Here is a 72,089-nt window from a genome sequence, read left to right on the forward strand (position 1 = left end):
GAAATCTTCTGAGTACAGAAAATTTAAAAAATCTGAGGATAAACAGCTAAGAAGTGATAGAGTCCTAAAGTTTGTCCCACTATTGCATGTGCAAATGTAAGAAGCAAGGTTGTGTACACTACAGTACATGCTTCTTAATAAAGCTAAGAGCTAAATCTTAAACAGAGATGTCATCACTCAGACCAGATCAAGGTTGCTTTTTCAATGATTTCACCTCTAAGCGGCTGCAGAAATAGACTGGTCCTGTAGTGTCTACTATGGCAAAGAACCATGGTCTGTTCTACAAATTGGGTCACCTGCCCAACAGCAAACGTCATTTTAAAGACCATCAGAAGTAGTACAGGAGTTTTGTGTATTGTGGGTGAAGGTCAGAACAGAGGGAGAGCAATGAAGGCAATGAGAAGCTGGCACTGCTTGCCATCAACACAAGTATTAAACACGAAAGATTAATGAAGGTCTTGTGGTGGTCTCAATAAAGGGGAGTCTTTCCATCATCAGTAAATGGTAGCAGGGCTGCATTCAGTTTAAATACACTGCTTTTAAGGACAGAGCATTTGAACCACTCAAATGCATGTCTGCCTTTCCTGCAGCTTGGAGCTAGACAATTGATATCAACAATATCTCTTCAGTGATCTTGGATGCTATTTAAAAGAGATGGGCCACTAGCCAAATTCTGGTGAACCTGTGAACATTCAGGACTAGAATGGAGTTGTTTGTTCCTTTTCCCAGCAATGCTTCAGGAACTGGAACTGTGGTACCGACATTAAAAGCTTTACAAGCAGGTGCAAACATCACATCTTGTTATTATCTATAGTTTTTGATTTTATGCAGTTAACAAAAATAGAACAGAAGGAAGGCAGCTATATCGGAGAAATTTATATAGTGTTAGTAGGATGAAAGAAGTTCTGTTAAATTCCAAACAATGCTACATCCGTCCCCATTCTTTGTTTCTTAATTCATTCCTCTTGATCTTCCCAGTGACTGTCTTTGGCAGCTCTTGGACAAATTCCACCTAAATTAGAAAAAGACAGAAAGCAATGTGCATGTGCTACAGAGTTGGTTTTCCAAGACTGGCTCTCAGCTTATGTGGAGAGCTAAGAGGACTCCCATCAGTAAGAACTGCTCGCCTAAAGGATCAAGAGCAAGCCAAATCAAGGCAGCACATTGTGCCACTTGTGAAATAATTTCTTTGGTTGCCTAGATAGCCAAACATATGTGTAGCTGCCTTCCAGCTAACCAAACTGAATACTGTAACATGAGTATTGTAACAGAAGGATGAATATCTAAGTGGTGTCAGAGGGCAGAGATGAATGACAAAAAGAAGAAAAAAGGGATGTTATTGGCACAAAGTCTTTAATGGTCCTTAAGTTTCTATGAGTTCTGCACAAGTGAACCAAGGCACTCCAAGTACCTCTTTTCCTGAAGTGCCAGGATTACTGAGAAACACCTAGTGTATCCTCTTGGGCTTTCCTCTTATTTATTAACTGTAAGGACCAGTAGATAAAAACTTATTAATATTCAATTAGGCACTACCCTAAAGTCACTGGAGAGTGCCTCGTTGAAGATTAAATACGAAATGGAGAACTATGATTGTGAGCCTCACTTAGAACATGCAGATCTAACTAGTATATCATATGAAGCCTATACATTCTTGAGAGTTTTAAACAAACGCTTTACTCAAATGCATGAAAAACAATGTAAACTGATATTATTTAGGGAAGATTTTCTGGAGCCACTGCTGTAGATGAACCTTTACCACCATCTCTTTCAGGTGAATTGTGAAAATCCAAATAGTAATTCTTCTGAGATTTATGGAAGGGTGCCCTGGTTTAAGGTTTCTCCTTAGAAGCATTTACCTTTCTAGGGTACTTATATGGAGCAGTAGTTCTCTTGACATGTTCCTGCAGGTCATGGATTAAGCTCTCCAGGTCACTGGATGAAAAGGTCGGGGTCAGTACCACAAATGCTTTCACAACCTGTGAGGTAAGGTCAACAAAAGTGATCTGACATCCATTCTTAAGAGCTGATATACAGGTTACCAGTGAACAGTACTGCTCAGTCACGACGTGCAAAAGGGAGGAACAGAGAAACCAGCACAACATAAGAAATGGTTGTGACCATGTGTGTGCAGAAGGGAAAGTTGGAAGCACAGTTTTCCTGCCCTCATTACAAAGCAAGAACATTTGCTCTATCCTCTCTGTGGGGGTCAGTAAGACGGAGCAATAAGAGGTGTCTCTGCAGAGTTCTCCCTGAAGCTGTGGGACATTTTGTTTCTCTCTGAAGTTCACAGTGAGGACAGTAGGTCCATATCATCCCACCACAGGACTGTGTTTTCTCCATATGTCTACCCAAGTCTCATGCTAGGGTGATTATTGAATAACTTTGTCTACAGCAAGACAGCCAGAAAAGACCATTTCTGTGTATAGACACATTCTTAACAACAAGGGGAAAGTAAACATGACTGTAATGTTCTCCAGAGAGAAGACCTTCTCAAGATGAAAAGAGACTAAGAAGAGCATAGGCATATAAATGGGAAGGGATTTTGCCTGTCACCCCGAGTAGGATTATCCATGATGTCATGACTGCCTTAGACCAAACATATTGCTTCCCCCCCCACTGTTGAGCTTCATTACCTCTCCTCTGAGGGGATCTGGGCTGCTGACAACAGCTGTTTCTGCTACTGCTGGGTGCTCTATTAGGGCACTCTCTACTTCAAAAGGCCCAATGCGATATCTAGGTAAGGAAAGAAAAATGTAGGATTTGGTTTTATGAGCTAGAAAACCAGTACCAAATTTTTTAAACTGTCATATTGAAGAAATGACAGTTTTTCTGTCTGTGTTAGAAGGTAGGAGCATTTCATGGTGGTCATGTGCTGGGGCTGTGGATACCTCTCCATCTCTCCCCTTTCCTTGTGGCTCGTAAGGTGGAGCTCCATCCCACCCTGATAGCTGGGGTCTGCAGCTCCAGCTGATGCCATGTTATGGTATCACATCATACAATATGAAATTGTTTCATTTCAACATGTTGAAAAGAAAATGTTTCAATGCTCTTTGAGTCCTTCAATTTTAGTCAAAAGCGAAACTAGATTAAAATCCCCCCTCCGGCAATGGAAGTTCACTCTTTGTTGAAACAGATGAGATGTTGCAGGGGAAACAGATACAGAGATGCCACCGACATCACCAAGATGATACTGCAGGTCTATGAAAAGCTAATAATAAAAGCAAATATTCCTAAATCAATAGGTCAATACATTAATCACAAGACTATTATGTCAGAAGCTCACCAGGAACACAACATGTAAGATTATACATGCATACTGACCCTGAAGAAATGATGATGTCATCGTCTCTTCCAATAAACTGAAAATATCCATCTTCATCCATAATCCCTCTGTCTCCAGTGACATAAAAATCCCCACGTTCACATTCTGCAGTTTTCTTAGGGTTATCCTCAAAGTGGTTTACAAACAGTAGTTTAGATTTTGAGCATGCATTAGCTATACATTATGCTATAACACACATAATGTTAAATGCACTAGAACTTAATGTTTCAGTCAAGGATGTTCAAGAATTGTACTGACTTGCTATGAAATACAATAAAATAGGTTTAAAAAACATTTTTGTTCTTTAAAAAAATTTTAACTCAATATTGAGCAAATTCTTCTCTTCCCTTTTCTAACATCCACCAATCCAAACAAATAAATTATTCTGGTAACAAATAATAAACTGGTTCAGCCTTTTGAACCACTATGCAGTTGAAGAGATTTTGGGGAGATTGATGGTGGTGAGAGATAAAATAAAGTCCTTACTACATATCCAGAGAATAAACCAAGTGGTCTTATAGGTTTGCTTCTGACAGCAATTTCCCCCTGTTGTCCAGGAAGCAAAATATTAGCATTTTTGTCTATGATCTAGAATGAAAAACAACACATATTTTAGTCCAATGGGAAAAAGAAAACCAAACCCCAAACCAACCAAACAAAAAACTCATATGAAAGAATCTAAAGAGCAGCCAACAAACCTGAACATCATAAAGGGGAGCTGCCTTCCCCATTGATCCAGGTTTAATCTTCATTCCTTTAAAAACAGAGCAGATTACTCCCTGTAAAAATAAAAATTAAAACAAAGTTTTACAATAGAAAACTGCTACATTCACATTAAATTAATGAAATGCATTTTCTAGAATAATTCCAAAGTAAGGAATTAAGATTCACAGCATCCTATATATCAGTGCTGTATGGTACAGATAAGAAAGAATCCTGTTACATTATCTGCAAAGAATTCACACCCTCTGCCAAACAGTCTTCTTCCTTATATTCAAACTCTGCCCTCTTGCCTATCACTGCCACTTGGAATTTGCTTAAGGACATGTCTGGAAATATTAGAGCACATCTCCTCCCAACAGTCCACGTTTCTGCCAGGTTCTGTGAGGACAGCCATGAAAGGGTGTTCTTTCAGAGGTTACCAGGGAAGGAGATTACTGAAACATTCACAGAAATGGGAAGGAAAAACAGGCTGTGTTCTTTCAAAACAAACCTTAAAACATCTCAAACCAAAAAGGAATTACAAAGATTTAATAAAATGTTGACCCTACAGATATACCGTTTCAGTCTGCCCATACACTTCATAGATGTCCAGCCCAGTCTTGCTTTTCCACTGCTCCATGACTTCTGGGTTGAGTGGCTCCCCTCCACTCATGCAGCACTTCAGGTTCATGAATTTGTATCTTCACAGGGAGTTAAAAAACAAGAAAGGCAGTACTTAAATCTATTGGGCAAGACAAGGAGCATGCAACTATAAACAAATAATTCTAGAGAGCTGTCTACTGGGAGAGTTAGTCCCATGAAGTGGGGAAAACAGAGGATGCCTGGTCCTTTGGCTCCTGATACAGCAAGGATATCAGTCTGTGCTCATCACTATACACGTGAGTAGTAGTAGTCAAACACACATGAAAAATAAAGTAAAATTTTTGCTGAGGTCAGCTGGGATTTAAGGACATATGTAACCACAGAGTGATTTGCTGAACCAGGGCCCTGATTGCTGACCCTCTGCAATGGCCCAAGTGAGAAAATGAAAGGGGAGGAAGGAATGGTGGTAGGCAGTGAGAACTGGAGCAGGGGATGAGGCACAACTGCCAAAGAAAGTTACTCCCTCACAGTTGACACTGACTTTCTAGGATGACAGTCCTTCCTCAAAGCATGGACAATTAATATGGTAATTGAAAATTATGATAACAGATTTAACAGGTGTTCAGTTTCATGCCCTCAAGGATTAGCTCACAAGTTCAGTAATGAAAGTCAAATTTCTGAGGGAAAACATCAAGTTTCTCTATGTTTTATCATAAAACTCAGCAAAACTCAGATTTTGTATGATGGTCTCTTCATGAAGGATGTTTTAAACTAAATTAGTACCCTGTTTTGGGTCAAGCAGCTAGATCTGGGAGATCACTGAAGTTTAGTGAGGGTAAATGAAACATTAGTAAATAATTTTTTTACGTACTTGGAGAGATCATATTGTACCAGCATGCGGAACAACGTTGGAGCACCAACCAGCGTGTCAATGGGGAATCTGCAGAGAGTCTAGTGAGTTAACAACAAGATGGACATATGAAGCTCAAAGAACTGCCTTGTGGATATGCAGTAAACAGGTGATACAGGGGGCAAATGTAGCTCTCCTTTCTATGTAAAAGCACCATACGCTCTCTGTTGGGTAAGAAACCCTCCTACAGATGGTATAATATGCAGAGATTCACAGTATATCTGAGTGGAGAAAATCCTATGCTAACATGTCTACATGACACACAGACTGCACAGCTTGGAGCATGGCAAGAATAAGCCCATCTCTGTCTACATTATAGGGAGGTTTTCACTTTCATCTTGGCCAGTGTGGGCAGAGAAATGCTTCAGTTTCAATCTGCATTAATACCGGCTGATATTAATTCCACAGTCATTAAAACAAAAGGCGAGCAATTAGTGCTGCTTTTGGTTGATTTTCATTCACATGCTCACCAGCTATGAGCAAAATGTATGAATGAACTGCAGGTTTAACCCTGCTGTGTACATTAAAAATGCAAACAGGGGCTTTACACAACTGATACAGTGTCTTGAACGCAGCTACAGACACAACCCTTACGAAATCTATGGATGCTGTTAAGATGTATTTTTTTGTGACCCTTTTGCAGATTAACACATCTCCATGAGTTTTCCCTTACATTTAGGATGACTGCTGATTCAGTCTGTGGTAGCTTATGTATAAAGATGCATGATCCAAAAACCCAGGGATCAAAAACACATGACAGTGAAGCAAGTATCCATCCTGTGTCTGCTGTGCTCCATATTATGCCAGAGGGAGTCAAATCCAACCAGTACCTGAGAGCATAAAAAAATGAACGAAAAGATAGATAATGAAAAAGTTTTGCTTAACCCCGCCCCCCCAACCCAAACCACAAAGAAAGAAAACCAAAAAAAACAACAAGCTCAAGATTTCTGACAAGATACATGGGCACTGGGCACTCTGAATAAGTTTATTTTATAAGCTAGCTCTAGGATAAAATGGCACCTAACTATACGTGTGCATAAATATCTACATACACACACACATAAGTATATTCATACATATATGATGTCAATCAAAACATAGGATAAAGGAAAGAGAGGAGTCTGAATTTCAATAAAGTGACTTTCCACTAGGTAGGAAGATAGGGCTGAAGAATCAGCATTCATGGATGATGTGATGGACACCTGGTATTTCAGTTCTAAGGCTGCTGATGGACCAGTGTGATCTGTGCAACCAACATAAACTCTGCCTCTGCTCATCGGCACATGTCACAAAGCTCTTTTCAGCCCAAACAGCATGGTATCTCTTGGTTCTTTGCATTATAGTATTCTCAGATGATAGCTGTCCTTTGAACCACTCCAAAGAAAGGGTAAGAGATATTAATTGAACAATGGAAACACAGGAGGTGATCCTACTCCCCTAGAAATCAACTGGAGTTCTAGTCCGATTTCAGAGAGAGGAGGACTAGGGCTGTATAATGGTACTTCTTGTTCAGTAATTTTTCATCAGTTCTACTATGCAGCTTCAATTATCCCATGTTCCACCAGGCTCAAACTGTTCATACCTTTCACTTAAAAGGGGTCTGAAACCAAGACTACCCTGAGAATGTTCAGTCATCTTTGGAGAACCTGTGGTTCCACTGGTGAAGAAGATACTCATTGAGTCTTGAATCCTTGTTTTGACACAGGAATGGTCATCAGATTCGCTTCTTTAAAACAGAGAATGCATTTGTGACTCTAATGGTTACTTTATACAGGGTTCAGAATGAAGCAATGAAGTATTGCATATTGAAGAACTCATACCCCAGACAAGCTTCACAGATGCAATTCACCAAATTCGACTAAAATAACGTGGAGTTATGCTTCTTCAAAGACAGACTTCCCCTTAAGAACACAACAGAAACTTCCCAGAACAAGACCACTATTAGCAAACAACTCTAATGAGGATCATGAATCAAGCAGTCATGATTAACACCTCTGTGTTGGCATCTGATGAGTATTTGTAGTCAATGAATACTTGTAAATGAGCACTTGTGGAGAACAGGTCTGCTTTCTGCATCATGACTGCAGTGTTGTTAACTCATACTCACTTGTACAGGTCAGTGAAGTTCAGCCATCCCTCCCTACTGCCTTTGGACACGATTAGCTTGGTTTTCAGAAATGGACACTCAGATGCCACTGAGTCCACGGCAGGAGCCAGTGTGTCATCAGTGATGATGCATGTGGCCTTTGATGCCTGGAGTCGATATAATATGTCTTTGGCTGATAATTGGGATATTCCTGGAATTAAGACAATTCCTGGAGGAGCAATAAAATTAATTTGGGATGGCATTTTTTACATCTGATTCTTTTCTAAGAACCTAAACTATTAATAACTATTCCCAAACTGACCTCTGAGATGAATGTGTCCTGGCACTCCCAAGCCAAACAGTTATAGTAGAGCAATGTAGCTGCTTGTGCTTTCCCATAAGGAATGAAATGTGGACCTGTCTGGTGACTTCCATGGCTCTTCCCTGCCTTCTGTCATCTCCATGCCTGCTGCACAGGCCCCCTGTCCTATGGCATCTAGTGCAAATCCTTCAGGACAGCCTGCTTAATTGGTAGCTAGGCCATTCACTAGATTATTGCATTACTTCTCCTTCCTTTATAAGCCATATAAAATCTCGATCCTCTCAATTGATTTGCATTAACCAGTTTTACCAGTCTCAGATATGCTCACTGACCTGCTCGCATGCAAGCCACATACACTAGCCACCATTCTGGGACTCGTGGCAGGATCACAACAATTCTGTCCCCCTTCTGCAGTCCACATACTTTAGTCAGCACATTGGCCGCTTTCCGAGACAGGAACCCCAGCTCCTCAAAGCTCCACTTCACTTCTTCTCCTTTTCCATTTATCCACCAAAAGGCAGGGTTTGATGATCTGTTTCCAGCCTACAAAACACAGGGATTCAAAACCAAAGCATTTTCTTCTGAAAGACCATGAAATTGTAATGCACAAATACCTGCAAATTATGGAAGATGTGAGTATTTCACAACTGGAATATAAGCTACTATCTTTCCCTTGTCCTTAATAGATAGAGATTTGCTATGGATCAAGCTCAGGTATTACCAATAAATTATCTTTTCCTGAACCTCAAATGTATACCAGCCCAATTGTCTCCAGACTCAAGTCCTAGTCTGGATCCTATTTCAGTTTAAGCCTTATGCTGAGTATTAATGCTCCTACAAAATAACAGATAATGTGAAATACTTCACTTAATACTTCTTATATTCTGGATGGAGTTGTGAGTTGTGGAATACTATTAAACAAAAGCAGCACAGCCAGAGGACAAAATAAAACAAAAGGACAATACAGTATCCCAGGACTTTTTCTAGTCTGATTGCTAAAGAAGAGGGGAGTTAAGTGGTCTTTAACTATAGGGCACTTGGAAAAATGCAGAATCCACTTTGGAGCAAGACAATCACACATTTGTGGCAGAATTTTCCCTAGCACGCAATGTTATTTTTATGTTAACTGTATTTTTATGATGTGAATATCTAATATTATAGCATGCAGAAGGAATAAGCACAGCCATTCTTAGGTTAAATCAAAGTTGAAAGGGACTTACCATTGCTTTTTCTACCTACTTAGGGAGCACCAAGGATCAGAGACACTTTTAAAATGAAGCAAGAAAAAATGAGATTTTGTATAATTTCCTAATGCAAATTGGTTTTAGCAACTGATTTTTTTTGATAAAGTCCCAGCTTATTACAAATGAAATTTCAAATTAAAATATCTCATGTGCACTACAAAAGATCATCTACCTTTTCAATCTCAGACCATTTGTCCAGAACATCACTTGCAAAGTTAAAGTACTCTGGTATTTCCTGTTTGCCCCGCCTGATGGACTCGTACTGTGAATATACATCAGAGGCAAGCAGCCTGGAATGTCCATGGAAAGTCCAAACAGGAGGCTTCAGAATCCACAAAGATTTTAGAGTCCGTAATTTAAACAACAGATTCATGGCAGAAGATGATGTGCATAGATGCTGTAGATTATATAAGAAAATTGGCAGAATTGTTGCTATGAATCCTGCAAAAAACAACAAAAAAATAAAAATAAAATAATCTTGAGATTATCCAAAGACAATTCAGTTGTGAGTTGGTGAGTTATCAGTTGAAGTCACTTAGGCTAGTCACAGCCAAACGGATGTTTTTAACAGTTCAATTAAATGTGAAGTTCCCCATCCTGCTTTCTTGTATTTTTTACCACCAGCTTTTTAAGGACTTACTGTACTGTTCTGGCATCTTGTCTGTAGCTCAGCTGATTAGAGATTCTTGATGTGTTCTTTGGGCCTGCTAATTGCTCATAACTCTCCTTAGTCAAACACAACATCAGATGTTATTCTTCGCGTTTTGAGGTTACTGGTTCTCACACCAAAGCATTCAGTAGTTGATTCTCTATTCCTTCTCCTTCACATAGAGCTGAAGGATGTTTCCAGACTGCTTTCATCAAGATTCTTACTGATTTAGCTTGAACAGTTGCTGACTGATGTATCCATTCACCACATATATCCCAAGAACCTTCACTTCAGTAATCCCTTACGTAGGTCCCCAAATTTGATTTACACACTTCTACATTTGCTTGCTGTAAATGCTCTCTTCCATCTGTACTCAACATAATGATCCTAAAAGCTCTCAAGTCCAATTACTTTCTTCCTCTCCATTGCTACTCTTATTTTTTTCTCTCTTTTTTCTTTTTCTTCTTCTTATTATTAGCAGTCTAGGTTCTTTTATAACTGTTCTCCACTCTAAAAATTTTAGTGCTATTTAGAGGCTACTCATAAATGCACATGAAGATTATCAAACATTAAAAAAAGTAAAAACTGGCTTGTGTCTGGAAGAGCCAGCAGTCAGAGCAGGAGCCAGTGGAGTCTTGGAAGACTATGATGATTCTAAAACCTGGGTCCATCTATTGATTTTTCTTTTTCAACCACTAAATAGAAGTTACTGAACTCAGTACAAAGTTAGGTGAGTGACTGTTGAAATACAGGTTAATTTTCTTTTCTGTTCTTACAAAGGATGAAGCTATCCACAAACTAGGAACAAAATCATAGGCAAATCCTTGGTTAAATTCTTTTCCATGGGGAATTTTTGTGGGCTGAGCAAAGCTGCAAAGTTTTGCCCTTTGTCCCAGGTTTTTAAATTAGTTTTGTATAATTTACCTCCTGACCTGATGTTGAAAGAATTGGGTTAAGAGTTACAAAGATTGCAAGTTGAGCAACTGTGTAGGCTTCTGGGAGAGTATCCAACCTTGGTCACACAGAAACTTTAGAAAATACCTAATCTCGAACAAAGACAGCAGTCCTGAGATAAAGCTGTAAATTTATTTTTTGCGGTTTTATGGTTGCTGACTTAGAAATATCTTCACGTTTTTGGAATAAATACAAGAGTGTATCCTATAATTACCCTATGTAACTATAATACTAAAATACACACCTATTTGTGAATGCTAATTAAGAGGCCTCCCCAAATGTTTTTCACATGAAATAAAATGTATATGTATGATGAAGGTAGCTGAGAGGAGGATAAGGAAATTTGAGAATACCAATCAGCTGCATTTCGTTACTATAAAAAAGAAACTCTTGATGTGTTCAGGGTGCTGGCTGGTGTTAGATGCCCTGCACCCCACTCTGAAGGACAAATATCCTGACTCACTGTGTTGATTGGTTCTTTGCACACTGGGTGAAGAACCCAGATTTGGGACAGCATTTTTGGCGACCCAGATGGGACAACCATAAGGTTTCACCTGGCTTCTCTTACCAACCCTGGCAGTGGAGTTTTGGATCAGACAGGACTCCAGCACACACTGACCACTTGTTCGTGGTTGAGTGACTCAAAGGTGCAACACTCAAGAGGTATTTGTGTCAAGGGTGCAAGGGGGGAGAAAACTGGATTGGTGAGTACTAATTTGATTCCTCCATGGAAGATTAAAATTTTCTCACATGTAGATGCTTGGCAAGGTGGGGAAAAAGCTTACCTTTGCTGATAATTTCAGAGCCAAGTGTGAGAACGGGGTATAGGTTAAGAAGGGATCAAACCAATCCACAATTCCTCCCTGTAGCCCTTTGGGGTGTATTTTAAAGAACTGGAACTGGTTTGGGGCAGAACTGATGACTAAGGATAAAAGGAAAAGATACCGTAATCAATGGTGGCCAAATTACAAACTAAATGATGATGAACGGTGGCTGGAAAACAGGTCTTTGCAATTTAATACTGTATTACAACTGATGTTCTTTTGTTGTCAGCTGGGAGAATGGGATGAAATGCCTTATGTTGTTGCCTTTATGACTTTGTATAGGGATCCTAATACTCAGAAGAAATGTGGATTAGGAGGTATGTTAATGCCATATATTGAGGAAAGGGAAAATCAATGTGCATCTGTATGCTGCATGAGTGATGAACAAGCTGATGTACATTTGCTAGTCCCTTCTTCCCCTCCCTCCTATAATCCTGGGGCCAAAGGGGAAGAAAGTCAGGAAAGCTCAGAAATAGATCAGAAAAAAGGACAAATGGAAAATGAGAATTTTAGCCATATTTCAAGTATGAATAGAGAGCATTCTCAGCCAGTCATACAGGCACTGTTGAGACAGGATCTTGGGATGGATGGTATGCCAGTCTTTCTGCACATCCCTTTTACTACTTTGGATTTATGAAATTGGAAGCAGTCTGTTGGAACATACTGAGAGAATCCTGACAAAACGTATCAGCTTTTAGAAACTATTATGTTGACTCACAACCTAACTGGGGGTACATGCAGGCTTTCCTGAATACCTTTTTTACTGCAGAAGAAAGAAGGATGGTACTAGAGAAGGTGAAAGAAGAGCAAGGAAAAAGGAATAGGCAGGAGGATCCTAGTCAGTATTTGCCTTTGAGAGAAGATCCAGAGTGGGACAGGAATGCTGGGCTATGAAAAGCTAAACTGAAACAGTATCAGCATCTGATACTATATGGAATACAACATGGGGTCCCAAAACCAAAAAATCTGTCTAAGCTATACGATCTTACACAAGAGCCAGAAGAAAGCCCATTGGCTTTTTATGAGAGATTGTATGAAGTAGCTAAGAAATGGACTCATTTAGATCCAGAAGAGGAGACAAATCAGAAAATGCTCAACGTGTTGTTTGTAGGTCAGTCATCGCAAGATATAAGAAAAAAGTTACAGAAAATAGATAGAGCAGGGGGAATGTCTATTTCTCAGTTGATTGGAATTGCTTATAGGTTATACAATAATAGAGAGGTAAAGAAGGAACATCAAAAAATGAAACTGCAGGCTTCTCGCTTAGCTGCAGTGATTGTAGACAGATGAGGTGGCATGAGAGGACAGGGAGGAGGAGTTTGTGGGGGAAGGGATAGACGGAGTCCAGGAGCAAGACTGGGATATGAAGCATGAAAGGGCCCTCCTCTGGGCTTGAATTACTGTGCTATTTGCAGACAGGAAGGACATTGGAAAAATGAATGTCCCTGCAGGGAAAAGAAAGGAGAGCAAAATCAATTAGGCAACACTGATCTCATCATGCTGGAGGGTTCAGATAATGAATGAAGGCGACCAGGGGAGAATATGAAAGCATCCCAAGCAGATCCCCTAGTCCCAGTAAAGCTGGGGAGTGAAATCATAGATATTTTAATTGATAGCAGGGCCACACATTCAGTAGTGACTAGCTGTAAAGGACTTTTAAGTAAGGTTACTATACCAATTGTTGGAGCAGTTGGAAAAAGAACATTAAGGCCATTTTTACAACCTATGGAGTGTACAACTGGAGGTATTAAACTGACTCGTGAGTTTTTATATATACCAGAATGTCCCCTTCTGTTATTAGGATGAGATTTACTATACTATGTAAGTTAAAAGCTCGAATAACCTTTCCTGAGAACTCTGGGCAGCTTCACATCCCATGCAAAATGGTGGAAAGCACAAATTTGCCTACTGATGGATAAAACTTTGGAAGATCCTGAAGATAATATCCTGGATGTGGTATTGGATGGAGTAATTCCTCTGGTATGGGCTTCAAAAAAAACAGGTAAAGCAAAGAATGTAGCACCAATTAAAATAGAACTGAAACCAGGGATAGGACCCTGTTAGATTGGAAACATGCAAAGGACTGGAACCCCTGAGAAACACTTTTGTATGATATGGACTGGTTAGAGAATGTCAATCCAAGTTCAATATGCTGGACCTGCCTGTAAAGAAACTTCATTCTTAAGAGTATCTACTAGTAGAGGATTTAAGAATAATAAACCAAATAACTAAGGATATACATCCCACTGTACCAAATCCTTACACCTTGCTGGCCTTGGTACCTGAATCAAATGCTTATTTTACTGTGCTGAACTTGAAAGATGCTTTCTTTTGTATTCCAGTGGGTGAGCAGAGCCAGAAAATGTTTGCCTTTGAATGGGAAAGCCATACTACAGGAAGAAAGATGCACTTGTGTTGGACTGTTCTTCCTCAAGGATTTAAAAACAGCCTCACTGTATTTGGTGAGGCATTGACTAAGGAATTAGGACAGTGGCAAAGTGATAAAGTTACTCTTTTACAATATGTGGATGACATTTTGATTGGCGCTGCTACAGAACAGATCTGCATGGGGGCAACAATAAGTTTGCTGAACTTTCTGGGACTGGTGGGATATCAAATCTCCAAAAGGAAATCCCAGATTGCAAAGGAGGATATATATCAATCAGTGAGCTCCTGTGCCCCTGGATTTGCCAGTGCGTGATTTTCAACCTGGAGACTTAGTTTATATTCACACCTGGAAAGATGCTGCTGAAAGAAAAGCGGAAGGGGCCTTACATCATTTTGATGACCACCTATACAACAGTAAAAATGGAAGGAATCAGCTCTTGGATTCACAACATGTGAGTCAAGCAAGCCCCTCTGTCAGAACTTAGAGATGAGTGGAAGGTCATATCGACAGGACCGCTGAAGACTATACTGTTGTGCAAATGGGCCATAAAATGAAGGTTTATGCATTTTCTGTTCTTTCTCAGTGTGTTGACTGGTTCTTCGCATGCCAGGTGAAGAACCCAGAATTGGGACAGCAGTCCATGTCTTCAACTGTAACCACTTATCCTTACATCTCTGATGTGTGGATCTCAGTTTTGGTCAGATTTTATTCCCCAAGAGAAAGTAACTTATTTAACAGTGGAATTATTTCCTTATTCCTTAGCAGGAGCTTTTACAATAATATTTAATCTTCTTATTAGGCAAATGAAATCAAATACCTACAACCTGCACAACTTAATCTTTTCAGTGATATGCAACAGCATAAAATATCTGGATGCAGATTTTTCCCTCAGAACAGATACTCTGTCAAAACCAACAGTAATTCACGGTGTTCTCCATGCTACATGGAGATTGTGGTAGAGAACTACTGACCAGCTGTAAATAATCCTATAGGATATCATTTGCTCCTGAGAAAGAAATACAGACCATGGATATAAAATTAAGTGTTATTATGACCTTAAGTGCAACCCATTTCAGAATTAGGATTATAGACCAGAAATATATTTAGATGGTACCTACATTATAAATCAAAACTCTATTAACAGGACCTGGTGGAAAAAATTAATCTAAGAAGGTTTTACTGGTGAAAAATGGTCTTTTAAATATTCCCTAAATACATCCATAGAAAATGGTCATTCATAACGGGGTTTTATGTCATATTCTGATATACACATTCATTTTTATTGTTTTTTCTTACTTAAAGAAACAACTGCCAGTAAAAATATCAAGATTTTTGTTAAATGCAACCTTTCTTTGAGGTTGTGACATCTACTGTTAATGCTAAAAATCAGTGGTTCCACTTTCATTCCTTTAACAGAAAACCCTAATCATTTTGATTATTCTTTTTAATAACATAGTAGGATAGTTCTCATTTCTTAGTCGGCTCTAATTCTATGATTTAGCTATAATCTACAGATTTCAGAGCACTGCAATGACAAAAACTACACAATACCCTGTAAAAACACAGAGGAGAGAAAGAACATTCAGGAATGGTATTGAAGAATGAAAATAGTATTTAAGACTGGTAAGATGAAAAATATTTTAAATCCAGGATTCCCTAGTGGTTTACAAAAATGTCTTCAAAGCTTTGCTGTGAGAGCCTTCAACAGTTTTTAACGCTTTTTCACCTGCTAACATAGAGGTGAAAATGAAGTAAGAAAATTGAAGAAAAGACCCAATAATGGCAAAGTCCTCTGAACTGCTGCAAGAATCAGAAAGGAATTTTCCTGATTTAGTACCATCTGCTTCTCAATGATCAGCAACACGAGGAATTTAGACAAACAACGTTTTCCTGACCTGTTTGCTGTGGACAGTACAGACTGAAAGCTGGCTGGGCTAGATCCTCTTCATTCAATTCACTTGGCTCTCAGGATGTGTTTCCCAAACGAGAGGTACTGTAAAGATTAGCCTTTATCTGGACACGTGAAACCTGGACTCTCTGTCAAAAAGGATTTGGAGCGAAACCCTTTCTACTTTATTGTTTGCGTCTTTTGAAGTAATGAGAACAGAACATAGCACAAAACAGACCAGGCAGCACAATTCTTTCTGTGGAGTAAGCTTTTTCTTGTAATCATTTACACCATTGTTGATTGTGTATGATTTGTACCTTAACCTAAGCACTTTGTATCTTCTCTTTTCCCTCACTTTAACCATTTCAGTAGATCACAAATACATCAAGATGAAGAGAAGCAATTAAAGAATATGCCTTCTTCCACTCAGAAGGAATCTGGGAATGTTACAGTGATAGTTTTTGAAGAGAGAATATCACTTCGCTGCTGATACCTACTACAGGACAAAGATTATTTATATTAATTTCTCATTTATTTGTAATTATCAAAATGCTGTAGTTACACTTTTTTTTTTTTTTTTTTTAAAAAAGGCAGCTGCTTATACTAATTACAGTAAAAAAATTAAACCTTTGTAAGCTCCTGGATCTGTCCTTTCTCTTTCCCATTCTTCTTTCTTAATCACTTGAACCTTCTCCCTTCTGAAAATTTGTAGGTTGGTGGAAAAAGTGGTTCTAATACCACACATCCTCAAGCCATGAGTGTTATCTCCTTTTTTTTTACATAGCTTGTTTTTCCATATGTTCTCCTAGTGTTATGGGTCATGACAACATTCCAGGTGTGATGTGGTATGGCTGGTACAGATGATGGAAATTTTGTCTCCTCAGTTTCCAGGTCATGTTATACCCTTCCCCACTCTTTGTTCCTTAGAACCTTTCTCTGGATTTTTCCAGTAGCCGTCTTTGGCAGATCCTGAACAAACTCTACCTGAAAGTCAAAAATGTTCACTTTTAGCCAAATACATTTCAATTAATCTCCCAGATGCAAGGAAAGACACACTTTTATTATGGCTGGGGTAAAAAGATGGGAAACTGCACAGCTTGGGGCTGGGACAGTGAAATTCCTTACTATACATCTTAGCTGACTGTACAGATAGCACTTGCAGGGACAAGTACGACAGTCCTGAAGAGATGAGTGCTTCAGCTGTCAGGACAGCGAGTTACTGGTGTCTTTCCTGAATTCCAACCACTCTGATGTCAGCAGGAATTTCCACTTTGCTTTGGCTGAGAGTCTGAACTGAGCCCAAGGGAGGAAAGGGTAAGAGCTGAACAACTTGTCCATTTGAGTTGCTGTGAAAAACCTAGTATTTAATGAAAGGAAGACTAGACCCTGATAAAGAAAATTTACATTACTATTTCCTCCCTTTGGGTCCTTTCTAGCACATATAGTGAACCCAAGGCTACAGCTGCAAGAGATCTTGTAATTTACTTTTATTTTATTTTATTTTATTTATTTTATTTTATTTTATTTTATTTTATTTAACTATGGTTGGAGTGTTTGTCAGAATGCAGTTGAAAAGAAGCTGAGGCAGGACAAAAACTGTTCAAGTTTTTATACAATTAGAAGACCTGTCTTTTTGTGGTGTACTTACCTTCCTTGGATACTTGTAAGGTGCAGTCACCGTCTTGACATGTTGCTGAAGCTCATGAGTTAATTTTTCTGGATCATGCGATATAAAAGCAGGAGCTAAAACAATGAAGGCTTTGACTACCTGTACCACAAAAGTTAGGGGACTCCATTAATTTCCGGATGTGGGAATAAAAGGATCCATTTGTTGCCAAAACTAAGTATCAAAATTCATAATGCAAATATTTGAGTTTTTTCTTCAATTTCCCTTTTCATTGGCTGTTTATTACAGAATGCAATGTTATGAAGGTGTCCTGGGTTTGAGTGAGTTGTGGTGTGGTTGGTAGCAGGGGAGGGGGCTACAGTGATGGCCCCCTGTGAGAAGCTTCTTGCAGCTCCCCCGATCCAAGCTGGCCCCACCTCTGCACCAAGGCTGAGCCAATCAGCTGCACCTCTGTGATACTATATTTAAGAAGGGGACCTGGGAGTAGGATATATTCTGCAGCAGATGATTTTTTGCTATTTTTCCACTTTTTTTCTTCTTAGCTCTATATACTACTAAACTTCCAAAAAGTTGTAGAACAGAAAAAAAAAGATAACTGAAAATCTGACCCTGGGGCTCAAAGAAATGTTGCAAAGTTGAAAAATATAAAAAGAAAAATTAAACACTCTGGATATCATTGCCATCATGTGCTTAGTAAGAAAAAGATAAATAATTCTATTTCTATTTCTTAGACAAAAAGATGTCACAATAAGTCTGAAGAGCCAAACTTTTTTTCCACATCAAACCCTGAAAACAGGGAAATAATTCTGAAATTCTAAGATATGTTAAGTAATGGTTTTAAAATTTTTTTGACCCATTTTAATTTCAAAAATCTGCAACATGTTTAATTGCAAGGAAGCCTAGTACATATACTGAACCTGATTCTTGGAATGAGGTGCATTACTTTTTATATCTTTTTTTTTTTCTTTTTACCTCCCCTCGAATTGGATCAGGACTGCTGACAACAGCTGACTCTGAGACTGCAGGGTGTTGTATTAATGCACTTTCAACTTCAAATGGACCAATACGATACCTAGAATAAAATACAGACATGACAGCTGTAGCAAGCTAGCCGTTCAATTGGTCTTTCCAGATTGAATTTTAACAGGCACATGAGCAAATCTAAAAGCAACTGACTTACCCAGAAGAATTAATTATATCGTCAGCTCTTCCAACAAACCAGACATATCCTTCTTCATCCATAATCCCTCTGTCCCCAGTGATATAAAAATTTCTACACACAGAGGCAGCAGTTTTCTCTGGATTATCCTGATGACAGTCAAACATTTCAAAAATGTATCTGATTGTTAGTGAAATGTAATACATTTACTTTGCAGTGGTAGTAAAGATGATCAGGACAACTTTTTAAGTTGTTTTCAAAATGTGTATGTTCAATACTATGCTATGTCTTCAATTAAAAAAATAGAGCCACATTAATTAGCGGTTTTGTGGTGGAAACATTCAAGAGGTGGAAAAGAGCATTTGTGTATACGTGGATTCATGTTCTAGGGAAAAAAAGACTCTGCTCTATCAAAATGGCTATCCATCACAGCAAATTACTAAAATGTATAACTCTCTTCAGAGAAACGATTTATCATTGCAGGGGGTTGCCACAATAATGTCATGTCAATGGAAACTTTTTACCCCTAACTTTCAAGACCAAAACATAAATGAGGTGACCTAACAGGAAAAACTTCCTTATCTACATTGATCTATCATGTCTAGATTACACAGGAAAAACATCTTGACAACAGAAGACATAATGAAAAATTGAAGTAATGGTACTGAACCAAAAGAAGTTTTTTATCACATAGTGAGCAATTACTTTGTGCAAGTTGTTGTTTGAAGATGCTACAAATATAAAAATATTATGGGGGTTCAAAAGAAGATTAAACACATAGTTAGGTTCCCCGAAGCTTATTCAACACAATAGTTTAAATGCAGTGAAAAATATATTTGCCTGATTCTAGTATTTTCTTAAGTATGTACTACAACTCAGCACCACCACAGAAGGAATACTAACTTAGATGGACCTTTGACCTGAACCAGAATGGCCATTATTCTGACATGTTTCTTTAAGCCTGTTCTGCTTTCAGTGGTAGAGCATTCCCATTCAAATAGTAATGTTAGGTTATGTATGCGACTACCACAGAGCCATATGATCATCTACACTTGAGGGTTTTGTGCTGTAGTTTGTCTTCGTACTGATGATCTTGTGTGCATCATCCATGTGACAGACAACTGTACAAAGGGTTTCTCTGACAACAAAGATACGTGCATGCTGGAATGTCTAACTTTTAAAGATTTAAAAGATCAATTTGTGGGTACCTCTGACATTGGTATGAGGGAATAAGATACTTGTGCTCTTTGGATGTATTTTGATGTATTAGAGTAGCCTTTATGTGCTTCCTTTATTAATCCTTAACCAAGGATAGGAGCGGAGTGGAAGGGAAAGGAGTGATGCATTGAACATGAAGCCTATCCCAACTGCCTAGTACAGGTCTAGAACAAGGTACACCCTGGCTCATGTTGCATTTTGAAGTTACATGCTGCCAGTCAGCCTGTTCCTGGAATAGCAGAACACTGTACTGATCAGGCTCAAAGCCTTCAACCAACCTAGTGAGACCTTGTGAAGATCCTGGATGAAATTCTGCTCCTTGAATAAGTCAACAGAACTTTGCTCTGGGACTCTCTTGAGCTTTTCAGCAGGCACAGACAGACCAACTCAGACTTACCAAGTACTCAGAGAACAGACAGAATGGTCGCATCGGCTTAACTCGGACAGCAATGTTGCCTTCTGCTCCTGTAGGACAAATAGCCCCACGGTCATCTACAATCTGCAGAAAGGACAGAATATCATAATTGCTTTGATTAGCTCAGTGAAATATCTGTTATAGCACAGTGCAGGACAGAGGAGGGACACAGACAGCATTCCTTTACCCACAACTGCTGCTGAGCTCAGATGTGACATATCAACATACCTGCACATCATAAGGGGGAACAGCTTTTCCCAAAGAGCCAGGTTTAATTTTCATTCCTTTCATATTGGCACATATCGTCACCTGTATAATAGGATTTTTTTTTTTTTTTAATTTGTGCAATATCTGGTAGACTTTATTATTGTTTGCATTAGGCATGACAACTCTTCATGACTTTGTTGTGACAAGGGCTGAATCAGGACTAAAGCTCTGCAGTTCTTAAGCACATCAGAGAGGAATTGAGAGGCATTTCAGGTTAGCCCTGTGGCATGAGGTTGCCTGTGCTCAGTCTGAGCCAGTGAGTTCTTCTGCAAACACCTGAATTTGCAAGACAGCAGATGTGAAATTATTACAGATCTTATTTCAATAGTGGGACAATTAATTTGGGACCATATCAAGGATAATAGGAGAGAATGCCTGAAATCTGACTCTTAATAGCTTAGTTAATGTCCACTTATAGAGAAGTCTGGGATGTGAATTGATTTAATATTTTTCATTAAAACCTCGGACAGGACAAATTGATACCCAGAGCAAATTATTTCTTTTTTTTTTTTTTTTAGTTTTGCCTTTTAAGTAAAGATGATGAAGGCATCTACTATAAGTTATTTGATCTGAGGTAATCTCTGGCATAGTTCTTGTAGAGGGCTGAACTCTGTAGTCACAGTATTTCCCAGAAACATTAAAATATGCAGCTAGTTCATTTTGGAACTATATAATCCTATATATATATGTATATATATTTATATATATAGAGAGACTATATATAGCCTCTTTTTAAAAAGTTTATTTAAATGATTCTCACCTTTTCCATTGATTTACCAAGCACATTGTGCCTCTAGTATTGTTACCTTTGAAAGGACATACTGCAAGAATTAATGCAAACGTACTGTTTCAGTCTGGCCATAACCCTCATAGATATCCAGCCCTGTCTGGATTTTCCACTTTGCCATCACTTCAGGATTGAGCGGTTCCCCTCCAGATATGCAGTGTTTTAGACTCGTGAACTTGTAGCTTGAGAGAAATATCAAATGAAATAATTTTTTTAACTCCTGAAAATAGCAGTGAATGGTCATAACTGAACAGCCTCCCTCAACTTTCAAAGTATGCCTAAAACTTCACAAGTCACTTTGGAAATGACAATAATCATCCTGTTACACAGTCTTGGATTGGACTCTAGATTGCTTGTGATATCACTGAGGATAATGTGGTTTATCTCTGTGTCACTGGAAGGGTTTTTTGCTGGAAAAAGATTGAGTAAAGGTGTTTTCTTGGAAGAGCTGACAAGAAGGAGAAATCTGAACAATCACATCAAATGTTCATGGAAAGCTGAGTTATGCGCTGACATCCAAGACCAGATAAGACACTGAGAATTTTCTAGAGCAAAAGGAAGGCTGAATAGGAACACAAAACCTGAATTCTCTGCTAAACCAGGGTTGGCTTTTGTCAGGATGAAAGACCTGTGTGAGAAGAGTAAGTACCTTACCGAAGATGTAAAAAATCCTTACAAATCACACTGGCTACTCGTAAGCTGAGTATTTTACAGTGTAACAAAGTGGTAGGAACAGCTGCCAAATAACTCTCAGCCTGTTAAAGTCCTATAACTGCTCACTTCATTCTCAAGTATATGGGAACAACTCCACTGTACTCCAGTAATTCCCTGATCCAGTGCTGCCTGAAATCTTGACTTAACTATGAACTATAAGTTCAGAGGAAGTGACAACTTAAAAAAATCTCACTTCCTCTATGCTCTTTTCAAAGACCCATTCCTGAAGCCTGAATGGCCTAAGGTGTGACCAGCTACTCGTATATTTCAGAACATAGCTTTCTTTTCTGAGAGCAAATTTTGTTAATTAGATTTCCCTTAACTGAAAAAAAAATAAGCACCATAAGGAACTAAGTGGCCAGAGCTGTCACAGCATTATATCCCAGCCTCTCTCTGCTACCCCTGCAACAGATGTGTAGTACCTGCTCAAATCATGTTGGACCAGTATGCGGTAGGCAGTGGGAGCAGTGCAAAAGGCAGTGATAGGATATCTTGAGAGAGTCTAGAAAAATAGAAAGTTATTTTGTTGAAAATAAAAATTAATGAGGAGTCTGACCTTGTAAATGTGCATGTGATTAACAAAATTTATGTGCTCAAATGTCTGCAACATGAAAACCATAAAAATGTAACATACATTCAACACAGAGAATGACTATGGATTAGTGACTATGAATCCTGACCATGGAGTGTCTGTACCAGTCAGTCCCACTGCTTTAGAAAATATAGTAATTTCTGTCCAACAAAAATCACTTGTGTAAATGAATGACCACTGAGAGTAGTAGTTCCAATTAAGAGTGTTTTCTGCTTCCCGAGAAGACTGTGTCCCAGGCTCAAGACTAAGTGACAATAGTGAACTAATCAAAATTTTTCCAATTTTATTCTTGAGAAAGTCTGGGTTTCCTCTACATCAGAGGCCAATGTTGAGGAGAACAAGCCAGCTGACTGGTTTTGCAAAATGGAAGAGAGGAGGAATAGGCATTCTGGCAACCCATTGAAAATTCAGGATAACAGGGCCCTGATTCAGGTCTGTGCCATACTCTGATTACTGCCTCCTGCTCACCCTGAGCCCAAAGTAGCTGGAAGTCCATACCTGAAGTAAGCTTAAGGCTACATATGGGACAAAACAAGATCCTGAGTTCTTTTCATCCTTCATCTTTCACCACATATTCTCTAAATTGTAGCCACATCACACAGCCTAACCAGGAGGGAAAACATTTGTTCCCCTAGCTTACTGGGCATCAAAGGGAGGGGTGATTGCTTGGGATGTGGGAAGTACTGTCCTTGCTTCTACAGAGCAGTGGGTATCCATGCACTGGAGCCCAGCTTGTTTGCTTCATTTATGCAAAATGGAAATAAAATGCACAGTATAAAATGTTATACTTACCTCTGCAATAACTGCTGGTTTAAACTGTGGCATATTGTGTACAAAGACACATGATCCACAGATCCATGGTGCAAAAACACTGCTCCAAGCTGATTTTACCCAGCCAGTATCAGAGGTATTCCACATTATATCTGAAGGAGTCAAGTTCATCCAGTACCTGATGATAAAACACAGATGAAAAAAATGCTTCATAGAGTGTGAGGGACTCAGACACATGTCACAACATAGTTAAAGAAAGGGCAGGAGGCTTCCATTACAAATGCAGCGTCAACAATTGGGGTTCTTTAAAAAGTTTGTAAAATTGAAGAATTTAAAACATTCTCTTATTTTCCTACATTCCATCCTGTTTAACATTTCCAGTGTTTCCTTTTCTCCTGAACAGTGCAAAGCATCCTTGGCTTGAGTTACAGAATCTGGATCTATATCAGAAAACAAACAGATAATTTGAAATAGGCTTTCCCCACCTTGTGGATAAGAGACATCAGCTAAATCACATCTTATTTCTCTAGGAAACTAACCAAATTACTTCTACGTACTCTGTACCACCAACTTCCAAATCAGAATGCCTTGGGAATTGTATCCTCTGATTTTCATGAAATTTCTCACTCCTTGGGAAGCATAAATAAAAGATGTTCAATGACAGCAAACCAGTACCAAGCCACAGATTCAGACTGAACTCTAATTTTTAAGGTATAATGCTATGGTCCAAGGTTGCTTTGGTTCTCAAGGAAGGTTTACATAATACTAAAGCACTTGACTTTATCTGGTTTTGCTACAGGATGCTATCCTTATTGCTACTCTGCAGTCAGCCTTCTGAGCAGCAGAACGATGTTTGATGATCTCAACTGAGTCTTGAAGGAGCTTTTAAAAACAAGGGTTTCACCATGAGAGGGGAAAGGTGAGGAAGAAGCAAGATCCTACACTTGTGAAATGCTTACATTTACTGGAGCTTTTACAGTCACATTTTCAATTTAATTGTGATCATGTCACTTACTTAGGACACTGGGAGCAATTGCAAGGTATACCTGCCACTGGTCGAAAATCCAATGCCATAACTGCTGTGTGAGTGCACCACCATTTTTGGGGAGCCTGTACTTCCACTAGTAAAATAGATCAGCATTGGGTCTTGACTCCTTGTCTTGACACATTTATGGTCAGCAGATGTCACCCTTTAGAAGAAATAGTATATGACAGTTACCACATGCACTTTTTCACAAGTCCTTTGTGAAAAGAATACTGCTTCCTGCGGTATTTTTTATGGTTTAGGAGATAAACAGGAAAATGGCCCCAAACTATATGATCTCACTAAATAAATAGTTGCATCAGATATCATAGATAAGAGTTAGAGAGCACATTTTTCTAGTCACAAGTGTGCTCTGTATGTGATAACTTTTGCAAGAGCACCCAAGGTACTTGTTAGAGAATAGCAGGTAGATGCAAAAACAACTGCCTCGACATGTACCATCTCCCAGTCTGAAGTCAATGGGGACCATGTTCAGGCCATTACGCCAGGTAAGGTGGTCTTAGATATGTATTATACCATTTATGTTCAAGAGACTGATGAACAATTCAGATTGCCCGAGCTACCAAAAATAGTCAAGAGAAAAAATAACTGATGCCATGACAGCTGAGCATTGACAGCTGCCAACAGCTATCTTCTCACTGAATTCAGTAGACATTAGCCTGGGCTCTAGAAGACAAGCACAAAATAACTGCAAGATTAGTACTCTGTGTGCTTGACTTGTGATCACAGTAGAAGCAGAGAGCTTTTAAAAGCTGGTAGGCTGAGTAAGGAGAAGCTGAAAGACGTGAATACAGCTCCCAAAAAGTGTATTGGAGGAATTTTTACTTAATGCAGCGATTGCAGCAAGTTGGCAGAGGGATGCAAAAATGCAACTCTTTTGTATTTTGGGAATTAATCCCAAAACTCAGCAATGTCACCTGACCGATACAGATTCCTTCACCTCACAGTAATGATGGCAAAATATCTGGATACTCACACAAAGAGTTCTTTGAGGTTCAGCCACCCATCTCTGCTCCCTTTGGCTACAATTAGTCTGCTTTTCAGAAACTGGCAGTCAGGCATGACAGATTCCACTGCAGGTGCCAGTTTATCATTGGTTATGATGCACTTGGCCTTTGAAGCCTGGAGTCGGTATAAAAGGTCTTTGGCTGTTAATTGGGATGTTCCTGGAATAAAGACAATTCCTGGAAAAAAGCAACAAGCAATTTAGAAAATGGACCATTTCTCTTTACTATGTTCACAGGACATTATCCCAGCCATAGAAAAGCTGAGCTACTTGCCAAAAGATTATTTTTTGAGAAACAGGAGTCAAGTATAACTCAGGTTTGAAGGCAGAGCTTGGGTGAATTTGTGGCCTAGGAATGGGGATAATTTGGCTCTGAAGGACCTCCAAGCCCTGCAACACTGATGTTTAGTTTTGTGTCATCCATATTAAAGGTATCTAGATCATGGGTAAGACCTAGAGTGGTTTTGAGCACTTCCTTCATGATTTGTAACTCAGGAAGGAAGTGTTGAGATTATTATCCACTTAATTAAGTATATGAATAAGGCCAGCATTTGGATTATATTTACATCTGGAATAAAGCCATTATTAATTTAAGGAATGAATACCTCTAATATGAGATAAACAGATTGAGGTCAGGTAGCTTACATACACTGCTCGGTCAACAAATCCCTGTAATAGCAGAGCAAAAAAATATTGTATTGAATTATTAACCAGTCTAGTCATATAACTTACTGCATTAAAACTGGACACACTGATAATGTGTCTGGTCAAATCTGGCCTTAGATTGTAAACATACAACTTTCACTGGCTTCAACTGAGGATGCCGCTTAACTGGACCATGTCTGTTCAGCACCTAATACAATGTCACTTTGGTTCCTGTGTGAGTGCTCCTTTTATGCAAGAGCTGAATTGTGCAGGGCACAGCAGCATATTCCTGCTTCCTGCTTACATACCTTTTTTTTTTCAAATTAATTTAGCCTGTTTTTTGTATCTTCTATTTATTTTCTTTCTGCATCCAAGAGATCAGTAAGGTCACTCACCTGTTCGCATACAGGCTACATTCAGTAGCCACCATTCAGGAACACGAGGCAAAGCTGCTATAACTCTGTCTCCTCTCTGCAAACCACATGCCTCAGAAAGTATATTAGCTGCTTTCCTAGACAGAAATCCCAACTCTTCAAAGCTCCACTTCACCTCCTCTCCCTCATCATTTATCCACCAAAAAGCTGGATTTGCTGGTCTTCTTCCACCCTAGAATACAACAGAAGATACTAAAATAAGACAAACCATAAAAGGTTTAATTTCAACCCAAAATAACTCCAAACTAAGCAAATCATCCCTGGCAACTAGTCTCTTAAAGTGATACCTGTCTTTCTGACAAAGAAAATAAAATAGTGCATTCTACTCTGCAGATAATACTATCCAGTATCCATCAGGAAAATTCATCTGTATCATCTGAGATTTGTTTCAATGTCTATGAAGAAAAATACTACCTTTTCCAGTCGTGACCACTCATCTAAGACATCACTTGCAAAGTTGAAATATTCAGGCAGTTCCTTTTTACACTGGTTTATAGAGTCATAATATGAAATAATCTGTGACGTAAGAAGCTTGTTGCATCCATGGAATAATCTGCAAGGTGACCTGAAAATCCGCAAACACTGAGGTAGCCACGGTTGAATAAATGTTCTCATAATAAATGATGTTTTATCAGACAGTGGGGAAAAAAATCAGATGCACAACTACAGGAATCAGTCATCTGAAATGAAAGAAAATACATTTATAAACAGCCAGGTATTGGATGCTATCTAGTTTGTGATGTTGGATAAATTAATGCAGACCAGCTTGAATAAATAGGTTGCTTGTGTACCTCCTTGGTTTTCCCCATTATTTTATGGGATTCTTAAAATAAGCATTCCTCCTTTTCTGACAAAGAGATTGTGCATTGTTTATAGTGAAATTATAAACTTTGTCCTCTATTTTTTCAGCTGATCTCATATCTCATCTCTCAACTTTCACTTGCCAGTCCTTTTCTAAATATTTATCTCTTGATTCCCGTAAATTTTACATTTTACTTTACCTGCTTATAGAAATAAAATGCCACTAGTTAAAAAGTGTTTTGAGGACACTATTACCTTGATTTAAAATGGTCTCTGTAATTATGCTATGTCTTAAATATACACTAGATGGCGATTTACACTGAATTTACGCACCAACAGAACTGCTGAATCCGATTTATTTCCTTGTGAGTTCTATTTTCACTAGGGGCGTGGAATAAACACAGAATCAACCAAGGCAAGCAAAGGTGAAATGCCAAACACTTCCATTTGCTTTGCACTTCAGCTGAAGTATGCAACTTTGAAAAAAGGTACATGTTGTAAAAAAAAATTGCAAAGAAAATGCCAGCACTTCCAGTTGCACCTAGTCTTTCCTATACAACATACAGGTCCATATGTAAGGGACAGAATGGATGATACTGCAGTTGTTTAAAGCCCCTTGGAAGTCAAGAAAACTGTATCTTTTCTCATAGATGAAGAATCTTCTGACAAACTTGTTTTGAGTATAATCAAGTCCCTAAGAATCTACCCATAACATTAAATCTAAAGGAATCTTTCCCTTAATTCAATGGAGCCAGCTTTGCTTTTAAACAATGCTCACGTGAGGCATGTGCCACTAGCTCTCGACCACAAAACAATTTCCAGCGTGTGAGTGGTAACAAAGCAGAAGGCCCAAGAATTGTATTTATCCTGCATCCAACGTTTTCTGCTGACTGGCCTGTGACTTCTACAGAAGGCAGATATTCCATAGCTCTCAAACTGTAAAGCACAAAATGAAAGATCCAGAACTAGTTAGCACTTATGAAGAAATATGCAGAAATGTGACCTAATCTGCTGTATGCCTGAAAGAAAATATTGTGATCTACCAGTTTCAACTGACTGTTCAGTTCCACTAAATCCCACTCCTTTCCATCACTGCAAATCTGTCCTGGCAGGACTGACTGCTGTATGATCCATCTTGTACTGCAGTTTCCTTTGAGGACATATTGATCTGAAGCCCTTTCCAAAATGGTGCCTATTTCCTTGTAGGAGGTTTCCAGGAGAGATTTGAGTTGACTGCTATTTGTTTCAGTGGCAGACAGGGGAAAACCTGCTCTCTAAGCAAATGGTTTTGTCATCCTACCTGTGCTCTGTGAGCCTTAGGCTGTGTTCTGAGCTTACAAGGGCCTGCTTAGATCAAACAGGCCTTGTTAGTTTTCCCCTGTACTTCTGAAAGATGCATTTTAACCCTCCTAAGATGTTACTTAAAAGACGTCTTTGGAAAAGAACCTGTTATGAAGAGAAAAAGACCACAAAGTCAAACAGGAGACTCTTATCTTTCTGCCTTTTTTTTTTTTTTCTTCAGTACCTGATTGCTGCCTCTGTATTTACGTGTGATCTTATCTTGCAAGCAGACTGAATACACAGCTCTGATTTCATTAGGCACCCTGTATGAGTGTTAATAGAACACATCTCAAGGTGTATTACAACCCAAAGCCTTTAAGACTGATAGGAAAGAGTTCACATGAAACCCAGTCCCACTCACACCAGGCATGAAAACAACCTAAACTGAAGCAATATGCCACCCAAGATCCTTTACCCTCAGGAAGATGGAGATTACCATGTCAACGACCATTACAAACACTCTTCCTTTTAGCAGTACCCTCCGGATACCAGATTTTTCATCCTTTAGTCTAAGGACATGAAAGAACAAAGCAGTACTGATCCTCAACAGGAGAGAAGAATCATTATTGGAGACAATTTCTGCAGCTATCAGTTTGGTACTACCAATTCAGATCCACCTGTCCTCAAGTCAGCTCTATCCTTGTCTGTGCCAATGCAACAACCACCAGAATACCTGGTCCTCTCTAGAGAGGCTACAGGTTTGGGTGTACAGTTCACAAATTTCAGCATAATTTAAGGGTCAGAGATACTTCTGCTACAATTACAGACTGGCAGGTGTTTAAAGAAATAACCATTTCTTAGTAAATGGTGCTGCCTTAATCTTTTTGTAAGATATTTCTTAAAATGTTCTGAAAAGACTAGCTAAGGAGGCCTCATAGTTCACAGACACAACTGATAGCTATCCTAAGAATGAAATAGTACGTTTGGTCCCTTCAGTTTACTGTACAGATATTAGCTGCATGAAATTGTACTACCACCGAAAACCAATGGCAAAATCTTCTGGTTTAACCCACACTGTTGGCACTTAAGCAGAGATAGGAGCCTCACAGACAACACACTGAAGAAACACAGACATTAAAGTTACATATGCAAAGAAACGAGAGTTTTTCCCTGCTCTGAATCAGATCTCTAATAAGTAGCTCCAGAAGCGCAACAGACAAGCAAATATTAAGCAGAGGAGCATCCCTCAAACACTGTCCCAGGTACCTCACTTTCTGTTTTGTCTGCAGTTCTGAGCTGGGTATCAGTGACAAGAGCAGGCTGTCTAATTAGAAAAGTGCATTATGAATTGGCTGGTGCTTCTGCAGGCAAGTGTTTCCTTTTGTGCTCTCTCACCCTCCCCCCAAGGTTCTTATTATTTACACAAATAGTAAACCCACATTCCCCACAGATACTTTTTTATTTTTCCAAATGATGCTAAAGATGGGGAAGTAATTAACTCTACTGATCTTCCAGTGGAAAGGTGCAGTTGGCTCCACTGGTGGTAGATTCTGTTATCAACCTTATCAGCCTCTTGCTTTGGCTGATACAACAGCCATCTGAGCAGCAAACCCTGCTGCTTAGTGCTCCTTTGCTTCTTTCTTTCTCAGTAACTGGATAAAGGCAGGACAGGATGAAGATACATAAGCTTTTCCTTCTGCCACTATTGTTTCTCACAGGCTTCCCGACAGCAGACACTATAAGCCCAAATGAAACAAAGCCAGAGGAAGCCAAACTCCCCAAAATAAAAAAGGAGAACAATGTACTCTTGCTGAAAAAGAGCAACTTTGACAGAGCATTGAAAGAAACCAAGTACCTGCTGGTGGAGTTCTGTGAGTATCAATTTCCACTGTCTCTTACCCTTATGGCTCTGCAAAGCATGGCTGATGCTGGGGCACTCAGGTATGCTTGTTTTACTGTTGCTTTGTCCTCCCAGTAGTCCTTGTTTGTTTTGGTTTTCTCCATGTATCTATTTCTGACCATAACTACTGTAATTTCTTCCTTTTTGAGGTGGCTAAATACCAGTCTGCTACATAAGACAGATACTGTGAGTAAGATGGGTCATCACACACACTGCTGAATTGACATTCTCCACTCCCACTGACTAATTTTGCAAGTATGTGTTTCACGGCAGTGATGGGTGAAACCGTAGGTATTAAAAAAAAATGCAAAAATAACCAACAGAGAGGGCTTTTCTTCCTTTCATACTTTAATCAGTGCTTTGTATGAGGTTTTTGCCAGATGGTATCTCTCCTCTGTGAGTGTTTAGGCTTCAAGGAATGTCTTTTTACAACCTTTTGGTGTCTGTAATTGCATTATATTGGACTTCTTCCCTGAAATTAGAACTTGATTAGGTGGAGGTCAGTTTATGGTTTTTCTATTAGGTTCATGTGCATTCCTCATAGGGGAGAAACTAGTCGGTCCTTTTGAATAACTAACTTTATTATAGAAGGTCTGGCCATCTGAGCCTTACAGAAAGTAAATCACAAAAGGAAAAGCCAAAAGGTATATTCTCATGATGTTACCCATTTAAAAGTTCAGATGCTGCATAATTTCCCACTCCACAAACATGGAGCTGTATTACCTAGCAGCTTGCTGGCAGCAGAAACACTTAAATCTCCATAGGCAGCAAAAGCTTTGTCTCTGTTCCTTGGGCTTGACCTTGCTTCACTGTGCCATACTCGCTGAGCTCAGTGCACACATCCACTTAGCCTTAAATTATAGAAACACTTTGCAAACTAACACTCCTTTGGAGGCAGGCATTACAGACAGGCACAAGATGAAAACCTCAATCTATTCCATATTTGGAAGGGATATTTGAAATTAAGGCAATATCCTAACTTTGCAGAAGTGCATGTAATTTGTTCTTTTGCTTCAGTACCAAATCTGGATGATGATGATGATAATAATTAGTAATAGTAGTGTAGGTCAATCTGAAATGAAAACACTTGTATTTTTCCAACAACAAAACCTAAAATACACTAACAGATTAATGACACTAAAAATATCTTTGGATCATAGCAAACATTTCATTAATCCTGAAACAATATTATGAAACTTTAAATATTTTAAAAAACTTTCAGAACAATCATGTTAGAAATGTCTTTAAAACTTTAAGACTTTTAAACAATTTTGAAAGTGTTGAAATTTAGCAAGATTTTATTTTTTAATTGCAGAGGGTCTAAAGCTGTTTGAAAAATTCAGTCTACAGTTGTGAGCAGCTTTGATCTCTCTAAACATGCATTATTTTGGTGAAAAAATAATTTATCAGAAAAATAGCCAAGCTCTATTCTCAGCTTTGCTTATAAGAGCTGATTCAAAGCACAGAGTCTAAATGTTCAGGTCAGAGAAGAGTCTGAAGCCAAACCTCTTTAGAACTGGCAGAGCTGATCAACAATAAGATATTGCAACACACTTCAGAATTTCAACCTAATACTGAATAGAAAGAAGATGTGTGAAAAGTTTTATAAAGAGATAAGATGGTGAAAGTATTGTGGCCACAATCTTAACTGGTCCCTTTGGAGATGTGTCACTAAACAGTCTCTGGGGCAGTGAAAAACTATCCTGCAGTGAGGCACTGCCCTGGGATCCAGGAAACCCGAGTCCACAGTTCTGAATCAGCTGGTTCATTTGATGCAATCATTCGCATTGCCACAGCACAAAGAGATTAAAGATGGGACATGCACATGCACCTGCACAGAAAAGCCATAAAAGCCCTAATATTTTATGTCCTACTCCTTAACACAGGCTATCTAAAGAAACAATCTGTGTGAACATGGAACTATTAAGGGAACTTAGATAATGAGAGACAAAGCAATATTCCCCAGATCACACAGGAAATCTGTGCAGCTGCCAGGAACTAGCTTCAGAAATCCAGAACGAATGCAAGACCTGAGACCTTTCTCTTCTTGACCCATTCTCAATCACAGAGATACAGTCAGAAAATGGGAAGGAATCCCACACTTCTCAGAAAGTGGGATTGGTTCTGGTGCTGTACCGACATGGGGAAAAGTTTGAGCTCCAAGTTTGATTCAACACTCTAGGATCTGCCTTAGGCCTATCTATTATGAGAAAACCCCAACACTTTCCCTGCTGCATACCTTTATCAACTTACCAGTCCCACAATATTTATCAGGAGAGGCCTGCTTTGACGTCTTTTGCCCAGCGACTCCCAAGTCCTCCTAATGCCCTTCAGTTCCACCCTCACAGTGTCCCTTGTCTGCCTTATTTCAGGCAAGATTTACTATAAAAACATATGCTGACTCTCTGCCAAGCAGTATCAGGCTACGCTCAGGAGCTGTGTAAAGTACACAGGGCAAGTACCCAGCGTGGAAACAAAGTGATGACCCAGAAGTCTGCCACTCTTCTGACCTCATCCCAACTGCGTTGTGCAACAAAAAAGTAGCTGAAGGGCCAGCATAAAGAGGGTGAGGAAGAACACAGGAACAGAGGTTCCAACTTCTCCTTGAGTTTTGGGACGGCACAGAGAACAATGTCTGAAAATAATGCAAGCAGCACACAGCAATGTGCCTACTCTCTCATGGACACAAGCCCTGCATGTGCTAGAACCACCTAATCTCAATGATCAATGGAAAGTGCTCTTCTGCTGCCGTCTGTGGTATCTCCCCATTCACATTAAATTGATCTAAATATCACACAAATGCCTGTTAGCACAGGGAATATAGAGCACTTGCCACCAACAGAAGGTAGACCTTACACCAGTGTTGCCTGCATGGGAGAGTTTTACTGTTTACACTATACATGAATATAAGTCCCCATGTTGACTTTCATTGCAGAATATTGTTGCTTTAAAAACCAAAAACAAAAAACAAAAAATCCCAAGCACTCTAACAAGTATTGTCATCAGAGCAAGAATAAACTTTGTACACTTATAAACACAAACACTAAAAGCTCTGCTGCACACCACTGCAAACTGTAACGAGCTGAAGTCATACATTAACTTACTCTAGTTTTCCCTGGGACAGCAACTGTCTGAACACAGCAAAGTGCATCTCCTATTTCATTTCTCTTCAGAATTCTTTCATAAACCTTTCCGATTTTCTGTCATCGGAATGGTTTTCACAGGACTTTGCAAATATCCCATGTTTCTCCATATAAGAATAGTCCTCAGATCCCCCAAACAGTATGGTGAATACCATTCATGTTTAAGGCTTTCCCAGGCCTGAGAGGCATAAATATCCCACAGTATGATCCCACCCAGAGGCAATATAGAGTGCATCATCCCACATCACCAACTGACCTTACTGTGACTGAGAGGAGACATGCTAAATGTGCCCAAATATACTATTTCTGCAAAGAAGGAGGTATTAAATTGTTCTTCATTTTCACTGGCAATGTAATGGGTTTAAACACAGCAAACGTCATAGGCAGGGATAAAGATGACTATTTATCTGAAAGGCTAATGATGCACTGGAGGGTCATGCCTAAGGTGGCTCTGGTATCTCCACTCATGGCAATACTTAAAGCCAGATTAGTCAAACAGCTGTCAAGATGGGTTTTGATATGGTTTACCTTGCCTTAGGCCAGATCAACGACCTCTCCAAGTCCCTTACATCTCTAGTTCTGCAAGCCTTTAACTTGGTTGGTGGCATATTTGGGGAAACAAAATGGGGGCAGAGCACATGCTAATGCCACCTTCTCCTGGCCCAGACCCCAGTGAATGTTTGACTCCCCAGATGTCTGAGAATGCCTGCTCCTGTCTTTTCCAGTGAAAAGTTTTCAGTTCCTAGATAAACATGGGGATAACCTAAGGACAGGTACACAAGCGGTGCAGACTTTATGCTGCTGCTTTGTGTTCCAAGTGCACTCTCATTTATGAAAAAGTGATGTTTACTTTTTCTAGCAGTACATTTGTATACCCAGTGAGGCCCCAGGTTAGTTGTAGGATTCGTGCAGCCTGTGACTGACAATCTATGCTGAAATAATGACATATAATAGGCAAGATAAGGGTTACTCATAAAGACAAACATCTTTTTTTCAAGGCACAAAAGCTGAAGGTGATGTTATTGAAAAAAGCCAGGAAATTATTGCCTATGTATATATATAGTTCATAAAAAGGGGGATTTCTAGAAAGCCGAGGGGACATGACTGATCTTAAATCTATTATATAGATCAGATGGTCAGCTCACTTATAAAGCCAACATCCAAAGCACACTCACCCCCTATGCTAAGAACTCATTTCAGCATACAGGGATCTCCGCACCCCAGGAGGTGAATGCAAACAGTTCAAAACAACCCAGAATAGGTATTTCTTACAACTAAGATTCCTACAGGAATCTAGTGCAGTGTGACAGAGAGTGGAACATGGGTACCTCATTCCTGTAGGTTTCATCAGAAATCTGTCAGTCTTTTGGGAGTTAATCTTCTGAAAAGAGTCACTTAAATTGTTTGCAAACTATGCGCATAAAAACGGCAGGACAGTGGAAACACATGTCCAGACAGGTACAAGAGTCAATAGATGATGTTCTAGTTGCCTGTTGCACAGACTTACTGATTAGCATGGGTTCCTTATGGGATCCTCTTATACATGCTGATTATATTGAATGCTTTGAATAAGGATCCAAACTGTAGAATAAACCTTGGTTTGCATAGCAGATGATCTCAAGTGAACTGCAAACATCAGTTTAAAAGTACAAAGGTCATCACAGGAGATTATGAGCTGTATCTCACTGTAGAAGAGAATGGGAGAATTCAAGGTCACAAAAGAAAGTTTCCAACTGCAGCAAGATTAACACACTTCCACTCTGGTATGTTAAACATGAATTCGTCCTTCATCTCAAGTGTCTTCTACAGATAAAATTCAGATGCTGGATAATTTATTTTCAAGATCTTCTGTACCCATGATCAAATGGTGGTAATCTGTTAAAATGCTCCTTTGGAGGTTCACACCTGATTTGAAATGGACACTTCGCAAAACAGCAGTGACACAGGGTGGGAGGAAATTCAGTGATGCTTTCAAAAGACAGGTCAAAACCACTATCTAGGAAAAGAAAATAAAAACCTCAACAAACCCTTAAATTATCCCTCTTTCTATTTACAACACAGCTAAAACTACTGATAATGAAGACATTGTCCTGTTGTTAATACAATGCTGTTCCTGAGCTGATGGCTGTTGAAAGGCCTCTGATTTCTGGCAACTGTGGTGCAGCACACTGGTTTACATGGCGTCCCACCACCCATACATGCCTTCTCTGGTGATCTTGCCACGAACTCTGTTACCCCTCATCTGTGTCTGCCCTTGTACTCTGCTGGCACCAGCTCTCCTTGAGTCTGAAGCCTGTGATGCTGTCTGAGCTTCAGCAGCTGCTTCCTCACAACAATGCCTGCAGTGATCCGTGTCAATAAAAATCTGAAACAGAGGAAGCGAAACAAAACTCAAGAAAAGGCTCCAAATAAAAGGAGTGATGATTTCCTGCAATACTCAAGCAACTTGAAAAATAATGCACCTGGGAGGCAAACAGAGAATGACTGGAATGAAAAGGATCTGATGGAAAGCTGAAGAGGAGTTTAATCACTCAGGAAAGCAGGGGAACGGTGCATGATGGATGTTTCCACATGCTTTCTGGGTAGTCAAGGAAACAGTTTTTATCTGTCTGATGAAGAAGGCTGTTCACTCACTGAACTTTGGTCTTGCAGAGATCAGGTTAACGTTACTTGGATTTCTCCTCTTCTCTGAGTGCAGTAATTACTTTTTACTGGATGGAGTCATGCACTTTTCCCACCTCCAGTCAGGAGCTACTAACTCTACCAATGCTCATTACCTAAGTATGCTAGTTACATTACTGGTTACCTGCAACTTTGCCTATTCCGGACGCTCCATGATAAGATATCATTCTTAAAATATCTGTTTGGAATTTAAATATTTCAGAAAAAAATCGATCCTAAAAACTCCCGGACAATCTATATATATGTTTAATGTCCATAAAGCTTATTATTCCCTGTATATTTGGGAAGCCTCTAAGTAGCTCCAGCTTCTGTGCCTGGACTTCACCAACAATTTCTTCTGCCCCTTCCCAAGACAGTCCCATTTCAATGTGCAGTAAGTATTTGATCTTCCAAATTCCCACTTGTGGTAAAACACCTGTGCAACCTTAGGTCATTAGAAAAAAGCCATTATATTGAAATTGCCTCTGGTGTAAAACATTGCCTTGGAATTAGCTAGAGGTGCTGGCTCTCTAATTGAAATGTGGCTTCCTGCTCCTTATTCCAACAGCACTCTGTCCAGAGCCATACACCCTTCCTCTTGGAAGGCCCAATAATTTGGTCTAACTGTTCTGGGCTAACCCAGCCATATGTGGTTACTTAAATTGCATAGCAAGTACCCCATGTTTTATTTAGAAGTCCACCTATCTTTGCAATCATTTTAAGCAAAGATATTTCATAGAGACTCAACACACAGTGTCCCTAGAAGCAGCAGTATTTTTATATTGCTATTTCTTATGTTCACAGGTCAGAACTTCTAATAGATGGCATGGTTTTCTGCAGTTACCTCTAGAGCATATCGAGATACAACTGGAGATGCTACTCCAACTTTTTCTGTGCTAGGAGATAACACATTAAAAACATGTTGGGAAAAAGGTTCATAAAACCATTTTTATAATTTGGAAAAAGGAAATTAGAAGTTAAGATAAAAGCTCTTTGAAAATCTCTCTGTAAAGCCGAAATAAATTTATTTGATGAAACAGTAATTTTACAGGCAATTTGAACACAACTTGCTCTGGACTGATGCCTTAAGGGTCATTTGCTTTATTGAGAGAAACACCTTCTATTCATAACCATGGTATCTGAGCGTCCCCTGAATAGACACTAAGTTTTGTTCTACTAACAAGAACCCCCTTTGGCATGTTAGCAGTTGGAGCAGCTGTTCCAATGCCAGGGTTTCTGTGAGCCTAAGCCAAGATGGCTTTATATGTGACAGAATTTGGAAGGACCTATCATGTTAATATTTTGAGAAAATAACATTATTTAATGCTACTCTTTATACTCCCTGCTGTACCAGTTAGGTGGAAGGAAATGATTGATGGCTGGGACTCAGAGCAGGGATAATGATGAATAATGCAGGAAATGTAACTCAGCACTGAGTTAGATTAGTGGTTTCATGTTTCATTTATTAGAACTTATACAGAAATGTTCATTCACTTTTTGGTTATAATTATGTTGGGCATAATTACCCAACTAGTGAACTACCTGTTCACCAGGTAGGCTGTAGAGAAGAGCATCTGTAATTTTGTGAAAGGACCAAAGACTCTGTTAGATTTATGCCTTGGTGCAGATGTGTATGTGCTTGGGTAAGTATATATCTGAATGTGTGTATATACACACACACATATATACACAGAAGAACACACATAAACATATGAAGCCAAGATTAACTGGATGTTTTTATCTGTTCCTATTTGAAAATTATATTGATGAAACTAAAAATTTTCTGTGCAGAATCTAACAAAAAAGTTTTTTTCTCTTTATAATAAAACAAATTTAACAAGATAGGGTATCTCAATGTTATCAAAAGCAAGTCAAATTAATTTTCTTTTCAACTCAAATTGCAAAACTGTAAAGCTCCAGTACTTTACCTCTTTGACTTTGAATACAGGGCAGCCAATGTGTGACCAGTTTCTCTCTCTTGCCCTTTTTTCATGTTAATATAATCTACAGCTCTAGTGCCCAAACTAGGATGGCACTTCTCCTTCCTCCAAACACACAACTACTATTTGAGCTAGACAAGGGCTGGCACACAGCATGGCATACAGAAATACATTTCCAGTCTCTAAAAGACCATATTCTGTTGCTCTCCTTCCCTCCTCCTTATCTTATCTGGAAAAGCAGTTTCTGCATTACAAAGGTTTGCCTCAGTGAAGTGCTTACAAAAATGGTATCTTATTAAAGAGTCCTAATGTAATGAGTAATATCCAACTCTACCCTTTACCTCTCTTTAACTCAAATCCAGCACAGTCAGTCAATCAGTCAAAGTACTTCTTAATTCCACATCATTTCTTCCCAATAGAAGACTATTGCAATCTTATTAGTTGTTCACTGTGACTGGTCCAAGGACATGTGGGGTGGTGAATAATCAGCATCAGTACAAAGAAGTAAAAAGTAAAGATAATTTCTGATTTATTTCTGAGTCATAAAAGACCTCATTCAACTCCTTCAGCTACTACTTGACAAAACTACCTCCACTGGAAACCTGCATGTTGTGGCCCATGTAACCTATTTGCTTTTGGTTGACCCTTTCCAGATGTTTCTTTATCTCAATCATCTCAGAATTTGTCTGAAGAATTTGCTGAAGCCGCACGACAGCTTAAAAAAGAAGCTCCAAGAATTCAGTTTGGCAAAATTGATGTCACACACCAACATGATCTGAGAAAAGAATTTAATATTCAACAGTTTCCTACTGTGAAATTTTTTGTGGATGGCAGCAGGGAAAATCCCATAGACTGCAAAGGTAAACTATCTTATGCACTGATAAGGTAATGATATGTAAGGACAGGATGTACCTATCTATTACGCTGCTGAGAAGAGAGGCTCAGATAAAGAATATGCAAGGTACCAAACTGTTTTTTCCCATGGTTTTAAATATACAATTACCTCTGTACCAATACAAGATGGATTTGAATTAATCTTACAAACATATAACTGAATATGATTCTCTATATTTAGTTCACACAACCAAATTAATTTCTGGTATAATTCCACTGAGCACAGAGAACCACCCCAAGACAATTTACTCCCATTTACTACAATGACAATAAATAAATTAATTATGCCAAACAAGAATTTGGTGCCGAATCTGCTCCATTTACACTTCTAGTTCACTGCAATTCCCATGGATAGCATGCTTACAGATGTAGGATGAAGCAATACTCTGTGCACCTAACAATGAATTGTGAATTCGCTAGGTTCCTTAATATACAAGTATACTTCGTAAGCCAAGGAAAAGAATTTTGCAATTTAGACATCAGAGGGAGCTCATACGTGGCTCAGAAAAAACATGGAATGATTTGAAATCTTTATGGAAAGTTATTAAGGAAAGACAACAATAGTAGAATAAGTCTGACTTGAGAAATCCTGGGAAATCCAGGCCTTATTAGAGTATTTCTTTCGCTGAATGTACATACAAGAAAAATTTTTTTTTTTACCCAAAATTATGAACTTTTACAGACTTGACAAAAATTGCATGACTTGGCCAAGCATCTGTTAGTGTACTCTGAGCAGATACAGCTGAGTCACAAGTTTAATACAACCAACAAAAAAAGGAAGCTAAAGTTTGCCTCCCAAGCTGTACAGAACCAAGTGCTCTGATTTCTTTAACTGCTGAGCCCCCTGTGGCTGCTGCTGCTGAAAAATGATCCTCGGTATTTTTAGTAACTTGCTCCTCCTTGCTATTGAATTTCTTACCAAGTTCCCATCATCTAGACTTGTGCAAACAGCAGGTTCTGCACAAATACCACTGAAAGCGTGATTTGCCATACTGAACTTTTATTAGAGGTGCTGGAACATGACAGTGAAAGCACCTACCTTCAGTTTCTGATTAAATCTATAGCATTGACAAGAAAACCTCTTTAAACTGTTAAACCTATTTGACAGGTATGCTTGTGAGAACCAGTGAATACAGAGTATCATAACACAACACACATGTCACCCTTCAGCAGAGAGCTGCTACATAAAACACACTTTCTAGCAAGATGCAAGAAGTTAGGAAACCACCTTCTGCTCTGCAATTTGTATGAGCTGGCATCAACTGTTTAGAGCACAGGTGCCACCAATAATGACTTACATTACGTTTTGTTGACTAGTAAATGTTTATGTACAACAACTAGTAAAATCTCACCTACTGTGTAAGACTTTTAAACCATTGAGAATTGGCAACTGAAAATGCGCAGCGACCACCCAGTGACTTTTCATGCAGAACTTAGTATATACTTCATACCACAAAAGAAACTGCAGATCTCACTTAAATCAATAAATGAATTCTAATATTTTATGTAAGAGAGAATTTTGAATGGTTGCCCTGACAATGGACATAGTATGAAAGCCAAATACTAGGCTTTGTAAAATCATCGTTTACAACTCCATGGCCAGAATTTGGCCAGTAGAAACAAGCTACACAGGCTGTTTAAAGCAACTCAATAGAAAGACTAACCACATGAAAAATATGCTGAGGGGTTATATCACTTTACATAAGCTGCAAGACCTCAATTCTGCATTTAGACAGTGTAAATCAAGCACTATGTGGCCACTAGATACTGCTCTGCACTTTACTCTGAAGCCTATACACTCCAGAGTAGATGCTTGCCTGCTTCACCTTAAAAAAACAAATAGTGTTTTAAACCACTTGCAGCGCAGCCTGCTGCAAGATGACTTGACAGCAGTAAAATGGTCTGACTCAATTTTGATCCTGTCATATTGCTAAAATGCATAATACTGGGACTTGCGTCTTTGATAATCCACTTGTAGTGTACATCTTGACTCTAGCGCTTCACACCATACAGACTTTTTCATATATAATTTTCATTAACCCTTTGCTGGACTCTTGCTCTGGTCCAACAAGGTTGTCATACAGAAATGAAAGGGCTATCTTACAGCTGACATTTTCATCTCCTGAACCTCAATTCATGGCTCCAATCCCCCTGAAAACATCATAGCTATGATTTTTAAAATGTATTTTTTAAAGAGACTCCACATTCCTAAAACTCCTGAAAGCTTGAAGGGAATTTACCAAATAAACAGACTGACTATAATCTCAGTAAAACTGGGAGCAGTAATTTGGAACCCAAAAGATGGAACAATCCAGAATTAAAGTACAACTTTGACACTTCAACTTTGTTTCTTATGTCTAAACTGAACAGTGAAGCTGCAGCACCACAGAGGAATTTTAACATGTCTCTGTGCCTATCAGATTCCTTCTGCAGCACCGAAGGAACAATTTTGACACCTAATTTAATTGAACAGACAGTTCAATAAAATCTGCAATTGGTTTGAAGCCATTTTGGATTAAACCTCAGGTCGATAGCTCTTTATGGCTTACTGTGATTTTGGGACACATGAAATCTTGCAGGACAGGTTTTCTACTTGTCTGAATTTCCTCACTTCTATTCTCCATATATGATTAAGCAGTTAATTGGACACGCAGCCATTTGCAGAGGTCTCAGAGAACACAGTACTGATCCACCACTGATATTCTAGAGTCAGCAATAGTTCAAATGGTGAATAGAACCTGATATTGAATTTGGATGCCTCAATCCCACTTTGAATCCGCTTTGACCTCAGTCCTAAGGAGTCCAAGTCCATTTGTATCCAGCATCCTTCTGCACCTCCACTGCCACTATCCTGATTGCACAGAAATTTCTGCCATTCATTTTGATGGTCATTTTAACTCTCTTTTCCTTCCACAGGAGTCAGACAGGCCTCAGTCTTTATTACATGGGTGAAACGAAGAACAGGACCTAGCACTGTTTTAATCAACTCTACTGATCAGGCTGAAGCCATCATAAATGCTGACCATTTGGCAGTGATTGGATTTTTTAAGGTAATTCACTGGAAAACTCAAAAGGCTGATTTCTGTCCCATATTTGGGATAAATTACTTGCTATTGCCACCAATTCCCACACATGCAAAAGACCTAGAACTCGCCTGAAAAACCCAGGCCCTCATTTTTCTCTGCTTTTTTTTTTTTTTAAATGTAATTGTTTCTATCTACTTTTTCACAGATAGATAAGCACCCCAGGCAGAGATAAGAACATCTTACACCACAGCACTTTTCCTGAATAGGTACCCTGGCACAGGGACCTACCACTCTGAGAGCAGCTTCTGAGATCATGATGCTACAGCAGTGTTTGCACAGCCCTGGTCACAGCAGACTTTCTTGTATCCTCAGAGAAAGGGCTTTTGCCAAACCATCCCAAATTTGGTGCCTGGTGAGAAGAGCGCAGAACTATTGACCTACCGATCCTTACTTAACACTATCTTTTTCTTTTGAGGGACTTAATCAATTTCTTGTGTGGGTTATACTGCTACTGGAGTCTCCAAATACAAACAGTTGTAATCCCTGCCCAGAATTGTAACTGATCCAAAAATCTATTCAAACATCTTGTAAAATCATACACATGAATAGTTGCAGGCTTTTCTGGTGAAAGAGTGTTCCCTTCTTGCTTAAGTCCATAAAAAAGAAGTAAATATTGTCTAATATACTGGTGTGCCTTTTCTTCATCTTTCCATCTGATAATTTAAACAACTTCAGTGAAACTCAGAGGGACAGAGCACAGGTCCATGAATATCACGCTAACTGTGTTTTTTAGCTCCTGACAGCTAAGAAATCTGATGGATAGGAAGTAAAAATATTATACTGTATATGATCCAATTCATGTAGTCCTTTCTCAAGCAAATTCCTACTAGTTTCTCAAGCAGAATAAGGCTCTTAGGATTTGAGACTAAATGACACAGAACAATACTCAATCAGTGCAAAATAAATTTTATCTGTCAAGGCATGCAGTCAGAAGACAGTAAAATAGTAATAGTTTTTTCCTGCTTTTTCAATGTGTCCTTGAAATCTTTAATTTCTAAAACACTCAATCAAGGATTTTCTCTAACTAAAGGGACTTTTATGCTGATATCTCTCTGCCCAGTTAAAAGCATGGTGCCTAGACTCATATCTGAACTGATAAGGTCCCAAATGAGCTGGCTACAGTGGATAGTACAAGTTTTTTGGATGTGGAAAACAGGATTCATTACCAAAATGCCCCATAGTAACAGAGCTGGTGAACACATACAGCATAATAGGACAAACTGTGAAAATGCTCTGAGTGCCCAGAATTCTGCTTTGCAGCAATCTGTTTGCAGCAGTTTATGAGGGAAGACAGTTTTCCAGTGCTGGGCCAGATTGAGAAGCCCTTGCTATCACAGTGATGCTGAAGAGTTCCCTGAACCACGCTGATAAGCAGATATTGCCTGCAGATGTGTTTGACTGGATTCTGTGATTTCACTAGGGTGCTGAAATGACAATAGATGAGCATGAGCTAGGGCATGTCAGAAATTTAATGGATGGAAGCCAAAAAAAATAGTGTCCAAGTAAATAAAGAACTGCATTTAGCCTTCTATTAGTCACAGATTGCTCACAAATGTGAGTGCCAGGATGTGCTGGGAAGTCTCAGCATATAAATTACTATTCATCTAGCATGAAATAATTGTCTGATTAAGTGAAATCTGGAAGTGCTGTTGCCTTTCATCATGCTTATTTACTATTAGTTTGAGGGTGGACAGCACAGTGACTATTTGACAGATGTAAGAGTCAAGGTCCCTGCCTTGAAGAGCACTCAGTCAAAGCACCAAACACATCAGTCAGGTCCTCTTGCAAGCAGAGAGCCCTCCTTTCTAATCCATCACATCCTACCGGCTGCACAGACAAGCTGCAGCAGGGGAGCAGCTGTTGGCATGATCCTTACCTATCTGCAGAAGTCTTTGCAGAGTGTGGAAATGCCATGGGAGTGCAGGGCAGATGAGATTAGCACAGGAGGGACATAGGGGACCATACACCACCCCTATTGACCCAGGTCAGCCAACATTAGTTGGAAAGGTGAATGCACTAGTGGTGTCACAATGCTCCTAGGATCTCCCCTGTTGTGAAGATCATCCCTTGGAGGTAATGACAGCAAGCTATACCCGCTTCACAGTTATACTCTCCTCCATCACACAAGCCTTTTGGGGCCTGCCTCACCTGTAGTGCTCACTCCTGCACATCCTAGCAGGACACAGGACCCAGTTTCAATAAATACTTTTTCTGAGACTAGGAACTTCACAATGACAGTGTGGAAGTTTTCTGTGAGACGGCAAGAGATGTGCCAGAGATGCCTTTTGGGATGACAGCCAGCGAGGAGGTCCGTGCTAACTATGGCATCCAAAAGAACACTCTGGTTGTGTTTAAAAAGGTAGGAGTACAAAAGTCTAGCAGACAAGGTGCAGCAAGCTGCCTTGGCAGCTTTGGGCTATGGAAAAAGAGTTTGGGAATTTTTCAGGTTAAATAACTTCCTAGTTGAAATTCAACCATCTTAACACAAAAAAGGTCACATTTACAGACAAGAGAGACAAGTAGGAGGCAAACAGAAACCTTTGGACAACTGATATTTTCAATCTGGCTGCCTGCATTCAGGCTCCACAGTTAAACTTAAGGATCTGCATAAAATGGCTTTATTTTCCAACTCACATTAATCAACACATGCTGCCAGGTTCAGTCAGTTTTGCAGACATTCAACTCTTTTCCTTTGTATTTTTTTTGGCCAGAAGTCTGCTTCTCTTCCAATCCACAATAGAAGAAGTGGCCAACAAAGAGAACAAAATTACACAGAAGTAGCACCAACATTTAGGCTGTGAAGTAGTCAGACCAAGGACGTCTTGAGTGAGTGTATGTCACAGTGTGTATAGATACAGAAAAGATCTGTATGTTAAGATTACTGAGCAAATTAAAACTGTCAGCTGTACCTTGAATTTTATCTATAATCTTGTTTCGTAATCTAGCTGTGACATTTATTTTACAAGTTATGGAATTTCAGCTACTGAGGATCATAAAATAGCAAAACTGAAAAGAACATTTTAGAGTTAAGACAGTCTTTTTGCTCCTATAGTTAAGGCCAACAACCTCACAAACTTCACTATTTGTCCAAGGGAAAACCTGTGCATAACGAAGTGCTTGAAGATGGCAGACAGAACAAACTGGATTTAACGAGGCTAATTAAAACCTTTACCTTGGATTTGGTCACTGAATATAATCTTGAGGTATGTGTATGTCACTGTATTAACAAAAGTCACATGAGAAAAACAGGGACTCATGCAGAAAGAGATGTAGGGAGCTATTCTGCTCTTTATTGCTTGAGAATTTTGTGTGCTTGTTAGATTAGGCCAGCCCTAAACACATCTAGAAACACCAGCGGAACCCAACATGCAGCTCTTGGTCTAATCCAGGCCAAAGGATGCTTCCCTCTGGCAGGATGTCATTTCGGAATGGCTGGCCAAACAGTGAACTTGCCTGAACATGCAAACACCTCCCTCCTGTGGAGCCAACACAAAGGCCTGAGCTTTGCAGCAAGGTGGGAGGTTGGAAGGTCAGTCCCTAATCCTGGCTCCAACCTTTCCGCTCCCATGCAGCAACCAGGTCCTCTGGACCAAGACAAGGAAGAAAGAAACCAGCAATAATTGTTGCTAGTGCAGGTAGGAAGGGAAAGACATGGAAATACCTTCTGCCAGGGTACAGCCCATTGCCTCTGATCATGGGGTGGCATAAGAAAAAGGGCAGCCTGTGCAGGGAAGGAGATGTAAACTGCTGATGCCACCCAGAACTGAAGGAAGTACCCCAACCACATCTAGCTCCTGCAGCTGCTGTAGTTGGGCCTCCCTGGGTAACACCACCTTTTACTTTCAGCACATCTTTAGCATTCATTAATTCTTCAGTATGTGTTATCCAGGAGGTCAGACTAGAAGATCACAACAGTCCCTTCTGACTAAAAATCTATGAATAATGATGAGGTTTTTCCTGGAACAGAGAAAACATTCAGCTGCTCCTGCTTCTTCTCACTTTATCTTCTTTAAAGCAAAGAAAAAAATCCAACAGTAACAGAAATGATTAGGAACTGAGTCTTAAAAAGTAAAATTTGCAATAGCAGAACTGAATGATACTGATACACTGAGCCTCTGATTCATTGTTCTGTTTACAAAGAGTGGAACAGATGTTGATTCTTTTGTTTCCCAGACATCTGTGAAGATTTTTGATGTCCCTGTTGAAAATCACATCCTGCTGTTCACCCCAACGAACTCAGAGACATTCAGTATGATTTATGAAAACTACAAGTCTGCTGCTGTGGAATTTAGAGGAAAGGTTTGTAATGCTGAATCCTGCTTTGCAAATATGAATACCAAAAGATCAATGGAAACCCACTCACCAACATTACTAGTAAAAGTACACTGTTGTCAGTCCATCTTTTAAGTCTACCAAACCATTTAAAAACAGTTTCAGTAACTATTCTTTGAATTTGTTAAGGATATGAGCTGAAAAAGAAATTTCACTTGAAAATTATTCTTTAAAAAACAAAGATCACACAAGCCAACACTAACTCCAGCTGCTTCAAATAATCTTGTTTCTGATTTTACAAATATGACTTTCTAAGAGCAACTTCCAACCAAAGATAGTTTGCCATGAGGATCTCAGAGAATTGCCTGAACCAAGAGCTGGAACCAGATACAAACCCGAAGAAATATTGCAAAGCAACTGCATAGCCTTGTTTGCAGCACATGTGTTTGCATGTATATAAACAGGTATAGGCAGTCACAATACACAGAAGTATTTCAGTTTTCCATTGTCAATCACTCCTGATCCAAGTATATGAGACACTGAAGAATGGTAAGTCATCTTGTAATAGGATATCACACATTAGTATTGGTAAAGATAGATGGATTACAGGTGTTTTAGTTCTTTTATCCTGTTAAGATTTATTAGGAAGAGCAGTAAGAGTTTTGAGGGGTAATTTAGAAGTGTTACTAAAACAGGTGATAGCAAACCACTGCGAAAAGACATAAAAAAAATCGCTATTCCTTTTGGCTGCTTTAGCATTTGTTATTAACTAGGATCAAGGCGTGATAAAGTTCACAGAGCTGCTGTTTGTTGGATTGAGACCAGAAAATGGTTCTACACAATTCCACGCATTTAAGTTTAGATCCTAACCCACTGCCAAGCTCCATGGTCCATTTCTCTAAAATGGCTAAACCAAAGCTGGAAGACTCAACCAGATCTATGACTCTCTCTTTATTATCAGATAATGTTTGTCTTGGTGGATACTAATGAAATAAGGAATGGACGAATTTCTGAGTATTTTCACATCAGGGAAGTTGATGTTCCTGCTGTGAGAATCCTAAATCTGACAAGCCATGCAAGGTACAAAATGCCTGCAGATGAGGTGACTGTGGAGAACATAAAAGAATTTTGCCAGAGCTACCTACATGGAAAAGCAAAGGTATGTCCATTACTAATGAGACGCCCCTCTACTACACAAGCTAAAACACTAATGAATTTGCAAACCATCCCATTTTTAATTAGAACTGTGTGCTGTTCTGATCATCAGTTTGTTAATTTATTCTCACTCTAATGCATTCATCTACAGTTTTTGACAGAGTATTGATCTTTATTTAACAACTGAGGTGGATTACAAAGTTCTCCAGTCCTCCTGTGTAAAAACTGGATAAATAATTTATGGCCCCATAGTTTATTTGATATCAGCTTATGTATTTTATTGGTTTAAAAACTCCCTATGTCTCAATCTTTCCAATACCATAATGGAGGTATTTCACTCCCTTAGTTGAGAGAGATGCAAACACAGATTTTGAGGTTACAGAGAAGTCCAGTAAATAGAAAATTGACAGTTTCAGAGTGGAGAAAGATTTGGTATTTATTGTAGGGAAGTTTATCTGAGTGAGTTTTCACAGGGGGTATCATTCCCATTGGTAAGTACAGTATTTGTTGTCATAATGAGGCATCATCCTCCACACTCACATGAAAAATGCATTAAAATGTTTTGCTTATTCAGTACTCTTCAGGGTGATTTAATTTTGTTTCCATCACGAGGAAAAAAGGTAGAATTTGAGAGATTTGAGTAGTAGATCCTGATTTCAATGTTGGAGGAAGGGCAAAAGGACAGAAGAGGTGGGGATGCTGCCTCATCTCTACCAAGATCTGCTTGAGCAGCACACTCCTACCAGGGAACAGCTTCCACAGGGAATGTGTGCCTTTCTACTACTAGTCTGTGGAGTAAAAGAAACAAAACTCCCTGGAAGTGTTCAGGGCCAGGTTGGACAGGGCTTTGAGCAACCTGATCTAGTGGAAGGTGTCCCTACCCATGGAGCGGGGGTTGGAACTGGATGATCTTTAAGGTTCCTTTTCCAACCCAATCCATTCTATGACTCTATGATATGAAATTTCCAGCTAATATACAGGAAACTGTAGGAATCATTTAGGGACTGTGATTGGTGGTGAAGTGTTGTGGTTTGGGCCTGATGGGCAACCAACCACCACAGCTAATCACCCTTCCTTCCCCCTCCCCACCTGGGAATGGGGGAGGGGATTAGAGGGGTGAAGGGAGACTCGCAGGCTGCGATAAGAACAGTTTAATAATGGTAATAAAACGAGAACAATAACGATGATAGGGGGAAAACAAAAAGAAATATATAAACAGTCAATGTACAGCATAATTGCTCACCACCCGCTAACCAATATCCAGCCCGTTCCCGGCCAGCGACCCCAAGATACCAAGATCCCACAATCGCAATCCCGGAAGTGAGAGAGAACCTTCCCAGCCACCCTTCCTTTATATAGTGAGCATGACGTTCCATGATATGGAATATTTCATTGGCCAATTTGGGTCTGGTGCTCTGTCCATGCTCCCTCCCTGTTTCTTGTGCACGGGCAGGACATGGGGAGTCAGAGAGTCCTTGAAGTCTTGGTAGCAGCTGAAAACACCAGTGTGCTATCAGCATTTTTCCCATACCAAACCCAAAGCTAAATCCAAAACACAGCACTCATCTAGTCCCTGAAAAGGAATATTAACTCTATTTCAGCCCAAACCAAGATATGAAGGCAGAGATTTAAGCAGCAATGAACACCTTCCTGTGTGCTTTACATCAGTTTTGAGAGCCTACAATAGGGAAGATATTCAGTAGTCTAGTTTCTGAACATTGGGCAACAAGAATTCAGGACAGTGAATGCAAACATGTTCCAAAGGGTCATTTTCAGACAATCTACTAGGCAGCCTGTATTCAAGAGAGGGACAAGTAATTCTGACTATCAACTATGCAGGGGTGTGAGACTCCAGCTCCTCACTGAGGGGAGAGAAAACGGTAGCATGTGAAGGCTGGCTAGGATATAGAGATAGAAAAAATAACACACAGTAATAGTGCACATTAGGTAGAGAAATGTCCCATCAGTCTCGTGTTAACTTGAGCTGGAGTACAGTTTCATGATGCTTCCTGCACTTTCACAGCAGTATTTCTGTTTCTGCTTAGCTGCATCTCTCTAGTGAAGAAATTCCAGAGGACTGGGACAAGCTGCCTGTCAAAGTGCTTGTTGGGAAGAATTTCAACATGATTGTCTTCAATAAGACCATGACTGTGTTTGTTATGTTTTGTAAGTATTATTGTTGTATTCAGATTTTAAGTTGCTTTAACATGATCAATTGGAACTGAAAAACAAAAGCTCATGCTTACATACCAAACTAATCTTTGCACTTTACAGAAACCAAGTTTAATGAATTATTTTTGTTCGATGAAAACATTGAAGAAAAAATTTTGTCTTATCTATGGAAATACTGTGATACCTTTGCTGACTTAGGGTTGCACAGAATAACACTGGATCCCTTAAGTAAATATTTGTCAAGTTTTGTCCATATCGAATCTTAGTGTTGAAAGACAAAATTACACTAGAACATCATGTTGTACAATGGAACATTACAACTTGCTATACAATATGAGTCAGGCTGTCTTCTAAGGACAGAGGGAGAGTTAAGTGAGGTTGTCTGGTTATAATGCTCTAGGATTAAATCCCAGAGAGGAGTTGTGGTTTAGCAAATCCCAACTCTTCTTACTCTCCTCTGTCTGCAAGGAAGTGGCTTTCCTGCTTGAATCTTCCCAGAAAGAAACCACTACCTTGTCCCTACACCATCCAACAGGGATTAGTTTCTGCCTTAGTTACTTCAGTAGAGCAAACATGCAGCATTAACATAGACAACTACCTGTATTTCCCTGAAATTCTTAAAGGTAGTGTGTTCCTGCAATCCTCTTTGTTGGCTGCAGCTATTTAATTCATGCAAGTCATTTTTACATTTCAGCATCAACAAAGCAGGAATTGAACCAAGTCCTCTGGAAATTAAAGGCTGATAAACAGGATGTAGCATATTCAGGAAAGTGACCCAGAAATTTTAATTCCATCTAAGCTGAGTATAGGCATTGTTCTCATGACTGAAGGATTGAAACTGTGTTGTATGCTACTTAAGGGGATACTGGATTCTCAGTAGTTTGCCTTTTTACCAACCTGCACGAGTGCAGTGCTCAGAGTCAAAACACCACCATACCTTATACTCCTCCTTTTAGAGTAAATATAGCATAGTTTATGAACATAGTTAATTTTAGTATGCAGAAAGAATGTTCTGCTTCTGGCAAGTATTTCACTATGGGAATGATGCAAAACCTACTTGGGTTGCGTTGGTTATCTGGCATGCCTGTCCAACAAAGTCATATGACAAGTATGTTCGTTACAGTCATAAAAGGGTAAACAGAGCTAAAGCAGCACTGCTATTAGAAATGTATCAGTGAATAGCTAGTTATCACTACATGAAAACTCATGAAATTCATGAAAGGTGAAAAGTTTCAAGTAGAGATTGACCACAGTTGAAATCCAAAACCTCATGTCATGGTTTAACCCCAGGCAGCAACTAAATTCCACTCAGCCTCTTGCTCACTCTCCCTGCTCCAGTAGGATGGGGGAGAGAATCAGAAGAGTGAAAGTGAGAAAACTTGTGGGTTGAGATAAAGACAGTTTGGTAGGTAAAGCAAAAGCAGAGCATACAAGCAAAGCAAAACAAGGAATTAATTTACCACTTCCCATGGGCAGGCAGGGGCTCAGCCATCCCTAGGACAGCCGGGCTTCATCACGCGTAACAGTGACTTGGGAAGACAAACACCATCACTCCAAATGTGCCCCCCTTCCTCCTTCCTCCCCAGCTCTGTGTGCTGAGCATGACACCATATGGTCTGGGATATCCCTGGGTCAGTTGGGGTCAGCTGTCCCAGCCATGCCCCCTCCCACCTGCCTGTGCACCCCCAGCCCCCTCGCTGCTGGGGTGGTGAGAGAAGTAGAAAAGGCCTTGACTCTGTCTGAGAGCTGCTCAGCAGTCAGCAAAACATCCCTGTGTTATCAATGCTGTTTCCAGCACAAATCCAAAACAGAACTCCATACCAGCTACAGTAAAGAAAATTAACTCTATCCCAGCCAAAACTAGCACACTCTAAGTTTAAGGGCTAAATGGGTCCCAGTGATTGCACCAGCACATGCTCTTCTGTTAGACTCTATTCTTTTACTTTTCTTTTTCAATTTGCAGATGCCCCTTGGTCCTATGACTGCAGAAAACTCCTGCCAATCTGGGATAAGCTAGGAGAGCAATACAAAAGTCGCAAAGACATAATCATTGCAAAGATAGATATCACAGCAAATGACATCTTGTCCACTGGATTAGATCGCTATCCATTCTTCAGACTTTTTCCTGCTGGCCCAGATTACCAGGTGAGAAACTGATGGGGAAGAATGTGGAGACACAGATGCACACTGAGTGGGGGATGTGTATGCATGTGTGTTTGCATGCATGCACGTGTCACAGTGAGAAAGGAGTCCTTCAGGCAACAAAGCTTTATTCATTGTCTACCCAACATTGGATTCATTGCTGCGAAGAACCTGAATTAAAGGAGAAACCCTTCTATTGTCTTCTCCTATGTGTGAGGCCGTGGCAAGAGCCCATGTATCATTTACCAGCTTGGACCTACAAGTCAGTACAGCCTTACATTCTGCTGTTTAACAACCTCCTGTCTGCCTGTTGTGTTCTAGCAGCATTCTCAACTCAGGGTGAATTTACAGATACCTCCTAATCACTGCAGTGCCTTTTTACTTCAAACCATGACAAGAGATGTATCATCACAGAACTACCCTGTGCCAGTTGTTTCTGGCGCAGGTATGAACATAGCCTCTAAAATGCTGGTACTACTCTTGTTATATCCTCTACATTTTCATAAAAGTCAAATCCCAAAACTTTCTTCTATACACTTATGCCAGTAATTTTACTTCATTCTGGTATCACAGCCTCAACTGGGAATAAATATTTTTTGTCAAGTCCAATGATCTTTACAATATGCTACCTAATGCATCAGCTATGTTACACAATAATCAGAAAATGCTGCTGAAAGAGGAGGGAAAGAAAATTATTAAATAGTTACATTCCTCCAGCTATGTAGATAATCTAATTAAAAAGAAAATATCTCTGAAGCAAAAAAAAAAAAATTTCTAAGATAATGTTATAATTAAGACATTACTAAGCTTTTCATTTTTCTTCTTAGTCCTAAACTTAAATTAAATTCTAAGACATTTGCCCATGTCCTCATTTAATCTTTGAGGGAGAGATTTTCCTCTCGGATGTGCATGCACAGCTTCTAATGAATTGAACTGCAGTCCTGCACACTTGTACTGTTTAGTCTTTATGTGAAAAAGCAGAAAACCATTAAATGTTCATAATAAATGTCAGGTCAGTTTGACAAAAAATATCAGCAACAATTTTCAGTAACTATTAAGGAATTGTTTCATACTTACAAATACCCTGAAATTAAAGAGTATTTGTATTCTCGAGTTCTTTCTTGTGCACCATGTTTTTCTACTAGTTCCCTCAACTTCAGAGATTTTAACTTGTACTTGACTACCGGTGCAAATATGCTGTAGATGACTGCAGTCTTGCAAATCCAAGTGTTCTGGCCTTCCTTCTTATGGCACTATATGAACAGCCTGCCACAGACATCTTTACTCACTACAGACTATCATAAATGATCTGAGACACACTCAAGCCATTAATATACAGTCACTGCAACCACTCAGTTATTTCCTACCCAACCAGCAGTTGTACCGGGAATTTTCCCATATATACTTGTCCTTTCCTAGAAGTCTGAGCACAGTATACAAATGTAATATCATAACATGCCAAGGCTCAGAGTATCTACTGTGTTTTTCACTGTATAGGCAATGCCCCAAAATTAAGATCCTACTCCTTTATTCTGGCCATGAAAAGAGTAATAGAAGGGGCTTGGAGCCGAGGAGACACTAGTATGTTCACAATGAAGAAAAAGAGGAACAGGAAATATACACAGTCTACCAACACCACCTGATATAACCTTGATTTCACACAAACATCTCCTCTAGCCTGCGGTATTTTGCTCGTGTTAGAAACACAAACACATGAGCTTTCCCATTACCTCTACCAATCCTTTGCACTGTTTAAGGACTAAGGACGAATTGAACACTAGCACAGAAGCAGTAGGAACTCTAAAGATTAAATAACTATCAGAAGACTCTAGAAGGCAAATCAACATGCACGTAAAGGAGACTCTAGAAAGCACATCAAAATGTATGTAAAGAAGGGTGAACCTGCTCCTGAAAAACCAAGAGAAATGTGGCCAACATAACATGACCCAAAGCTGTTTTGTTGAACTGGGTTATCATGTTCTCTAGCCATCACAGACACCGTTACAGCTACTTTAAAGGCAAATCCATGGGCAGAACACATCACTATGCAGTCTCTTCCAAGTACTCTCACCTGATAGAGATTATATTAGATACTACTCTCCTCTAAACAGAAGTATCTGCTAGGTCTTCAGGCTATGAACTGTCTTCTTTCCAGTGGACTGTCATTCTTTAGTCTGTTTAAGAACAGGTTCAGCTTTTCTTGAAGTTAATGACAAGTGACTGTCTCAGTTTCAGTGGGTGCAAAACTAGATACATGACAACGTTTTAGAATCAGGAGCCACTTCGGGTTAAGTGGAGTTGGATGAGCTAAGAGACCTAGATCTTATAGCTGGGTGTTTAAGCATCTGCCCACTTTCCCAAAGCACCAACTGAACAGTTACAGCCAGAGCTGAAGGAATAAGAGAGTGAATCTGATGAATTGCATGGAGGAGGGAGTAACCAGGCATCATCTGAGCTCCATCTGCGAAGCTGATGAACAACTCACCAACTGTGTCATCCACTCTAAATTTAAGAGAAAAACATGTAGTCTTTCAGATGGATTTAAGATGATTCTATTTGTTTCTATGGATTGAGAAAAATAACATTTACATACTCTTATGCACGGATTACTCTAATGAGAAGTAATGAAACACATATCCTCAGTAACCAGTACAGAGATCAGCTGCTTCTCTGGCTTTAAAGGTCTTCAGGCTCTGAGAAATTGCTTTTCCAGCCACCATCAGAGTTGATAAAAATCAAGACTCATCTGAGAATATTAACTCTGGAGGAATCAAATAACCTTTCTCAAGAAACTTAAACTTGCAAACATAAAAAAATAACTTAAAGGCTGCCACATGTTTTAATACAAGAGAATATCTTACTGAACAGAAATTTCAAACCTGTGTATACTTTTAGTGAACTCGACAGAGAATGGAGGTGTTTTGTTTACAGTCCTTTGAACTCAAATCAGGTATAAGAGTAACTAGTGTAAAATAACACAGCATTATTGGTCGCAGTGGGAGTAAGTGAGCTTAACCCAAGTGAGAATGGGACTCTGCCTATTTCTAAATATACTCCGGAACAGCAGACAATTCCCAATGTCATGCACAAGAGCTTCTACAACTTTTTGTTAAAAGACTTATGCAAGAACCTTTCATACTTCTAGAGAGCAAAGGTATTGGGAGTGGGTGGAATCTTTAAAATACAGTACGGTGCCTAGACCTACTCAGAGAATTTTAAAGCTCTAAACTGAAAGTGCTTCTTCCATTAAACTTCCTCAGAAGAAAATCCTCAGTAAACCCCCAACTTAAGGTGAAGTATAAGAAAATTAATGTCATTGCTTGTCTTCCTTCTGTTCAAGCTGTGCACCTGCTGATAATTCTGGACTGTGTATTTCAAAACCTTTTCAGAATTTGAATTTCCATCAAAATCTTTAGAAAGCTTTGGATATCATGGCTGGACACTTAAAAGACTTTGGTCTTCAAAGTATCTTGCAAATGTTTATTGTTAAACACAGAAAAGACACTGATGTCAGTAGTTGGCAGGATCCCAGACTGGAATTATACAATAATGGTTATGGTATTTTATACAAATCCTTTTCTTCTTAGGGATATACATCTATTTCTTCTTTACACTTGAGTTTCAGATGACATTGAAATCTGCTGTGCCTCTGCCCTTGCATTCTAAACTGAGCACAAGATCTAGAGTTTGGTCAGTATAAAGAACTGAAATCCTCCAGCTGATTATGCTGTTATTTCCAGAATTTTCTGTACAGAGTTAAATAGTTAACTTTAAAACTCTTTTCAGGAGGTGGCCTATGCTGGGGACCATACCTTGGAGGCATTTTCTGAATTCTTAGAAGAACAAAGCAAGACAAAACCAGAACCAAGAGAGAAGGTAGGCATTTCATCCAGACACTGACTGATCTGCTCTGTAATTCAAGGCATGTTCACACCTTGTGTAGGCATACCTGAACTGTTTATAGCATAGCCACACGTATGGGCTTCAGCCGCTGCTCATGTCAATGCTTGGGCGGTTCTTACCAGCTCTTAACTGGTTTTGAGCTGACTAGCTTGGCATGACCACACTAGTTGCAGTCATGTACTGCTGCCTGGCAGGCACACACCCACTCACATCCTTGTTTTCATCACACAAAAAACTTTTCTCCCAATGCTTATGTTATCACTGACTCACTACATTAACATTCTGGCAGTAAGTAGTGCATAGCAGAAAGGAACCTGCACCCTGACAGGTGTAAGCAAAACCCTGTCAGGACTTTAGGTGAAAAAAGAAGCCCCAGCTAAGTTAGTTTCAGTTATAGCTGGAGGGTTCAAATATTGTCCACCTCATTCTGCTACATTCAGTGCAGCTTCTCTTCTTCATAAAGCAAGGCCAAAAGTGAAAGCAGGCACTGTCCCCTCTTTTTGCAATCTGGTTGTGATTATTGTCTGATTCCTCAACTCCTTCTCCCCCTTTGTAAATCAGACCGGATAAACATTAGCTGTTCTAGATCAGCCTGTTATTTATTCCCAGACACTTCACTCCAAAAGACATACTGTAAGTGAACAAAGTGATCAAGCTCCATGCAGACAGCTCCAAGCAACAGAAAAAAACTGACATGCAGATGGAGAAACTGTCCACCCAGTATAAGAATCATGGGCCCATTCTGACTGGAAGTGAAATAGATCCACAGGGAAGCAATAGTTGTCATTAATGGTCTTTTCAACTGGTAGGGAAACTGTTTGTGGGTGGACAAACAGTTTTGAGTTTTCAGACTTACTTCCACCAGAGGCTTTGATTTGCCTCTGATTTCACTGCTCAGATAGGTGGTTACAGATGGAGAGAGATGACTAAACTAATACCAGGACACAGAAGTCTGCAATGAATAATCAGACATCCAGCTCTGCCCAGTCATTGCACAGTTCTGTTTTCCAATACCCAAAGCCTATGTTTGGTGTCTGTCTCTGTTGCATGTTCTTTAGTGATGTGTTTGAAGCCCTACACACAGTCTTTTACATACAATGTTAGAACTGTGTATATTCTGTCATCTCCATGCTTTATTTAACATTATAGAATAAGTAAAAAAGACGGTTTAGGAAACACCATTCAAAAACATGCTCTGTGTAGCAAAAAGGGTAATTGGAATTTGCTCATCTGTTCATTCTCCGTTCTTATCTGACACCCACCAAATTTTCCCAGAAGACTGCAGTACTAGACCATTTGAAGTACAGTGCTTGATGTGAAAGTCCTCTGTTGGAGTAACTCTTCATCCTCACCTCAGGGCTTTCACAAACACAAAACCAAGACAAGTAAGAAGGTAGTTTCTTTTGAGATTGCCTAGAAGAGACCGTCTTATGCCCATCAGTTTACCAACCACGGTTTTCCAAGTTCTTATTAAACCTTCACAAAAATCCTCATCTAAGCTTTGCCATAAACCAGTCTAAAGGTTTAAAAACAAAACACCTTTTAGAAACAGCTACAGTCCTTCTGACCTCATTAACAAGCCCTCAAGTTCCTTGGTTTGAAAAGATGAAAATCTGCATTTCATATAATCTTAAAAAAAAAATTTGGAAGTAAAGAAGTACTAGAGAAATTCTCTTCATGAACATCAGTAATAAGCAGCTTTGCTTTTGCATTTCCTTTTTTAAAAGGATCCTTTGGGAGGAATCAAAGAGGATCTCAACCGAAACGATACTGTAATAACAGAGAAAGAAGAACTTTGATAATACAGAGAAAAAGCAAAATTCTGAGGATTGTGGGGAATCCTTCCTGAAAGGAACTCACTGGAAGAATTAATCATCTCAAGTGAACACACAGCTGGATCAAAAAATAAAAGTAAAGAATTCAGTATCAATGGTTCATTACGTGTGACCACTCTTCTGAATCCAATTTAACTCTTAGTTTTACCGGGATCAGTTGTCATAGGTTCTTAAAATACTGTAAAATTTGCTTAAATAATGCTTTTTTTATCAATAAAACTGGTCTCATTTAGAAAGGTATATGTGCCATGGTAAATGGATAAAGATATAAAACCACTCTTTCTCAAAAAATTCTGCAACAAGTTTGCAAACAGTTGCTCTCCAATTTACCTTAAGACAGCCCTACTGTTTTCAAGGAAGATTAACTGCTCCCAGAAGGTTGGGACTAACACTGCAAAGAAGATTTCTATAGTGATCTTCAAAAAGAAGCAATTGAAGCTAGGGGCTATGCCCAAAGAGGCACCAAGGGGCAGTTCATGATTTTTTATTATCAAGCAGTAGAAAATGCAGAAATCAAGATATAATTTAATTCCAGTAAGAAACATATCATATCTAATATACAAAGTCACAGGTATCATTCACATTTTAGCTACATTAGGTCTCCTAACCACCCCACACATGTTATAAAAGTGCAGCTGGAGAAACCGGTGAACAGCAGTGATTTCTTCCTGTGAGGCCAGATAAAGCAGAAATAATTCTGAAAATTTGGAACCTTTTCCTACAGAATTAGAGAAGGAAGATAATTTATTAATATTTAATTTCAAAAGCAGATTTCCAAAGTCTTTGTTCTCAACTTGTGAAAAAGTTACTTTCCTATGTAAGCAGCGGAAAAATGTGAAAACTTACAGTTCAGAACAGATGGCCTGTTTTCTATCCAAGCTGCAACGTGTAATTAAATACCCACACTTAGAGATTTAAGATTAAATATTAACTTCTCTTTACTTCACAGTTCTTTCAAGTAAATAGCACTCAGCATGCAACACACACCTTATGAGGCCATCAGCGGGCCTTCACTGATGATGAGTTAACAAGAAGACAGAAAGTAAAACCATTTATGTCGATACTTCTTGGGCACAGCTTAATCTCTGCTGGGGCTAACATTCATTGGGACTGCAATTAAATCCTCTTGATGGAAGAGGATTCTTGTGGAAGCATGTTCAGTGCTAGATCACCATTCCTAATATGGTCCACCTGGGTTTTGTAGGTCTTGGACCTAGTTTCTTGAGCAGTTTACTTAGACTATCTGAAATCAGTGAAGACCACTGATCAGATGGGCTCCACACATTCAGGTTTCTGGCAGCTGCAGGTCCCTCCTCTGTCCCAGTAACACTACCACCAAGGGGAAAAGGAGCTTAAAGCTACATAGGGAAACTGTAGCTTAAAAGTCAGGATGGTAGATCTGAGAGATGCAGCCCACTCTTTCACTTGTAATTATGAACCACAGTTCAGCTATTATTATTTAAAGCAAAATTCTTCTTTGAAGATGCCAAGTAATGCTTAATTATCATGTTTTTAGGACAAAGCAAATTTTTGATAGAAGTACAATACAGTACAAATCAAATCAAAGTTTCAGAGGCAAGAGGAAAACATGGGATCCCAGATACCAGTGTACTGGTTTTAAAGAGATCAACCTAAGTTCACTGTGGGTGAAAACTCTCACTCCAGCTGGAAAGTGGGGGATGCAGTTAACAGTAAGTGTTTCTCACCACCCTTGTTAAGAAGACTTTATTTACAAATATCACACAGAAACAATGACTTGTCAATTCAACCACTGAAGTATGCCAAAACTGTTTCTCTTATACACAGCTGAAGAAGTCAATTTTCCTTTGGACACCAAACATGAGCTCTCTGGGACACTGCCAGAAGGGCCTTGCACAAAGTAAGCCTGATCATTGTTGATTATTGGGCCTCATTTCACTTTCATTTAACATTGGGCATTCATTAACAAACAGAAGCCCTCATTTGATATCCTGGAAGATCAGATTAGAAAGCAAATGACATGAACTGAATCCCAAAGAGAGGGAAGTATCAGCATGCTTTCCCTCTGCAGCATGTACCATGATGATATTTGAATGGCAAGCAGCATCACCAATATATTTTGAACAACTATTAAACACAGAAGCTATAATCTTTTAATTAGTTTCCGCACAGTAAAATGGAGCAAGCAATGTTCAGCACCATTCTGTATCTGGTAGATGGGTTTACCATTCAAGATAATGAAAAAAATTAATTTTCACTGCATCTACCCACTGTATACAAGACTCAACCCTGAAACTGCTATCTATCCTATTATAAGGTGCAAGATTGTGCATTAATGAAAACATGTGCCATCTCGGCAAATGATGTTCTCATTTTTATTCCAGCCACTCTCAGATGTTGTGTCAAGACAAGGGGCCAAGTGCAGATTCACATTCCATGCCCTGACACATGACAACAGTTGCAAATTTACTTTATAAAGCATCTGGTAAAAGCCTACCTGAAAGGCAAGTCTTCCTGTGGTTGAAAGTCTGCCTTGTTACTAGCTGGGTTGGGTTGGCTTTCTCCAATCCTCGACCACAGCAGGACATGCCCTCCATGCCAAGCAAGTGGACTTGCACACTGTCTCATTTTCCCTCTGACCCAAGTCAGTTCCAGAGTATTTTCCTGGAACAAAAATTTAGACGTTTTTTAACCAGATTCAGGTAACTCACTACCAACTCACTTCTCCTGTTGCACCAACTTCTGTCAGTTTAATAAAGAAAATTTGTAACATTCTCCATAGTGGCCCTTCAGCTGTCACAAGCAGAATTAAGCCCTAAATGTCTGAAACAGAATCCCTTCGTCAAGCTTTGCTAAGTCAAACACTACTTCTTTTATTTTAGTCTAAACATGAAGTGAATTTGTTTAATTTTAAAGAGTACATCGTTATAACTGTGCTCAGACATTCTAAAAATTATTTAAACACATGCAAAAAAAAAGCTCGCCAATGTTTATTAGTCAAATTTGCTCCTCTAAATGAATACCAATATTTTGAATGCACTAACATCACTGGGTTTTAATCATGAAAAATTTCCACATGCACATAAATAAACCCTATCAATTAAGACTGGCAGGACTAAGTAAAGAGATAGCAGTGTGCACCAACTGCAGAGCTGGTTTAATTTGCAGTGTCAAGATGGTTTGGTTATTATCAATATGGAGCAGTGGAAGCAACATTCCCAGCTAGGAATCTTATTTATAAAAGAACTCACAAACAAAATGTGAAGCACAGCAAAGCTTAATACAAAAAAGGGGGTAAACCTGAACCATCTCCAAGAAATGCTGACTTGTTTTTTACTAAAAGGCAGCCTATTCTGCCTTAAAATACAAGCTTTGAGCACCTTGCAGATAGCAATTAATCTCATTAAGTTATTTTCTTAAATCCTGGGGAAGAAAAACATGGTTCAGAATTGACAAGCATTCATAAATGCTCAGATGCATAGGAAAAATAATCAATCCTAAAGAGAAATGTAGTAATTCTTTTTGTCTTTACAGCAGCTTCATCCTAGCTTAACTCCCCTGGAATTACTCTCAGCTGGCATCAGCAAAATAACAGAAACAGAACCACAATACATTAAAAGAGATTAATAGAAATACACAACAAATGCATTGACTGTTCAAAACCCCCTGATATGCAGAAGTGGCATAATTGGTATAAATCAAAAGGTCTGGCTTGTAGGTCAGAAGTTTGGTTTTGGTAGAGATATATACATGCTATATGCTAGAAGACTGATGGGATAGCCAGAAGGAGGTATCTAAATCCAGCATTTCAGGCATTTAATTCAGTCTTGGATTGTCAAACTTCACATGTTAGGAAGCCTTTAACTCCGTCTTGCCTTTCTCTCACATCATTCCTGATAGAAAAGAGAGGGGAGTTTGCTCCAAGGCCACAATGATGTTATAAAGAAGTATTAATGAAAAGGAGTAATTCATACTTCAATAAAAACATACTATTCTGTTAACTCAAGTGGAGTTTGGCTGATGGAAATTACTCATACTTATTCTTGGTATAATCAGCTGTGACGAGGGAAGGAAGCTGTGTTCATTTAAAACTTTGATTTGGGACATGCTTAAACCCATTGGTCCCCTGGGCTTGCAGCCATGCTATTACACCTGTGCATCAAGAGTCCCACAACAGCTGATAATCATTCACTTAAGTTTGTGTCCAATTCAGAGGGCTTCCAGGTGGATTTCACTGCTCACGTTTCATACTCAATTCGCAATATTTGGGAACTACCGTGACTGAAAGGTAAAGACAAATTCAGCTTTTTCATTAGTCTCAGAGGAGGCCGCTGTTTTTCATGGTGCAATACTGGACCAAAAGGAACACACACTGCCCAACGTGCCCACAGTTTACAGTTTCTGAGAATGACCTTTGGAAATATTTACTTTATGTAAAACATTGACTGAACTAAAGCCATGCCAGCCCTGCTACCCACCACTCGCTGCTCAACAAAGATGCAGTGGCTGCCTTTTCACCAGAGCCTGCCAGCTATGCTACACCAGGTCCTCGGTGGGGAATTTACTGAATGGGGACCCTCACCATTCACATGCTGGATCTATATCCACCTTTACACATCACACAGTGAACACAAACAGCTAAAGAATCATTTTCTCTCCCCCCCACCAGCAAGTAACACCTTGCTGCATTTCATTCAAACTCTCCTGGGCAAATGCAGGTTGCCAACAACTGCAACCAGTGAATAATAAATATTAATAAAGCATTTAATTGGAATCTTATTTAAAAGCACTTTCACCAGCACAGCTGGCAGGAGCCCCCTTGAACAAATGCTGTCTGCCTGCCAAGTACAACATAGGTAGAATCATAATTAGTCAGCAGAGGCTAAGGACCGTACATGTGTAAACATCACTGCTGAAGCCTGATCTTTTCAAAGCACCTATTTAATAGACTGAAATAATTTGAGAATTCTGCCTATATTTCCCTTCTCTGGCCTTGTCATTTTTGAGCTGGTGCTGGTTATTTCTTAGCATGCACACTACATGCTAACAGATTCAGAGACCGCTCCGGAGCTAAACCAGCACCCTGGGAAAGCATTCCCTCCAGCCTCTACATCCCAGGTCACATCATCTATGGTTGGCAGAAAAATAGTTCTTTAAGACCAGTAATGGATGAAAGGGTTCATAAATACTGGTTAACTATCATTTCCCTCTACTTAGTTTGACACTGATGGGTCTCTGCCTGCCTCACTCTTTCACTCCAAAGCATTACTATTTGCTGAGTCAGGAAAAAATCCACCCTCTGTCACCATGCCCTGATCCTTTTCTTAAATAGAAATTTGCCAAAGTCTACTAACTTCAATGGACTAAAGTATTTTCCCAGAAATCACATTTGCTTGGAAGACTCTGAGCACATTGCAAAAATCTGTATCACTGTTTTGCACTGGCTGCACAGTATTGAGTGCCTCTAGGAATACTTGGTTTATGGGTAGCAATTACAAACTTTATAAGAGCTAAGTGTGGGATTTAACAACCTTCACACTGGCATTAAATACATGCCTCTAGTCTAAACTATTTATGTTCTAGTCCTTAATAATTTTCCATGTAATCCTTTATTACGACTCACTGAAAGAAGACACTGGACACTTTTTAGTGCGCACTTAATCGACAATCTTTGCTGTAAATTCATCTGCGTATCTCCTCACTTGAAACCTTTGCACTAAGATGCTGTTTGGCATGAGAATTCTTCGGATGATTTCTCAAAGACCAGACATGTGGAAATGTGAAGGATGTGGTCCCTCAGCAATCAGAGGACTTCATACACAACAAGGAAGATGGCCTTCTATTGAACAGTCATTGGTGAAAGTAAACTGTAATTTGTGATACATAAAAAGAATATCCATTTGGATAAATTAAATTCATTTTGAAATTAATATAATTTTGCAACCTGAAATCTTCTCTTTCAACTGACAATCACTGTGATTTTGAAGTGAACAAATTCTCATTTATATTGGGAGCATACAAAATACTTTTCCAAATACATTTATTCTTCTACAACCTTGTTTCTAGAAATTTATCCAAGCCTAGTACTACAACATACTTCAATCATACAGTCAGAGATGAGAAATAAGGCCATATGACTTAGGAGAATCATACTGAGTGGTAAACAACAGAAACTCGAGGCAATCATTCTGCACAAGATTTGAAAGTATCAGAAAAGCTACCTACGTGCAGTCTAAGAGGATGAGCTGGCAAGTAAAAAGGTAACAAGAATAAGCCAAGCTTCCCAGGAAGCCACTACCACTAATTTCTTGATTAGTAATGCCCACAGCACATCTCTGTCTGCTCCATTAATGCCACCTGCTGGTAAATCGAAAGATCTTATTCTCAGTGTTGGCTCTTTGGTGGATTTATTGACGTTGGGGACAGAACACAGAGCACCAACAGGTCCAGAAAACATCATATTTGGCAGAGAAAAGACTTCATGGACAATGCCTATGGGGACTCTAAGGATCACAGACTCATCCACGTATGGGAACGGTTGAATGAAGATCTACTAGATCCTTCATACCTGTATGTAACTCACTCATCAAGCTCTAGGGCTGCTAGAAAGATCAGCTAAGTGCCAGTGCATTTTCAAATAAATGCAATTAACCAGGGACTTCCAGTTAATTAACACTGACATCATGCTATTCAGAACAGGAGTAAGTCTGGACTGTTGGAATTGGTCTGATAGATCAGACTTTTTTTTTTTCTAAAACAAAACATCAAGGCAAAAAACCCCCAAATTTTCTGAAACTAAGAAAAACACTCAACTTAGAAAGCTAAATTGAAAATATCTTGACCTCCATCCAAAGACTTACTATGTCGAAGTCATCATTGTATGTCAGTGCATAAAATCACAGCAATGTCTTTTTCAACAGTATCAAAATATTTTGCTGAATTCTACAAATTTGAAACAACTGACTGAAACTGAACACATCAAAATGTGTTATATGGGACGTGCTGATTGATTGTAACATTGGTCGAATTGAACTCCTCACGTGAAAATCCAATGCTACAACAGAGCTACCATGTTAATACGCATCGAGAATCTGCAAATACAGCATTACTGTGTCTATCATGAGACCAGACTGCAATTTAAAGAATATCTCCTTGGAAATACAACAAAGCAGGTTAGTGATGTTTACAGAAAAGATAGAGTTCATCCATCTATACTGAACCATGGTCCCAACAAAGCAAATTCACAGCAAGAGTAATATCCTAAGATAGCTTCCTGATCCTACTAAACCAGCCATTATGCATGGTCTTGATTTTTGCTCTTTTTAATATCCCACTGGCTTATTCCTCCAAGATGTTCCTATTTTGGATGACTTCTAAGATCTGCCCAGTTCTTCTTTACTGTATCTTCATTACCATTATTTCCTCTAATACTTCTTTAGCATCCTGGCTCTAGTTCCTTCAATACTCTCTATTCATATAGATCACTCAAGACTTTATCCTCTCCCTTCTTTCCGAGGGTAAAACTGTTGTCTCTGAAGGACTATGCACTAGTGTGATTTACTGATTTACTGATGCAGGTGTAGAGTATGTTACAGGTGACCAAAGGTCATTACTGTACAAAATTAACTTTTTGTAGGTGGAAAAAAATCAAGTCCAGGGAGCAAAGTAACAGTTTATTTTGATCTCTCTGCACTTTTCAAAGCTAGGTCAAAAATGTAAGAATTTGTTCCAAATCAATTAACTGATTAATTGATATAGTGTTGAAACACCATCTACATTCAATATCAGGTTGGGGACTTCCTATCTTCATCACTGTCATTTTAACATCACACTCAAATGCATTTATACATTTGTCAAGGAGGCTGACACACAGCCATTCTACCATCAGCATAACTCAACAAGTATTTGAAATATCACCTGCTTGAACTGATTAAAAATAAAACCTTTACAAGGCTACATAAACACTATTAAGCCTGTTGTATGTTTGCTGTTAGTATTTTCCTTAGCTTGCACTATGACAGTTTCTCATGCACTTCACTTTCTGGCCACGACAGCTGCTGCACCACAGCTGTAGAATTGTGGGGAATTCCCTTCCTAAGCCAAGTCCAAGAAAATTTTAAAGCATGGAAAAATGCCTTCACAGTCTTACATTTTGTGAGATTTGCATTTCATAACTAAAAGGAATTGAGACAGTTTTTTAAACAGTAATTTCAAAATCCCCTAAAAATATAGTCAAGTGAAAAGTGACATGACATAGTAAAATATGAACTATGACAGATAATGACTGGAAGTATAAGGGAAAATCCATGCATTCAAAATGCTATCTATTCCTTCTAATGTCTGTATTTTCAAGGAAATACCATTTCAGTGACTCTCTCAGCAGAGGCAGTACCTTTCTATCATGCTCAAACAAGTAACACTTCTTACTTGGAGGGTATGCATCAGCATTCTGCAGGCTGGCAATATTAGCTTTGTTATTTATCAGCAACTTCTTGCATGCTAGGGAAACCTCAAGAATTCAAGAGAATTTCTTTAACAGACGGATATTTCTGCAGTAGATCTTAACTCAACTTTCCTGAAGAAGAATTCCTTCAGAGTTCTTCACTGCCTCAGAAAGTCAGAAGTGAAAACTGAGGTTGGCTGAGTGCGAAGCATGGCATAGCCCATAGCAGGGTAATCACTTCGGACTGCCTGGCTTTTCATGGCTGTATTTACATTTCTGCCCTTAACCACAACACCAATACTCAGCACATACCTGCAATGCTTACACCTGATGAAAGTCAAGAGGGCTGTTTCCTATCACAGGTCAATAGACCTGACATGGATTCCCTTCACACTGAAGGACATTTTTATATGTACGTAGTAGCTTTATGCACCTTCATCCACAGACTTGTGAACTGTCTATACATTACTGGATCATTCGTTTACTCATTTCCGAGCTACCTCTGTTATACAAATATAGAAGTGCTACTGCATAAGAACCTCAAACTGCTGCTTACTGGGAAAACCCTACACATTACTACAAAAGAGTAGGATGCTTATGGTCCCAGACCAGTATATGTAACTCCATGCCAACCTCTCCTTGCTTTAATAGAATCAGAATAGTCATCTAGCACCACTGAGCATCAGTAGGTGCTGAGGCAGAGTTGGCTTACCAAGATCAATAAGCAGATGCAAAAATTTGAGGCTCTGCTTATGTGAGAGTTGCAGTTTCCTCTGTGTGTGGGAAACTTCTCCGAACTCTTTGGTGCTTTCAGGAGCAGCAGGGGTTCCTGCTGCCGGTTCTTTTCCACCTTATTGATTTGTTGATTTTAATATTCCCATTGTAGAAGAACTTTGATGACAACAGCAACAGGGTCAGACACATACTCTTCAACTAATGGAGCTAAGTTGACTGATACACGTTGAGGATCAAATCACTAAGGTTAATTTGACTGATATTGTTTTAATTCTAATTTTCATTTGCTCATGAACATGACCAGCTATTGAACTCAATTAAAAGTTGCTCAAGTTGATTTGTTGGATCAACTCTTCCAATTTCTCTGAGTATATTTTTGACTAAAGAAGCCAGTTTTGTTCTCCTTCTCCTTCTCTCTGAGGAGGCAAGATGGAAAAAGAGTATTGTTATAGTTTTACACTTGATCACTGTCATGGAAATGAGGGAGGCAAAGTTTGTGTTTTCCCTGCACAAATCAGCTTTTTCTGTACACAAGCAACACTAATGACCTTATCTGCATGTCTGAATATCAGAAAAATTATCCATCTTTAGAAGACTCAATATAACACTAGGGTTAGGATAAGACTTTGGAGGAAGACACAATGAACATCTTGTTCAAGAGAATCCAGCATTTCTCAAAGCTTAATGCTATCAATCCATCTGCTTATAGAGAGAAGAAAATTAATTTGATTAAAGTTTCTGCCGTCCTTTCAATCTTAAGGGTTCTCAGCAAGAATCTTTTAGAGGACAACATGAAAGACTTGTGTTCTGTGCATGTTATTCCTTCTGCGGATACTACTTTTCTACATATATCACACCACATTCAAGCAGATAACGAATGACACAATCTCTTACCTTCTTCATATTGTATCTCTCCTTCCCTCCCCTGTTCTACTAGTGTCACAAAAAATACAGAGGGAAAGGCAGAGTGCCAGAAAGGTGAGGGAGATTTGTGAAATGCAGAGATACCATGAGACTGGTGGGAGAGCAAATCACTGACTAAATATGAGACTCCCGAAGGAAGAAAGCCTAAAAATGGCTAAGAAAAGATCATGAGAGGAGATATATATAAGCATGAAGAACTGAAAAAGAAAAGAAAGAACAGTTTTTATAAGAGGGGAGAAGCTCTGCTGCTGACTAGTCCTTTATCCAGTCCAAAATACACAGCCATATCCTACCTAAGACATCTCACACACAGAAGACCAACTATGAGTGCAATTCTACCCATCACATTTCTGAGAAGAGCCTTTGGATTCTACTATGGAATTGTTTGGGTTTGATATACAAAGCCTCTACTTTGGGGAAACAGTTTTAGTGCAGTTTTACTGAACCCCAGAAGATCACCATACAGTGGAGAACATGCCAGCTAAACCTAAAGCAGTTCCGTGAAATTTTTCTGACCATGAAATTTCCTTTAAAATTGTGCAGTATGCAGTGTGGCTATGTTACACCAAGCTGTGCTGTGTTATTTTTCCAAGTACACCAGTTACCATGTTGTCAGAAAAAAGACCAAGTACAGTTGAGAGATTAAGTCATCCCAATGACCTAATGATGGGACTCGTTTCAAGCCATGACAAGTAAAACATACATTTCAAGAGTAGGAGAACAGCCCTCATTCACATTCTAGAAGACACCAACAAGTGAGTTTTAGTTAAAAGTACTGCAATTATCCACTTTGCAATAGATAAGTATCAGTGTTTCTAATTAAAGATAGGTAACTGTACAGGACTTTTTAATTACATGACATAATCTTTGCATCAAAATAAGACATGGCCCACACTTCCTCATTTGTGTTGCATAGCCACATAGGCTCAGAGCATACCAAAACCAATTCACCTCTAGCCAGCTATACCAAAAGCAGAGGTACAGACCTATATGAAAAACATGATACCCCTTGTAAACCTCATTTCATTCAGGGAACTAGCATGTATATGTTAACTTTGGTGACATAAGTAGCATCTACAAAGAGAGTTTGTCAGGCCATTTGCCATCAAGCATTTTCTAGCAGAAAGATCAATAGACTCTACAAAGATCACCAGATACATAACTTAAGCTTCAATCACATGGGTCAAGCCTATTTCAACAAATTTACTGGGCATAACTTTGAGGAATAGAGCCTCTGAGAACTGGCAGTGCAGGCATTTCATCTTAATCCCCTTCACAATAGTTTCTATGGTCTTGAGCCAGCCTTCTTTCTGTGACAAACCCTTTACCAGTTGTCCTTTAGCTTGGCCAGGTGGCCAACCATAAACCAGGCAGAGAAATCCCAGGCAATCACTTTCCTAAACAATCCCAAATTTCAGGGGCACAAGTGAAAGCAGCTACGTCAGGGAACGATCTGTGCAACCATCAACACAGAAGTTAGTCAGTGAATTTACTTGATGAGAACCAGAGCTGCACTTTCCAATCAACAATTTGTTCTTCATTCTTAGCCTAGCTTGTCTTCAGGGCTAATCAGTGGTGGATTTATACCCAGAATGCACCTGCCCTTGTGTGCTTATGGCTGTTTCTTCAGTTTCTACATAATTTCTCTCCTTGCTTCAGTACAGCAGTAGGAAAAGACAATGATTGCTTCAAGACAGCAGTAGAGCAAGGTAATAGTGAGCAGTGATGAAGGAATGTGGATGGGAGGTGTTACCATGGCAACAGCAGGACAAAGAGCTTTCCAGGTTTGGGAAAGCAAGTGAATTTTGTCACACTCAAGGCACCCAGCTCTGGTTCTACTCTGAGCAGCCCTTGTGACTTTGGGGTGTGGGACAGGAGTTAAAATTGCTATTTGGCCCCAGGGAGTTGTTATATTATGGCAAAGGGTAAAGGACAAAGAGCAGCTGAGCAAATAACGAAGAAATTCAAGCTGGTGTTCAGGTCAATGTCTTCAGCATAAATTCATGCTGTTGAATTTTGCAGTTGATCCATAAACCCATGTTTCAGAATAACTTATCAAAATCTCATTCCTGTCCTTTTCTGAAACAAAATGTTTAATATCACATTCCCAAGCACTGGGTACATTTGCCATATATATGTCATGTAGGCACTGTAGAGTCAGTATTTCCTTGCCAAAACTGTCTCCAAGAAGCAAGAGCAATACACGAGGATAGCCATGGAAAAGGCACATTAAAAGTAAGGAATACAACAGGTCTGTGACTAATTAAGAGCATCTATTGATGGTCCTTTAACAGTATTAGCTTTGTCCCTTTTGGTTGCTATAGTTTTTTCAGCTGAACAGTATGTGGGGTGCACAGATAAGTTACACACATGATTATGGCACAGCATAGTTTGAATACAACATGCTGTATTCTCTATCCTTAACAGACATAAAAGTGGTTACATATATTACTCACACCAGCTAACATTTACATTAACTGTTGCTCCTAAAGAGCCCAGCATAAGCACAGAGAAGGCCAAAACCAGAATCCCCTTTTCCCAATTAAAGTTACCAAAATATCAAACATAATGACTGACCAGCTAATGTGACAATAATATAAATGGGAGGACCAATTTTCATTTAAATGTATAATGAAATAGCAAGAAGGTTGCAATGCTTTTTCAAGTTAAGATGAAAAGCTCACTGCAAGGGTAAGTGTATGTGTGTGCTTAAATATAAAGAAGCTGTTACCCTAAAGGATGAACCACACGAACTCTGCAAGTTGGCAGATTTACAGAGGCAAAGCTGCCAATTTACAGAGATCACTTCCTGGGTCATGCAGTCTACAGCAGTTATAATTTCTGAGAGACTGTGGGACTGTTCTTAGAGGGAAGTGTCATCTGGAGTAAAGGAACAAAATACAAGAAATTATATTTGAATGTGTAGACCTGCTGATGATAGATGCCTATGCTGGTTAATACAAATACATTTTGAAATAATGGTAGTACTAATATCAAAGTAAAGGCTGACAATAACAGCAAGAATATGCAAGTCTTTCACCTTCTGAGAGGCATGATACAGCTGACAGTGATATATGATATAATCCCTCCCCCTGCTTCTTAGGGAAGCTGAGCGTGACAGATAATCTTGCACTGTTTTTTGGAGGAGTAGATGAATTCACCTGGTAAGCCATGAAGACCCTTGCTGAGGTCACAGAAGTTTTTACAGACTGTCACGTCACAGCTGCAGTCATTTGCACTTTCCGATTCCTTTCTGACTCCCTCCACAATCAGACCTCAGCAGCACACAGAATACAGTCCAGATCACTTTTAAAATATAAAACAATGGCCTAGGAGCAGGAAGTTCATGGTATCAAACCACCATCAGTAGTGCTCAGTGAGGCATGCAGGCTTCTGTTCACATCATACAAGCCTACACCTATGCTACTCCAATCCAAACATGGCCTGCCTCTGGCCCACAACTCACCCATGGCAAGAAAAAACAAATCCCTCCAAACTTGTAGCCATATACTACTTTGCACTTGTGAGATGGGGAGCATTAAAGGACTGAATCAATCCCTTCATGCACTGACCATGAACACAGCTGTGATCTCCAGGTTTTCTAGGAGCAAAGGATGCTCCCTCCAAGCTGTCCCTTAAAGAAGTACAGCAAATGCTCCCCTTCACTGCCCATTTTGTATGCCTCCTCAGCTGCTGTGCCAGTTTTGGCTGGGATAGAGTTATTTTTTTTCCACAGTAGCTAATATGGGATTCTGTTTTGGGTTTGTGCTGAAAACAGCATTGATAATACAGGGATGTTTTGCTGACTGCTGAGCAGCTCTCAGACAGAGTCAGACAGAGTCAAGGCCTTTTCTACTTCTCTCACCACCCCAGCAGCGAGGGGGCTGGGGGTGCACAGGCAGGTGGGAGGGGGCATGGCTGGGACAGCTGACCCCAACTGACCCAGGGATATCCCAGACCATATGGTGTCATGCTCAGCATACAGAGCTGGGGAGGAAGGAGGGCATGTTTGGAGTGATGGTGTTTGTCCTCCCAAGTCCCGGTTACGCGTGATGGTGCCCAGCTATCCTAGAGATGGCTGAGCCCCTGCCTGCCCATGGGAAGTGGTAAATTAATTCCTTGTTTTGCTTTGCTTGTATGCTCTGCTTTTGCTTTACCTACCAAACTGTCTTTATCTCAACCCACAAGTTTTCTCACTTTCACTCTTCTGATTCTCTCCCCCATCCTAACGGGGTAGGGGGAGCGAGCGA

General features: G+C 39.4%; 3 protein-coding genes across 3 annotated transcripts; 1 reads left to right on the top strand and 2 right to left on the bottom strand.

Annotated features, from left to right (window-relative positions):
• Nucleotides 1-231: 231 nt before the first annotated feature.
• On the bottom strand, nucleotides 232-16,104 carry LOC104365466 (acyl-coenzyme A synthetase ACSM4, mitochondrial). Its single transcript, XM_032983813.1, has 14 exons — nucleotides 15,901-16,104; nucleotides 9,362-9,630; nucleotides 8,278-8,488; nucleotides 7,645-7,852; nucleotides 7,120-7,263; nucleotides 6,211-6,367; nucleotides 5,499-5,578; nucleotides 4,602-4,725; nucleotides 4,021-4,101; nucleotides 3,809-3,910; nucleotides 3,322-3,449; nucleotides 2,634-2,733; nucleotides 1,857-1,976; nucleotides 232-1,012 (listed from the first exon to the last, which is right to left on the bottom strand). The coding sequence occupies exons 2-14, from the start codon at nucleotides 9,560-9,562 to the stop codon at nucleotides 926-928; spliced, it is 1,743 nt and encodes a 580-aa protein (XP_032839704.1). The 5' UTR covers nucleotides 9,563-9,630; nucleotides 15,901-16,104; the 3' UTR covers nucleotides 232-925.
• Nucleotides 16,105-16,526: 422 nt separating this feature from the next.
• On the bottom strand, nucleotides 16,527-27,244 carry LOC104364193 (acyl-coenzyme A synthetase ACSM4, mitochondrial). The gene is made up of 13 exons (XM_032983814.2): nucleotides 26,988-27,244; nucleotides 26,535-26,745; nucleotides 25,465-25,672; nucleotides 24,490-24,633; nucleotides 23,465-23,621; nucleotides 22,503-22,582; nucleotides 21,425-21,548; nucleotides 20,541-20,621; nucleotides 20,295-20,396; nucleotides 18,701-18,828; nucleotides 18,493-18,592; nucleotides 17,542-17,661; nucleotides 16,527-16,877 (listed from the first exon to the last, which is right to left on the bottom strand). The coding sequence occupies exons 1-13, from the start codon at nucleotides 27,186-27,188 to the stop codon at nucleotides 16,791-16,793; spliced, it is 1,743 nt and encodes a 580-aa protein (XP_032839705.1). The 5' UTR covers nucleotides 27,189-27,244; the 3' UTR covers nucleotides 16,527-16,790.
• Nucleotides 27,245-29,232: 1,988 nt separating this feature from the next.
• Nucleotides 29,233-57,722, top strand: PDILT (protein disulfide isomerase like, testis expressed). Its single transcript, XM_009970774.3, is given in 13 exon segments — nucleotides 29,233-29,421; nucleotides 30,063-30,177; nucleotides 30,305-30,526; nucleotides 38,953-39,159; nucleotides 42,110-42,243; nucleotides 44,501-44,638; nucleotides 45,372-45,482; nucleotides 46,453-46,578; nucleotides 47,513-47,710; nucleotides 49,752-49,872; nucleotides 51,842-52,023; nucleotides 55,807-55,896; nucleotides 57,651-57,722. Coding segments are annotated over 13 exon segments (1,905 nt in total).
• Nucleotides 57,723-72,089: the final 14,367 nt, after the last annotated feature.

Source organism: Tyto alba, unplaced genomic scaffold (assembly GCF_018691265.1).
Source record: "Tyto alba isolate M040663 unplaced genomic scaffold, T.alba_DEE_v4.0 Super-Scaffold_28, whole genome shotgun sequence".
In the NCBI taxonomy this organism is placed as follows: domain Eukaryota; kingdom Metazoa; phylum Chordata; class Aves; order Strigiformes; family Tytonidae; genus Tyto; species Tyto alba.

Bases quoted from the DNA above. Each gene is read 5' to 3' on its own strand.
- LOC104365466 (XM_032983813.1), bottom strand. From the start codon at position 9,562: ATGAATCTGTTGTTTAAATTACGGACTCTAAAATCTTTGTGGATTCTG. The intron at 3,450-3,808 runs GTAAGGACTTTA...AACCACTTTGAG, and splicing joins GTTTATTCTCTGGATATGTA to GATAACCCTAAGAAAACTGC. The intron at 2,734-3,321 runs GTCAGTATGCAT...TTCCTTACCTAG, and splicing joins GACATCATCATTTCTTCAGG to ATATCGCATTGGGCCTTTTG.
- LOC104364193 (XM_032983814.2), bottom strand. From the start codon at position 27,188: ATGAGAACATTTATTCAACCGTGGCTACCTCAGTGTTTGCGGATTTTC. The intron at 22,583-23,464 runs GTAAGTATAACA...CTATTTTTCTAG, and splicing joins AACCAGCAGTTATTGCAGAG to ACTCTCTCAAGATATCCTAT. The intron at 21,549-22,502 runs GTACTACACATC...ATTTCTCTCAAG, and splicing joins GTCCAACATGATTTGAGCAG to CTACAAGTTCACGAGTCTAA.